Below are 72089 nucleotides of genomic sequence, written 5' to 3'. Positions count from 1 at the left end.
AGGTGTTACTTGAGCTCTGAAACTTGGTTTTTGGCCCCTGAGGTTGCTGGGTTCGAAGTTGATCTTCAAGGGTGAGTATATTCCCCATTTTAGCATTTATTTGTACCTCATTTTGGCCATCCTTGCATATTGCTTTAGGCCTTTCTTTCAACTGAAAAACGTTCTGTATTTGAGTGCTTTTGATGATTGTCTACGGTCTTCTTGGTGTTAAGGGTGCACAACCCTCTTGTTTGCCTTGTTTGGCCTTGTTTTACACCATACTTTAAGGCCTTCGAGGTAGTCTTGGTTTGGCCTTTTAGCCACTGAAATCCAGTGGATTTTCAGTGATAGGCATATGGTTTTGAGGCCTAAAACCAGAGGGGGGGTGACTGTAACAGCGCCCGCGTGGGACCTCGTGCTACAGTTCGGACTCGATTTGTGTCACGGTTCTTAATCTGAACCAAAGAGTCCAAATCTGGCAAATCGTTTGAGAAAACAGATTTTTTGAAAAAGTAGTGCCAAACATGGACTGCTTTGCCAGATACAGAGTCGCCACCTAAATATTTTTAAAATGGGGAAATTTAGGAAACCCTGACTCGGTGCCGAAGGCCACATGTCCGTCATCACCGGAGTTGTCTCGGCTCGGGAGCTTGGGTACGATCGGGGAAGGTCAGCTATGAGCACCCCCTTTCGCCCGGTCCGAAGACCGGCCTCTACTAACCGTGATATCCGTTTTTGAAAACTTTATGTGTTCTTAAACCGGTTATTAGCCTAGAATTACTATGTTGTGCGCGCAGCAAACAAGTATAGACCAAATCACCCAAATTGGAACAAAACATTTTTGAAAATGGTTTGCTACTCGCAAGTAGGCTAAAATGCAGATTTTGCCACCCTCAAGTGGGCTTTTAGAAAAGATGATTTTGCCACTATCTAGTGGGCTTAAAAATCGCAGTTTTAACGCATTATTCCAATTTAGGTGATTCAACCTCCATCCACAGGCATTCAAGCAGTTATATCACATAAGCAGCTAGCCTCATGGTAATCATACTGTCATGGCAACACTCACACGCATGCGATATGCTAAAGCATAAAAGCTTACCTAGTACTCCGAGCCAAAACAGAAACTAGTCAGTAATCATATGCATGATCCTAGTTCATGTTAAAAAATGGCTAATGCATCACATGCAAAAATGCAATCTAGGTAGGCTCGGCTAACCTAAGCATGGCATATGAAATGCGATCAACTATCACATAGTCAATTTTTGAATTGAAGTACGAATGCAGTTAGCGTGATGTACCGAGCCTAATGCATGCAGTACAAATGTATGGATGCACGCATGCATAGCATAAGGTATGCTAAAATAAACGTGCCCTAATCTACCATCATAAGCAGGTAAATAAAAGGGAGAAAGAAGTGGGGGTTGGAAGACATACACACACGCACCCACACTTATTACAGACACGCCCTCACTCGGAGGGACCGAATAAATATTACAAATTAATTAACTACGCAAGCTAATTAATATTACAAATTAACTAATTTAATTAACAAATTAAATAAATTAATTGAAACAGGAAAACGCCTCGGGAAGCGCGCCGCCATGCGCAAGCTGCCTCTGTTTTCCTTCTTTCACTCCTCTGGAGACTGTCAAAACCTCAGGGTTGCATCCCTAGGCACTGGGGAGTACCACCGGCTGAGTGGAATCACCACCGGCACTGGTATATGTCCATCGGCACAAAATTGAATCTGTCGGCAGAGAAAAGGTTGCCGGCCGGCACCTTACACTGCCGGTCGGCAAAGAAAGTCTGCTGGACCTGCAATTCACAGCAACAGAGGGCAAAACGAGGCATGGCAGCACAATTCAAGGCATGTATGCATCGACCATATCCCTTATCATTGTAATGACTCAAAGGGACATGTGCCTCGGTTCCCGGACCACCAATCACGCGTTTCCATGCATGATGGCCCAAAGAACCAAGTATGCAACTTTGATTTCAAATGTATGCAAACCAATCAAACAAAACTCCCAATCCCTATCACCCAAGTCAAGGGACAAGGAATGCATGCAAGATGCAATGCAACCTAGGCATACAAGCTAAGAATGCAACATGGCATGGCAAGGCACTTATGCAAGCATACAAGCATACATATGGCAATGCAAATAGATGGAAAGATGGACTTATACATGAATTAGGCAACTCTAAAATAGGCCTAAAACAGTAGCCAATGGAAGAAAATAAAGTGCCTCGAAATGCGTGCGCACAGGCACGCAAACCGAGGCAATGGCATATGCAATGCAATGGCTAAAATGGCATATAGAATGCAACATGGACTTATACTAACATGAGAGAGCCTCAGCCACACTCACATAAGAGGCCGATGAATGAAAATGGAGTGCCTCGAAATGCGTGCACACGGGCACGCAAACCGAGGCAATGGCATACGCAATGCAATGGCATGGAAATGATATGCAAACATGCCAATGGGATTTCAGCAGCAAAATGAGGGGCAAAACAGCCCCGAAATGAGGCGAAAGTACGCCCGATGCATGGAATTCCTCCCGAAATGCGAAATTAGGCACCCGAAATGGCTTACAGCTATACAAAGCATGCATAATATGGACATGGAGCATGAAGACAGAAGCAAGACAGCTCTGAGACAAGCATTTTTACAGTTTATGACATGGCCAATCAGCAAGCAAAGATGGGGCTAAAATGGCATACAAAAACGGCCCTAAACATGAGGTTATGAAGCAACTCACAGCTGCTATCCCCAAACATGTTAGGGCCCTTCAACAACATTGAAGAGAGGCCCAAAATATGCACATTTACAGTTCATGGAAGCCCCGAAATCAGTATACAAACATGCTAGAAATACAATGCAAAATGAGGCTCAAAAAGTGGCTATAACATGAGGTATACAAAACATTCGCCAAACAAGAAAATGCCCTTAATAAAACATGTTCAGGAGGTCAAAATAAATCCACTTTTAGTTCGGACCAAGGTCCAAAAACAGCAACATCAGGGGCTGCCAAGACATACAAAAATGGGACCAAAAAGAGGATATAAAGGGAAGTACAACATGGAAGTCCCAAACAGGGTTGAGCCCTTCTTCAATATTTAAGAGGGGATCAAAATAAGCCTATTTTCAGTTTACATCAGGCTCTAAAACAGATCACACGCAAGACAAAAATTCTATGCAAGATTATGGCATTCAAGGAGGATATTGAAGCAAGTGCAAGCTACTGTCCTCAAACAGCAAGAGGTCCTCAATCAAACATGAAGAGGACCTCAAAATATGATGATTTGAAGTTTAGGTCGGAGCCCAAAAGTGCAAGCAACTATGGCTTAGATATAGGCCAAAAAAATGCGCAAAAGAGGGAAAATGAGACTCACCCTTGTAGAACCAAACTTTAGCAACCTTTGGACTGAGTTTGGGAGCTTTTAACCTCTGGAGGACAGCCTCAAGCTGCTGGAATGGGCGTTGGATGCCTTGTGCTATGAGTTGATGAAGAAATGGCCCAAGAACAAGGGTGTTTGATCACTATAACACTCCCAAATGTAGAGAGAGAGGGAGATATAGAGAGAGAGGGTGATATATATGTTATATGTATGTATTAGGTCTGGTTTTGCTGAACCAAAACAAAGGAGGAGGATGGCTTCCTTTTATAGAGCAAGGAAAATGACATAAAGCTTCTCAAAGAAGCTATACAAAAGGGTCAAAGGGACCAAACTTCTAAGAGAAGCTAATGCAAAGGTGCAAGCTTCTTGAGGAAGCCAAGACAAGGGGTCAAAGCTTCCTCAAGAAGCTTTGAGCAAAGGGTGCAAAAAAAGGGTCAAAAGGTGTGCAAATGGTGCAAAACAGCCACACACTTGCATGGGGAGCAGGGTCTGTGCATTCCAGCTGCCACAGCTGGCATCCATTCAATCTGTAGAATACTCCGGAAGGTCATCGGCTAGCAAAAAAGGCCGGTCGGCTACTTTAACCTGCCGGTCGGCACAATAAATTGCCGGCCGGCACAAACAGAGTGCCGATGGGTGGCCGGTGAGGTCAAAAAAGTGCCGGTGGATGTCCATATTGAAGCCCCGGAAGTTAGCTTTCCAATGGCGCAAACCTTGCATTAAAATTCCTCCTGTGCAAAAAGTTATGCCCTTTTCCGTGAAGCCGCGCAGATTCGATCCAACCGGGATGATGCCCGACTTCAACTGATCATATCTCCCCCACCCGGACTTGGCTCTAGGAGATTCTTGAGTGCAAAATGAAGCCCCGGAAGTAAGCTTTCCGACGGTGGTGACCTCATAACTGAACTCCAAGTGTACAGATAGATAAGCCCGATTCAGCGAGGGCTGCTCGACTCGCTTCTACCCGGATTCATGCCGAACTTCTCCCAAATTAGTTTTCTCCTCTCCTTTCCTCTCTTCTTCAACTCCAAAACCCTAAACAAAGTGTTTTGAAAGATTTGCCTCTCTTCTAGCCGAAGAAATTGATTCTTTGCCCTGCACATCTCTCAACACCGAGCAAACCATCAGTAGTGCCCAAGTCTTAAGGGCGGTCAAAAATGGGGTGTCTATAGTGACCCCCTCTCTTTTTGTTTTGTTTGCTTGAGTTTTTGGCCTATCAAAAGAGCATGTATCCCTATACTTTTGAGGCTTGGTTCAGGCCCTTTTTTGTGACTTTTAAGACATGCCTTGACTCTGTCCATGGCTGGTTTGGTCATCTTTTGCATGCTTCTTATATGTGTAGTGTAATCCCATTGTGGCTCATCAAAGTAGCATGTCTGCCCAGCTTATGTTGAGTCCATTTCAGCATGTTTTTGGTGATGTTTTTCCATGACATAACTCTGTCTAAAGTTGGTTTGGTCATCTTTTGCATGCTTCATATACTTGTAGAACAAATCTTGCTTACTAGCCTTATGTGCATGTTGATTTGACTCATCATTCCAGCATATTTTGGCTTTGCTCCAGCATGATTTTATTCTTATTTTGGGTTGTTCTATGACTGTTTTATGCTTCTATGGTCATATCACTCATGTTTTGTGTAGCTATAGTGTAAATGTTTTGGCTAGCCTTGGGTTTTGAGGCCTCTACCATGCCATACGTGTGATGTTTACATGCTTTACCATCATTTCGAATGTTATTTCAGTCCATGAAATTTGGTCATACACCTGCATTTGACATGCTTTCAATGCTTTGGAGAGTTTGTGTTTTATGCCTCATGAATGGATCATTGTGCATGCCTCTATGCTTAGGTCTTCGGGATGCCATCTCAGTGGGTTTTTTGGGTTATTATGCCATGATATAACTCTTTTTTTCATTAGTTAAGTCATCTCATGCTTGGTCTTGGTAGGTGTAGTGTAAACCACCTTATTTGCCTTGCATTCACCATGTCTTATGCCCTTCATGCTAGCTTATTTTGGCTTCCTTCCTTACATGTTTTAGACTCATTTTGATATGTTTTAGGACTGTTTTGGGTTGCCTTGATCACATGCTTCATGATTTGCATAGTCATAGTACAAGTGCTATTGCTTGCTTCAAGCTTTGAGCACCATTGTGTGCTTCATTTTTGTTGTGTACATGATTTGACATCATCTAACATGACATTTCAGAGCTTTTAGGGTTGCCATGTTCCCACTTCATTCACTCTTTAAGTGTCTTTAAGTGTTGTGCATTGTTGCCTAATTTATGGCTTAGCTTGTATGCTTGCATGCCTCGTCTTTTGGTGCCTTTATTTTGGTCTTTTGGCCACTGATTTGGGGCAAGACTGAGGTCTACCCCCTTTTTGGTTTAAGTCCATTTGACATGTCCACTTGCATGTTGCTCGTATGCTTATTTCACATTGCATTGAGTATGCCATATAATTGCATGTTTGCATGCTTAAGTCATATTGCATGTTTGCTTGCTTGAGTTGCATTGTGTATGCCATGCTTGTGTTGCATTGTCGTTTGGATTAAAGTGTTAATCCGAGCACGAGGAACGAGGGCCGTTTCATATTTCAAGTGATGAAACATGTCTCAATTCTCGGTCGCCGACGCTCTTGATGATCCATGATAGAGTTCTAGGCACTTATGTGTTTTTCTTGTGCATTCATTTCTCATTGATTTGCACGAGTTGGATCTTTGGCCATTATGCATCGGGATGCGTGATTGATGGTCGTGGATCCAATTATGCCTCTCCCTTGATGTTTCGAGGTGAAATGGGGTGGCATAGTGCGTACATACCCTTGGGAGACCCTCCATTTTCTCTATTTTGTGCTCTGCTGCAGCTTGGTGTCCCAGCACATCAGTGGCCGGTAGTGCTGTAACAACCCTCATACTGTTTACCGACTTATGACTGATTGATTACCGATAACCATCGATTACCGTTAAACTGAATTGATTATGACTGATAATTGAACTGATTAAAGTACTGAACTAATTGACTGAAATTGGAAACCGAATTGATTGAGTATATGTTAGTTAAATTGCATTTTGTCTGTTTGATTGTATGATTATCTGTTCATGCTTATATGTTTAAACTGCTAATTGAAGGCCATATCGGCGGCCGAATTAGAAACCGATTGATGTTCCTTGACCCTCGTAATTAATGTGATTTTATGGTGTATTTACCTGAAAACTGATTAGGTATGATTAAATTAGATTAAAATAAGCTAATTAAAGAGTTTGACGTAATTACACTTTTGCCATCTAGTGGGGCCTTTGTTTACTCATATTTGAAGCCTTGTGTATGCTTTATCAAAACATTTCACCAGCCATTTTTTCTTGTTCTAGCCGAATTTAGAGAGAGAGGAAGTGAGAGTCTTGAGTTCACTTGTAGAATTGTTTGGAAATTGAAGAAATTGTTAAGGAGATTGCATATTTGAGCTCCCTTCTTGAACTACAAGACTAAAGGTAGCTCCATTGTTTTCTTGTTCATGTTTTGAGTTGATTGTTGCATGGTCCATGTTAGATTGTAGAGCTAAGTCATGATTTGGGTCATTAATGGTGAATTGAAGCTCATTTCATGCATGCATGTTTGAATTAATGAGTTTTGAGTTGAATTCATGATATAATGGTGCATGCATGTTCATAATTTTGTGGTACCCCATGAGTTCATCTTGTTTTTGAAGGTTTAAACTCTTTTGAAACAGCATTAAAGCTTTGAAAATGATTTAAGATCATGCATGTCATGTTTGAGGATTGTTCTTGGAAATGGTTTGAAAATGGGTTTGAATATGGTTTTAATTGACTCACCTTTGGGGCTTGAATTCATAAATTGAGCTTTGAAACTTGTTATACATTGAATTTAGTTATGTTTTCCAGAAGTTGGGCCCAAGAGGTCGAGTTTGGAGTGGTAGAATGCTTGGTTTGAGCTTGGGAGGCAAATCTGGAAATTCCAGATTTGGCTTCCTCGCTCGAGCGAAGGATTCCCCGCTCGAGCGAGAACCTTTGTCCAGGGCTCCGCTCGAGCGACCATCGAGCGACCATCGTGCGCAAAATCACAGCATCCAGTATTTTTTTACTGTTTCGACAGACCGCTCGAGCGAAGGATTCCTCGCTCGAGCGAATCCTTTGATTTTGGACTTCCGCTCGAGCTAAGAAAGTCTCGCTCGAGCGAGGCTCCTATTTTCAGCAAAGTTTGCAAAATGTTTTCTAAGTGTATTTTTGCATCCTCATCCCATCCTAGGCATTCTTAGGCCTAGTTTAAGACATCTTGATGAGGATATCGTTGTAGAACACACCAAGGCAAATTAGGGATTAAGTTATGATATTTCCCAACTGTGTAGCTTAGTGTGTTCAACCTGTGAACTGTGTAGGGTTGGCGACTGGGGAGACACGCTCTATCAGACCGTAGCCCAAACTCTGTGAGTAACAATTATGTAAAGATATGTTCAACTGATATCTTTTGAACACTGAACTGAACTGTTTACTGAACTGGTATTACTGAATGAATGTATGTCCTTTATTTCTGAACTGTACTGTGGCATCCTTAGTACCTACTGTTTACTGTTACTGTTACTGTTACAGAGATCTCTGTCGGTTCCCTCGTGGAACCACTACTGTTTACTGACTGATGGCCATCATTACTGTTCGGTCTTTTAAGACCTACTGTTACTGTTATGCTAATGGATGTACCACATATGACTGTTTACTGTACTGAACAACTGAAATACTGATTGAATTGAACTGTTTTCATTACTGTAAGGACATTCATTCTAAACCCCTTTACGCTTTATGTTATTCACTGGGCTTTAGCTCACTGCTCATATATATATGTAGGTGTACAGGCACCAGATCGGAGCTAGGAGCGTCAGGGTAACTCCAGTTTTGTCAAGCCAGCCTTTGTGCCTCACTGCGAGGTTCCGAGTTGCCATGCTATGGCTTGGGGGTGTTTTGCTTGTTTTCCCCCGCCTGTCTTCATACTGTCTAACTGTTCTGTATAGACTGAATGTTTACCGTACTGTTATCAAGGGATTAGGTCCCTGTATTGTGTGACTGTAAATTCTGTATAGACTGTACTGTTTGTGTATGTATGAATGCATGAAAAATCGTTTTGGCATACAGACTGTCACAGCTCATTGGACATTGTTTAATTACTGTATTGGCTTCCGCCAGGCCCTGTACTCTGTTTTACTGTATTACTGTTAAGCAGGCCTTCGGTAATCTCGGATTACTGGCCGGTTACGGTGCTAAACCCATAGGGCCGAGTTTGGGTCGTGACAAGTGCCTTGCAGATGGCTGGCAGTCCTTCATTCTTGGCCAACAATGTCCACTCTTGGTCGGTAGGATGGTCGGCAGTGGCTCCCCATGGCCGGCAGGCCACTGATGTATTCTCCAGATTGGTTTTGGTAAGGTTCAGCAGGAATTCCTTGAGGACACCCTACAAACAGAGCCTCAAAAGAGCATCCAGAGAGCTTTCGGGACAAGAACCGAGCATGCATCCCCTTCTCCCCCAACCAGAGCTGGAACAGCATTATTTACTGTTTTCCTTAATTGTTAGTTAGCATTTGGTTTTGTAATTTAATTAGTTAATTTGTTAATTAATTAAGTTTTGTAATAATTAATTGTAGCTAGTTATTCATTTGGTTATGTAATAATTAATTAGCTTGTCAGTTAGTTAATTAGTTAGCATGTATTATTTGTTCGGACCCTTCGTCGGGAGGGCACAATTGTTGTAATAAATGTGCGTGCGTGTGTGCATGTCTTCCGATCCCACGTCTTTCTCTCCTTTACTTAACTGCTTACAATGGTTAGTTCTAGAGCATATTTTCAATTAGCATCCTTATGCTTTGCATGCGTGCATCCATTCATCTATATTGCATGCATCGGACTCGGCGCATCATACTAACTGCATCATATTTCGATTCCAATTTGAATACATGATTATCAATTGCTGCATCTCACATGTCATTTTAGAATAGCCGAGCCTATTTCTAGTTGTGTTTTGTATGTGTTGCATTAGCCATCTTAACATGAACTAGGATCATGCATTGATTACTAACTAGTTTCTATTTTGGCTCGGAGTACACTGTGAGTGTTTACGCTTTAGCATACTGCATGTGTGTGAGTGTTGCCATGATAGCATGCTTGCCATGAGGCTATTTGCTTAATTGATATAACTGCCTGAATGCCTGCGGGTGAAGGTTAGATTACTTGGATTGGAACAATTCATCAAATCTGCATTTTAGCCTACTTATGAGTAGTAAACTTCAAACCATTTTCCAAGCAAATGGATATGCAATGCTTTGTTCCAAATTAGGCGATCTAGTCTACACTTGTTTTGCTGTGCGCATCACATAATAATTCTAGCTAATTAACCAGAATAAGAACACATGTGTTTTCAAAAACAAGATATCATTTTTAGTACATGCCGATCTTTGATCAGGCGAGCGGGGGGTGCTCATAGATGACCTTCCCCAATCATATCCAAGTTCCCGAGCCGAGGCAACTTTGGTGATGACGGACACGTGGCCTTAGGCACGAGTCAGGGTTTCCTAAATTTTTCAAAAATAAAATATTTAGGTGGCGACTCTGTATCTGGCAAAACAGTCCATGTTTGGCACTTCTTTATAAAAATCAGTTTTCCAAAACGATTTGCCGGATTTAGACTCTTTGGTGATTTATCGGTCTCACATCGCACATTGTGAGATTAGATTCAGAACCGTGATATTGAGTCCAAACTGTAGTAGCTCAGAACAAAACGAGATTCGCGCCTTCGCAAGAAGCGCGGATATCGAAGAGTTCCCGGGAGCGCGTCTACAACCACTTGAGTGGGACTCACCCACTTGCTATCCGAGATGGGGTATATAATACCCGCATCCAACAATTTCAATACCTTATTTTTCACCACCTCTTTCATATTGGGATTAAGTCTCCGTTGTATTTCATGAGAAGATTTGGTGTCCTCCTCTAGGTGTATATAATGCATGCACACGGAGGGATCTATCCATTTCAAATTAGCCACTGACCACCCTATAGCACTCCGATGTGCCACGAGAACACTCATTAATTGACTCTCCTGCTCTGTAGTCAAGTCAGATGCAATGATGACTGGTAAAGTATCCTGGGACCCTAAAAATGCATACTTGAGTGTGGCCGAGAGTGGCTTCAACTCAAGTGTAGGTGGTGTAACCAAAGATGGTATGGCGGGCTCTCTCGATAGAGGAGAAAGTGACTCAAATCGGGCTTTTCACGGAGGAAAATTTGGTGTAGACGAAGCATTAAGCAAGACATTCACCTCCTCAACCGACCCGTCAATATCAAAATTTTCAAACCCAAAATGAGCTAGACAAGCCTCTAGAGGGTCCTCTACAAGAATGGAGGGTAAAGTTTCCTCCACAATCCCATCCACAACATCCACAAATAAGCACTCCTCTCTCTCATAGGGTTGTTGGGATGTTTGGAAAACATTAAGTTTCACTTGCATGTTACCAAATGAAACTTTCATAACCTCGGTACGACAATTAATGCATGCATTGGCCGTAGCCAAAAAAGGTCGACCTAAGATCACCGGGATTTGTTTCCTAGAACTGGCTACCGGTTCCATATCTAACACCAAAAAGTCAACAGGAAAATAAAACCTATCAACCTTTACCAGCACATCCTCAATCATGCCACGCGGCACTTTGAGAGACCAGTCAACCAACTGGAGAGTAACAGTAATGGGCTTCAACTCGCCAAGCCCAAATTCCTCGTACACAGAGTACGGCAACAAATTGACACTAGCCCCTAAATCTAATAAGGCCCTATCAATGAAATGGTCCCCTATAATGCATGCAATGGTTGGGGCACCTGGGTCCTTAAGCTTAGGAGGTGTGTCATTCAACAAGATGGAGCTTACTTGCTCCGTGAGTAGGACCTTTTGCGACACGTGTGTCCTAGATTTACGTTTTTATGTACAAAGGTCCTTCAGAAATTTAGCATAGGAGGGTACTTGCTTAATCACCTCCAACAGGGAGAGGTTGATTTTTACTTGTTTAAAAACTTCCATCATTGCTTCCATGGATGCCGTCTTTTTATTAAAAGGGGACGGTATATCAAGGCATTGGGGAAAGGGTGCCTTAGGCACATATGGTGCCTTGGGCTCATGTGAAGTGCTAGGGATTAAGTCATCTCTCTTAATTGTTTCCCCCTCACCCTTTCTCTCATTAGGTGAACCACCGTGGTCACCATTCTTAGCTCTAGTTGTATCAGACGCATCTAATTGAGGCTCTAACTCCCTCCCACTTCTCAAAGTGATCACTGCTTATACCTGCTCATGATGCTTTCCATTCCCACCCGAACTCTCTACCCCGTATTGTCCCTTAGGGTTGGCCACAGTTTGACTCGGTAATTTTCCCTCCTCTCTTCTGTTCATGTCGTTAGCTATTTGACCCAATTGGTTCTCTAGCTTAGCAATGGAGTGAGTATAGGAGTGAACTACTGGTGCTAACCCCTTAAGTTTTGAGAGAACTTATAATACCTGAGCCTCAAAGGCCGAGTTGCCTTGAGGAACAGGCAGGGGTTGCAGTTGCTTGTACGGTTGCGGGGGTCGATAAGCTTGCGGTGGTCGATAGGATGATTGGTTGGCAAAATTATTAAAATTCTACCTTGGTGGTGGCGGATTGTAAGAAGTGCCTTGTGAAGGAGGTTTCCATGAAAAATTAGGGTGATTTCTCTATCCGGGGTTATAGGTATTGGAATATGGGTCATGACCCGGGTCTGAGAATTCTTGAGCCGCATTCACATGCTCTTGGACTAACTCCGGAAATTGTGATGCCGAAGGGCACTCACTCAAGTCATGAGCAGGGCTCGCACGTATAGCACATGCCTCGTGAAATTGAGGCTGATCTTGCTATGTAGGGGCATGTCCTGCAGCTAATAATTGGTCAACTTTGTGAGACAATGCCTCTACTTGTTGGGCTAACTCTAGGTTTTGCCCAACCTCGTAAATGCCCCCTTTTTTTGGGGCTCCAACTACTAGTTGCTGGACTTGCCGGGCTGCGGAGGCATAGTGAAGGGAATTATCACTTAGGTTCTCAAACAATTGCCATGCCTCGGCATCATTTTTGGACATAAATGTCCCACCATAAGATGAATCCACCATTTGGCAGTGCAGCTCAGTTAAGCCATAATAGAATGTTTGAACAAGTTGTCAATCAGACACTTGGGGGTGGGGACACTGTTGGAGAAGGTCTCGAAGTCTTTCCCACGTCTCATGGAATTGCTCGCCATCCATTTGAGCAAAATTGGTGATAGCTCGCCTAAGTTGGTTGGTTTTACCTATGGGAAAGTACTTCTCCAAGAATCATTACTGTAATTGGTCCCAAGTTGTGATTAAATTAGCAGGTAATGAATTCAGCCAGTGTTTGGCTTTATCCTTTAATGGGAATGAAAACAATCGTAACATTAAGGCCTCATTTGTGAAATTCTGGATCTTCACTGTTGAGCAAATTTTCAAAAATTCATTCAAATGTTTGTAAGGATCATCATGAGCTAGTCCATGGAATGATGGGAGCATTTGTATGGTGCTGAACTTAATCTCATAATGAGCAACAGTGGTGTTGGGTAATTGGATGCATAATGGTGATGTATATGCAATGGGTGTGAAATAACCCTTAAGGGTCCGGTTGGGCACATTTGGGACATTTGGATCTTCCATCTCTAATGGCTCAATGTATGAATATGAATATTCAAGCCTAGGAACATGGGCAGAGGCTCTAAGTCTCCTAAGAGTCCTTTCTAATTCAAGGTCCAAACTCCACAATTCAGGGCGACAAGAACGGCGCCCGTGCATACACTACCCACACACACACACAAAAAGTTCCGACTCTGTGTTACGAAAGCAAAATACCAAAGGGAGAAATACTCACAACGGTTTAATGAAAATGCTTTACTCGTCTTGCGGGTGCTTGACGTGTAGACGTTGTCTCCAACCTCTAATTGAGTAGAGTTTTTCTTTTTAGCACTTTGGTGTTTTGCTTGCGAGTGTTTGCTTCTGTTTAAGCACTTTAGTGCTGCGGTTTTTTTTTTTTTTTAAAGCTCGGTTGCGCTCCACTTGCACTTTGGTGATAGTTCCACTTCCAAACGCTCTGCACACTTAGTAACACGAAAGCATAAAATCCTAAACTAAAAATTAAAATAAGAATATAACTTTAAATTAATTAATTTCACCAGAAGTCCCCGGCAATGGCGCCAAAATTTGATGGGTCGTTGAACACACCAAAATTAAACACAAAACTATACCAAATTCTTTTAGAATAATGGCAAGTCCAGGTATCGATCCACAGGGGCAATTGTGAAATTAAATTAATTTAATTGTTAAATTCCTAAACTAATTTTGATGAAAAGATTGATTTTTCATAACCTAATTTAATAACAAATAAATTAAACTAAGTAAGTAAATTATCGATTATAAATAAAATTGGATTTACTAATTTGGGGAAAAATCTAGGGCAAAGAGTCCACCACTAGTTACGTAAATAGGGTTTCCAATTTAAATCAATTATGTTATGGTTCGAACGGAATAATGCTTCGCAACTACAAGTTCAAAGCATTTAACAAGAAAATCATCACATTCAATGTATGAGCACGAACCATCTCAAATAGTACGAATCGTTCACTCTAAACTAGGGTAGTAACACGACTCGTCCCTCGTAGTATGGTTCGTCTCATACCTTGAATGTGAAAGAATAGAAAACTCTTGTATGGAAAACATTCAACAATCACAGAAAGTTGAATATTTGAAGAAATAATAGAAAGTGTATATATAAAACTTCTAAAACACCATACAATTGTTCAAACCTTTACATAATTAAAAATTAAAAAGAAAAACTAATTACATGGCTAGGGTTTCATCAAAGCCCTAGAAAAGACGACTAGCCACTCATGAAGGAGTGGGAAGAGGAAGAAGATAAGGATGAAAACCCCATGGAAGTGTCCTTCAAGCTTTTTGGAGAGAATTCCCTTTTTGGAACCCTAGCCTCTTTTACTTTTCTAAAAATGATTTCAGAACCCTAATCCAGCCTTTTTCTTGCCTATTTATACTTCTGCTCTCTTCCAAACAGGTTTAAAACATCAGGCACGTTTTCCTAGAAAAGTCAACGTACGTGCAAGAATCCATTTTCACTCCAAATTCTGCCTTTTTGCCCATTTTATGCTCCGACTATGTACAACCTGATTGACATTAAACACACATAAAGTATACAGTTTGACAAGTAAGTAAAGTTAAGAGATCCTAATTAACGGTCTCAATGTTGCACAATTCGACCTTAATTAGTGAGGAAGAGAGAGATGATAAATATAACATGAAAAAAATCAATGATAAATTTATCAGTGTATTAATATCAAAATTTCAGCAGAAGCAGTCCAGAACATATTAAATAAATCAATGATAAATTTATCACTGAATTAAGTGATAAATTCATCAGATTAGTTCAACATGTTTTACAAATGTAGATCTTCACCAACGCACTATAGAAAGAGTCTCAATCTCATCAGCGACCATGTAAAGTACCAGATCGACGTCGAAGATGGTAGATCGGCATTGAAAGAACTAGATTTGAAGCCATTGGTGAAGTTCGACGTTAAAGATGGTGGATTGATGATTGAAAAAGAATGACGATGATGTCTGTCACGACCCAAACCCGCCCCTATAGGTTTAATGTCGTAACCGGCCAGTAATCTGAGATTACCAAAGGCCTTCCTGTACAATAAAAAATAATCAGGGCTAGCGGAAGCAATATTCAAAAACACCAATTGTCCAATGAGTTGTGCATCTATATGAACAAATATTTACATGCAACGACGTTAATTTACCTACATTCAGTACATAACTTATAACTTAACATCTTATACATAACATATGCACATAACAAAAGTGTACATCACGATCAAAAGCCTGACAATGGCCTTCCAGGCCTAGCCCCAACTCAGAGGCACACAAAACAACTTGGTAGGCTTCAAAACTGTGGCTCAACTAAATACCCCTTCTAGGCTTGCCTTCCAGAATGCTCACCTATACATATATATAAAAACAATGAGCTAAAGCCCAATGAATAACATTAACGTAAAGGGGTAAGTAAACGAATTCTAAATACAATATCCGTAAAACAAATCATATCACAATCAATCATAGCAGTCTCATATCAGAACATAACGTAATGGTACGTCTCACAGAACATATCATATATCGTCCTCCGACTAGAATAATCGGTTCCAGATACCGATTAAACACATATCACCACAATGAAGTGGCTAACGAGATCTCATATCACATCTATGTCATGGACCCGTATTTACATGCCATCTCCCATGACTTGGGACTATCTGTGGATGCCATAATAGATTCGCAATTAGGACATTCGTTCACATAATCAAAATAGCATTTCAGAAATTATAACTTATCGCATAATAGTGGAAACATAGTTCATATCAACATATCTTCACAGAAATGTTACTCACAGTGGCCTTCCAATACCCGTTGTTCGGTCTTCGAGTCTTGACCTACAAACACAAATATTCATAGCACAATTTCTCAATATGCATTCAAGTCAATCAGTCGATTCTTAACCTTCTTTGGTTTATCCGTTACTTGTTCATTCGGTTGTTTCTATTCTTTCTTTAATTTCTTTCATGCTTTATAATATGCATATGGATGTGTATGACACCTGAAAATCATGTAAATGAAGGCGCATAAATTAGAAAAAGGAAAAATCTGTCCTATTTGGACCAAAACTCCTTCTTTTGCAAAATCATGCTCTAATTGTCCAAATTTAGATTTAATTTATTTTCTTTATATCAAACCCACAATTTTAAAATATGAATTAGACTTTCCAAACCCTTGAAAATTTCATAATGTATGTAAAAATAGAACCCAAGTCCATTATTAATAACAAAATCAAACTTAACCAATGAATTACAAAATCAATTCCTTAGAAATTCAACTTAACTCAATTTTTAACCAAAAACTTAATTTATAATCATAGATGTTCTAAAATGTGCTTAAATTGAATAAACCTTTTAAATTAAATCACATGCATGGATTAAACAAATTCCTAGTTTTCATAATAAAATCAAAACTTCCTCTAATTCCAAAATCAACTCTCAAATTTCATGAACTCATGATTTTTATAACTTTTTCTTCAAAGTCATTTATATATATTCCATTGCATGGATCCAATCTTCAAATATTTCTTATTGCATGTAATTTATAGAACTCAATTTATGAATGATTCTCAAAATTAAACTCAAACATAACACAAATTTAAAGAACCATAACTCATATTTTCAACCTAACTTGATTAAACATGCAAGACTCAATTTCTATGAATTTATATAATTAATCCTCAACTTTCTATTTTAATTCTCTCAAATCCACCCTCAATTAATTTATAATTTGACTTCTTAATTTATATCACAACTTAATCTCAAGCTCACAAACTTTAAAATATGAATTAAATTCTAAAATCTTGAAAATTCACAATGCATGTAAGGATAAACTAAAAATATGTGAAGATTGAAGAAAATCAAACCCAAATATTAAATCACAACATCAATTTCTTAATTATTAAACTAAACTCAAATCTTTTACATTCTTTTCTTATGTCATGAAATTAAACCCAATTGCCGATCAAAAAAAAAAAAAAAAAAAATGAAATTAAACCCAATTACCCCTTGATTTCAATTGCTAAATGATTAATCTATAAGAATCAAGCTTAAACTTTCTTACCTAGAACTTTAATTTGTTGAGTCTCTTAAGTTCTTCCTTCAATTTCAGCACAAAACTTGAATTCTTTTTCTTCTCTTCTTCGTTCTTCTTACGGTTTTCTCCCTCTCCCTCTCTTGTTTCTCTCTTTATCAGAATGTCAAGGAATTGGATAGGAGTGTCAAATAGTTGAATAGGCTCCAGCAGAGGGATATACGGTGCGCGCGCGCGCGCGCGCGCACACACACACACCACTTTCTCAATTCTTCTCAGTTTGGCCCCATCAAGTTAATTGAGTAGGAATAATTGAGTACATAAATCACTTTCTAATTTAATTAAGCATCATTTAATCTTATTAAATCTTGGTTGGCCCATGATTAAATTAATTATAACCAATCAGAAATCTCACATAATTTAATAAATCTAATTTGACTTCCATTATAGCTTAATTAATTATATTTAAATTTATCATTCTGAATAAGATTTTTTAATCAATTTTTAAAAAGCTCCAAATATCAAATTAAGCTTATTGACATCATCAATTTTTGTTTTTCAAATCATTTAGGCCTTCAATTCCTGATCAAACTCAAAATTTTCGTCAATAAATCACATATTCAAATTGGATATCTCAAAAATAGATTTAATTCGTAATAATCACAATTCTCCATCCTTATAATTTAATTAACTTAATTACCTCCAATTTGGACCTAATTAATCGAATCTTAATTTTACTAAAGTGAATCGAATATTTAATTAAACTCCCAAATGGGTCCATAATTAAAATTAAATTGATTCAACTTCTTAATTTCACTTCCTTAACCCATTTGGACCCTTAATTTCTAATTCCAAAACAAATCTTCAATAGAATCATATACGAATCAGATTCTATAGTTCTCATAATTTCCAATTTAAATCAAGGTAATAACTAATTAAAATCCAAATCTCCGTAATTAATCAAATATAAAATATTATACGAGGTGGGGTCGTCACATGCCAGATGAAGGATGGAGGATGAAGGAAGAGCGATGGTAATAGTAAGGAGGAAGAAAGACAACAATGTTAGGCAAGCGAGTCAAACAGTTGAGAGATGGTGCAATATAGATCAACGACAGTGGAGATGGTTAGTGAACAATAGTGGTGGTAGTGGCCGGCGAAGGTGGTGGTAGTGACCGGTGGAGGTGGCGGTAGTTAGTGACGGACGACAATAGTGGTTGTAGGTAGATGGCTATGGCCATGGCCATGGCCATAGTTACAGTGGTGGTATTTTCTACATACAAAGAGAGAGAGAGAGAGAGATGAAAAAGAAGAGTTTTGAAAAAATGATCCAGAGAGAAGTTAATACAAATTGAAAAAATTAATGAGTAATAAATATTATAAACAATTAAAGTTTTAGAAAGTGTTTGAGATGATTTAAATAGGGATTTTTATCAGCTGGTAGCAGGAGCAAAATGGGGATAAAAAAAATATAATAGGACTTCTTAGTGTATGAGATAGAAACTTAAGACCTAATGAATAATAGACTCAATTATTAGGACCGCCTGATAAAAATCTCATTAAAGATAAATCCCTTAAAATTTTAGTTACAAATTTATAGAGTTTTACACAACATAAAAAAACTATACATTTTATTTTAAAATAAGAAAAGCCTCTAATTGAAGTTTCGTTTTAGGATTCAACAATAATTGAGCCAGACCTACACATTAGTTGTGTATTCGCCCAATAACAAAGGCCTAAATACTTACACAATTTGAAAAACAAAGAGCATCATGATGTACAAATTACAAAACAAAATTAGATGGGCACACGTACGATAATATAATGTTCCAAATTTACGTGATAATATCTTATATAGAGAGAGCCTCGTCCCCCCAAAAAAGAGGTAAGTTCTGGGCTTGAATCCAACCACTCAGGCGGCCTATAATCTATAATAGTCAAGTTGGGTGGGCCATCCAGTAGATGGCATAAAATATACCCGACCCGATCCACATCCTAAGGGGCAAAAAAAAGAGGGGACTATTGTGACCACAACTTGATGATGCAAAACATGGATTGTAAGCAAAAGAATAAAGCCGACATTTACCTAAATAAAAGTAATAAACAATTGGAATTATTCCATAATGCGATGTGTAAGCAATGCAATTGTGCTAGTGAGAATAATGACCTAAAATGTATGGGTTTACGGTCAACAATGTAGATTCTCAGCTGAGGGGCGGTGACAATTTAGTAAGGCTTTAATGTATAAGTCTTAAGATTTTAGATTTTATTTTTTTTTGAGTCAGTCAGCTATTCGGATGGTAACACATATATGGTTGATAGTATGAACGTTCCAGATATAGGCAAACCCCATATCCAGTATCCTCCATAAATTTCTCCTAATTTTATCCCTGAGTATCAGGAGTGTGGGTTCAAATCTTTATCTATATGTGAGTCTACAATTCATTACTACATGATTAAGTAGCCCAGCTATGTGTATACAATTTAAGGGCGATTTTTGAAGGTTCAACTCCTTAACGTCTAGCCCTAAAGACTCCTATGTAGTTATCCTTTGACAATGTAGATTCTCACTTTTAAAAAACACCCTTATCAAATCCAAAAGCCTTTTTTTCAAAAAAAAAAACTGCCTATTGTCTCCATTGCCAGCACTACTCATACTTTTTTTTCATAAAAGATCAAGACCATTGATGTGGTTACTCTTTTCCTTTTTTCGTTTTTCTTTACTTAATTTTTCTATTTTATTGAAAACTATATATCTAAATGTTCATTAGTGTCCTCCATTAACACAGTTAACAAACTAACCCTTTTTTTTTTTTTTTTTTTGTCTTCAATGAGTGTGTTTGGGATTTAGTGATGCTGCTGCGCAATCTGCGCAGCAGCAGCAACTGTTGTGCGACAAAATGGGCTCATTTCAGGTTCATTTTGATAATCCGAACCGTTCACATTTTAGAATATATCAAGTAGAAAATGCCTGCAAAAAATTAATTTAATCGGACATCGTTTACCAATTCATCCACTCACATTTGTATTCATTTTAATACTTTAATTTACAATTATTATTTATTTTTATAGATGCAAATGTGAATAGATGAATGAGTAAACGATATCCGATTAACTTGATTTTTTGCAGACATGTTCTACTTGATGTATTCTAAAATGTGAACTGTTCGGATTATCAAAATAGGTCTCGAAATGGGCCCATTTTGACACACAACAGTTGCTGCTGTGCAATCCGCGCAGCAGCATCACTAAATGCAAGGAAGAAAGGGAGAGAGAGAAAATTGGTGTGATCACACTACTTTGGTGTATGTATATATAGATATTTGTGGAAAAACTATTCATCCACAAAGTTTACCCAGATTCTTACTCAGAAAATTCACTTGTGGTATAGATTTTACTCTCGTGCTGTGGATCCATTTTTTTTTTTTTTTATCAGTAAAAAATTTTTATTGATAAAAATCAGATGTATAGAATACAAAGATGAACATCAATAAAAGAAGACCAGTGCCAAAACATCAAAGTAAACTAGACGATTCCAATTAGGTTGGGACCGGAAAGCAAGTCAATCATCTACTAACATTACACCAAGGTTGAAGAGAAACCAACCGAACAAACAAACAAAGGAAATACAAATCACCTTCAACACTCAAAACACCGATCTTAACAGTCCATCTACACCTCATACTTGAAATGAATCTCAATCACAAGATTATTTTTTAGATATTATTAAGTGCAAACTTTTTTGGTGCGTAATGTTATTGTATTTTTGGGGGAATTCTTTTTCCATATATAATTACTACTTACTTACACTATTGAAGCACACATTCACTATCTAAATTAGCAAGCATCTAACACAAAATTAGGTTCTAATTTTGTTACTATGTGTCTGTTAAACACATTTGATTACACAGTTTTAACTATTGCATTAAAGATGCTGTTAGAAAAGTTTAGGAAACTTGAAAAGGACGAAAAGAAAAAGAAAGCACACACTAATTTCTATCCAAACACATGTTTTCACACTAGTATAAAATAATCTCGCATGGAATTATGTTATGTGTGTGTATGTATGTGTGTGATACACATGTATATAAGATATATCTCAGTTTTTTCAAAACATAAAAATAAAAATAAATGAATCATATTTGCTATAAAAAATAAATAAAAAGATTTATGCATACAAAACCAACTGTGATCAATAATTAATCATAAGAATTTAGGTTAATTACAATTTTCATTCTTGTACTTTGATCTAAATTTTAATTTAGTTCGTATCATTTTAAATTAAATAATTTGATTCTTACACTTTAAGTACACTTTTAGTTTGATCCTTCCGACCAAATTAAAGGTTTAAATTAATATTTTTGAGACACTTTCAATTTTTTAAACTATATATATACAAACAAAATTAAACGACATGACCAAATTAATATAATTATATCATCCATATTGATATATATCTCTATACCATTATTTGAAATCACATTGATGAATTTCAGAACCCTCATTCATAGATAAGAAAATTCCTTTTAGTTAGCCTCTTGATAATCTTGATCATATTAGTGCTTATATAGGATGATGATGGACTTCAGCTCTAGCATATAATAGGATATTTTTTTGTATCATCCACTGTGTCCGATACCTCAATAATAAGAATGATTTTTAGATGTAATATCATACCTAGAAATTCTCTTAGGACACCACATGTGCCTCAAACAAAAAACATTAATAATTATTATTATTAGAAAAACGCTTAAAAAATCACAATTTTTAAAAAAAGAAAAAAATAAAGAGAAGTACACTTCCCTCCCATCCATTAATTGGATTGTAGAGTCCGGACAACGTGGATCCACTCTCAGCCCATTTTCATGATTCAAATCATTTATTTTGTAGGATTTGTTAAAAGATCATTCACTTAAAAATTAAATTTGTCGAATATTAATAGTCACTTGACTAGATGACATTTGTTTTAAAATCAAACGGTCTATTCTTGAATTCATACATGCTTTCTATTTTCTCAAAACAAATATGTTTTAATCATGTGATTATCAATATTCGATTAATTTGATTTTATACATGAATGATTTGCTCCATAAATCATATAAGTTGAACGGTTCAAATTATCAAAATAGACTCAACTGTACCCTTTAGCCACACACACATACACACACAAATCCTAAATACATAATCCTTCAACAAGTAGTCATAGATAAGAAAATTCGTTTTCTCATACTATAGATAATATTGATCGTATCAGTGGATACAAGATGCTGGACTTCAGTTCTAGCATAAACAAAAATTTTATTTATTCATTTATTATTATTTTTGGTGCTATGCACTGTATTTGATACCCAATAATAAGAATGATTTTTTAAATTTAATATAATATAACTAGAAATACTTTTTAAGATACCCCATATGCCTAAAAATATAAACAAATAAACGCTTAAAAAAATCATATGGTTAAAAAAAAATAAAAAAACTAAATGTATATTTCCTTTTGGAAAATTTTATTATGCACATCCCATGAAAGGAGTATATCATATTCACTCTTAATTATGTTATTTTTTAATTATGACTAATTTTTTTTCTTTAATTATGACATTATTTTAGTTACAACTCATAAGATTTTTTATTATACCTCATGTAATATTTAGTTATGATTCTTTTTTTTAATTATCACTCAAAAAGTATAAAATTATTTTATTTTATTTTTTAGTTATAAGATGCATACTTTGAAGAGCATGCCATAGTCTTTTCCTTATCCTTTCATAGCAAGGAGTAGTCACCAAGTTTCCCAAGGTATGCCTCTATAAAAAGACATTCTATATGCAAACTCTCTTCACGTTCAAAACCCTAAACATCTATCTCTATCCCTATCTCTACACTATGGCCAAGGTTCCTGTTAACACCTTTCTCCTTCTCAGGTCAGCCCCCATTTTTTTGTTTTGAGGGTAAAAATCTAGATCACATGCACAGTCACGCACCCATGCTTTTTTTTTTTTGGTTGCTATTATAGTTTTGGGTTGTTTGTTAATGTCAACTCCCTTGACACACTCCCTAAGCTGCCTTCATTTGGTGCACTCTCTAAGCCATCTTCTGGCACGCATGATGTAGCTGTTGCTATTATCGTTTAGTATCACGTCATAAGTTTTGTGTGTGTCATGTTTGTTGATTCAATATCCGTTCCTGCAAAGGTCTGACTTGACTATAAACTGTTTCTCAACATTAACTTTGTTAGCTCCGGCCCTGTTTCTACAACGGTCCAACTCCCAGCATTAGCTCCGACCTCTGATCTATCTCAAACGCTCTTGTGCTCTCATCTGAACTTTGCAATCTATTTGCCTCGGATCTATCCATATTTTATTTTATTTTTAGTTTTATTTCATGTTTTAGTTTCTCTCTCTAAACTCAAGTTGGTATATCTACTTGAGTTTATGTTCTATCTATCATACATACTATATTATATTCATTACCATACTTATTATATTACATTGTTATAACATTTAATATAATATTCTCCTTCTCTCTTCGATATTGTAAAAGTTACTATGGTTTTATATGATTTTGCAGCAGGAGAGCATACACTGTTGCAGCGGAGAGTGTGGTGGGAGTGCAGAGGGCAGTGGTGAGGAAGGCGGCAGTGGAATATTCGAGCAGAGAAGCTCCGGCAGCAAGGGAAAAGGAAGTGTTTTGGATGAGAGATCCGAAGAGCGGTAACTGGATTCCAGAGACTCACTTTGATGAAGTTGATGTTGCCGAGCTCAGAGAGAAGCTCCTCCCCAGAAAGAAATAGAATTTTTTTTTTTTTTTAATGTGTGGTTGTGGTTCTCATGATGATGGTTATTCTGATTCTGATTCGTGTAGATGCAACCATACTCTAATAGAAAATCCATGATGCATTTTAATTAGGGTTATGTTAATGTTAATGGGTTCTGGGATATGACCACTTTTAATGAAGAAAATGAATACTTTGAGCCCCTAGATGCCTTTGTTATCAATATCTCAAGAGCTTATTGTCTTTCTTGTTTACTTTATGTGTTGAAATTATTCTTAAAGTTCTGCCCATCAAAATTTTTAACCATGTTTTCCTTTCTTTAGTTTTTAATCTTTTCTCTTTTCTTATCTTTGTTAGTTTGGTTGAGTAATTGATGTAATAATAGGAAAAGTTATGGTCAAAAGAATTCTTGAATTAATAAGGTTATGACATTAAAAAGGTTACAAGGTTATGACATAGCAATTTATAAAGTTATAAGGTTATGACATGGCTTTAAAATTAAAAATTAATGATCAATAATTATTAGGACAATTACGTCAGATAGTCTTTATATTTTACTCTGTCATTTTCATTTTTATAATTTTAATTTGTTTGATTTTATCTCTTAATTTTGGATTTTGTTTCAATTTTAATTGAACAGAAAACGACAATTTACCCCAAAAAATGCATGTGGATGACACAAGTTATATTTTCGAGAAAAAAAATGGTTTTTTTTGCATTTAACCCATCCAACAACTCACTCAAAACTAATGTATATAGAGAGAGGGGGAGGATGTAACCAAAGGAGGTTGGGGAGGAGAGTAAGAGGCTGGTTCTAAACGAGGTGGAAGAGGGAAGAGAATGATCGACAAAAAGACGATGGTAGAGACAAAAAGTAGCCATGTGTGTAGCATACGCACGATTTTTGTCAAAAAAGTTACTTTTCATTTTTAAACCAAATCAAACCAAGCTTTAAATCCCATCAAATGGGGTCGGCTACATGAATCCTTATTCTTCACGCGGTCCTATTAAAAGTTATTTCGTTAGTCAAATTATGTAGATCCATATATCTATTTACAACGCTAACCAACGTTAATCTAGGCCTACCCCATTCCCTAACACTTCCATCTACCGTTACAGTATCGCGTCTCTTCACTACTGCCTCTGTTGGTTTCCGTTGAATATGACCAAACCATCTCAATCAATTCTCTCTTAACTTATCTTCTATCGATGCTACTCCTACCCATTTCCGAATACACTCATTTCTAATTATGTCTTATCTAGTCTTGCCACTCATTACTTCCCATTTTTAATTGAAATAAATTGAAACAAAATTTTAAATTGAGTAAAATCAAGTAGGTTGAAATTATAGGGGCAAAATAACATAATATGTGAAATATAAGGACTAAAGGCTTAATTTATCCTAGTCATTTTGAATTTTGAATTCTTACATAGTTATTCTTCAATTTGAAATAAATATAAGTTAGGTGGCTCTTCCACAACTATTGATAATACATTTTTTTTTTTATAGGCAGTTAGTTGTTAGATTAGTGTCTCAAGAAAATTAAAACTCACACTCAGGTATATACCTTATAAAAAAATTTACCCTTTCATTCCACTTCTAAGAGTGAAACCCAACAAGACAAGAGCCCATGGTCCACAACCATTGACTATATAATGGGGAGAATCCATAGAATACAATTCTGCCCGCAAGTCTAAACCTGAGTTAAGAGCAATTATTGCATTTTTAGAGAGTGCTAGCTTTTTTGGTTTTTTAGTTTTTTTTTTTTTTTTTGATTATATTATTTTTTATATTTTTTTACATATTTTTTTTATAAAAAAAATAAAAAAAAGTCAAAAAACTAACTTTTTTAACCTAATTTCCAAAATAAGCCAACATAGAAAATAGTCATTTATAATTAATAAATGGAATTGCCACATAATATCCTACCGACACCCTATAATTTTCCCCAACTTAATAAGAAAATTGCCACATAATTCCCATCAACATTAGAAGGAAAAGCGGGAAAATTAACAATAATAAGGTTATGATGATTATCTTTTCATTAAAAATAATGCGGGTTTTCATAAAACTTTCATAAAAAATAAAAAAATAAAAATTAGAAACAGTTTGCCAAATAAATTTTTTGTATATCAGTATCTGTTTTTTCTAATGTCAAGAACAACAAATAGAAAAAGTACCAAGCAATTTTCTAAAAATTACCTGTCTCAACTTATTAATCTTTGCTCTGTCTGAGCATCAGCTTCTGAGAATCTCTAACAATGCATTCTTTGGCTATTTCATGTATTTGCTCCCAATCTTATTCAGTCTGTTCTAGGGGCATCCGCTTCCAAGAATCTTATACTTTGCCTGGCTGTTCTCTGCAGTATTATGTTGAGATGGACACCTATGTTTATCCCGATTTGAAGTTTGCTTTTCCAGGTTGGAAGGAACAGAATTTTGAAATATCTTGAAAAAAGTACAATGTAAATTCTCATGCTGGAGTGTGTGGGGCCAGTTTGGGCTATTTGAAAGAAACAATCTAATGAGGGTTTTTGGCTAAAATAATCATAAAAAAACCAAATAAATTTTTTAACTCAATAAGACAAAATGTCATATTCTAACCACAATTATTTCATTTTTCTCTCACAAAAGTCAAAAAAATCAAAAAATTTATCCAAACGAAACTTTTTAATCTCAAACTAAAATAGCTAAAAAGTCAAAAAAATTAACTCACATCCCAAACCAACCCTTAATCAAAATGCCTTCAATGGGTCGACAATTCATTAACCTAGCACCAACCCCAATGGTTCCAAAACCGGCAGATTAGTTTGAGTATTTTGGCAGTTTCAAATCAGCGGATGGCAAAACATTGTAAAAACACATTCCAAAGTCATGGATCTGATACTGTAATCGTGAAGCTGAAATATCAAAATAAAAGAAATAGTTGATAATATAATTGTGTGTTTAGGTGGTGGCAATGAAGGGGCACGGGCGAGAGAAAGAGAGGTCAAAAAATAGAAACATCTTTTTAGAGCTGAGGTATTGAATTTATTTATAATTACTAGTGGGTTGAGTCAATTATATGGACAAGCTTAAAATTTTAAATCATACACAACTCAACTCGCATAAATTTAGTGTGTAACCATGCCCAACCAGACACGCCAACAGTCAATGTTGGTGGGTTGAGTGAGTAGGCAGGGTTTTTGCACACTCCCTATCCAAGGGCTAGCAGAAATGGCGCTGCATTGCAGGTAAAATACATCAAGAGGCTAACCAATCTCAACCCGCTATAAAATTCTATAGACCACAATAAAGTAGTTGTCATGTACTCGTGCAAATCTCAGGAAAAAACATACACCGTACAATATCTCAAAAATTAGCCCAAGTTGCATTTTAATTATTACACAAAAGGAACAATGTGTCTTCTTTGCAATCAAAAATGAAAACCTAGCCCACTTCAATTATAATTTCAACAACCATGCCTATAAGTACAGTTGAATGAGCTCATCACTGACAACAGATGGTGTAAGAACGCCCAGATCTGTAAAAAGTAGGGTAAGAAATTGAGGAGGTGTATAATCCCGGGCAGATGTTTCAACTTCGACCTTGGATGGTATGGGTACCCCAAAATCAATTGGTCGCAATGCAGGTGCCATGTCTTTTTGGTCCAGTGGATATAAACGAGCAAACTGCAAAGACCCAATATCATTTTATGAACAGTAGTTCAATGAAAATAAACTGAGTTTGATTTTTTCCTATCGTTTTTATTAGTCCAAAAATAAGTTTACATACCTTGTAGCTTTCAGCAGCTACGTAAACCGGTTTGTTCATGCTATGAGCCACCAAAGCGATTTGATAAGTTCCCATCATATTAATTATACCTCCACTTTCAACCACTCCGTCTGCCCCAACAAATACCATGTCAATTTCATCCATACTATACGCCACTGCAGAGTCTATTAAGAGTTTCACAGGAACATCAAGCTTGGCTAGCTCGTTGGCCAGCCTCAAGCCTGTTCTGTCCGGCCTTCCCTCTGCATTTTTTTAGCATATAATCATGGAGGTAAGATTAAGGGAAAAAGAACAAAAAAAGAACAGAGTATATGATAATCAACTTTTCGAATCCGAACTGAATTGTAAGCAAAAGTGTATAGATGTAAGTCTGCATGTGTGGATAGGTGGCTGTGTTAAAAAGTGATTTGACTGTAAAAATAATGAGTTCCCAATACCCTAATTATGGGTATAAAACCTTGCAGTCAATTAAACCTTCCATCAATATGAAAATTCATGGAGGACATAGTGCAAATTTCAGTCTTCAACAAACACTTTTCTCATTCCCTTCAACCTATAAATGATATTGCAAGGGACCATCATACAACAGGACATAAAGTGAAGAGTCTAATAAAGCTTGCTTTCACTTCGAATATTTGTAATTAGAGATATTGCAGACAATTTATGAATGGCTAATGGGAAAATGCAAGCAAAAGTGTGATTCAAAAACAAACCTGTACAGAGAACTCGAAAGAGTTTCCTATTTTCTGCTGCTGCCTTCAGAACTTCCAACACTACTCGGGAGAAACCATGCACCAAAATGGTACATCCATCAAAAATAAAATCTTGGCTAAGCATTGCAATGATTTTCCGTGCCTGCAACATCAGAACTTGATTAACAGTATGCTAAGGAAAAAGTTCGGTCCAACATCTACCTTTAGCTTGCATACCTTATAAGATATCTCCCCAAACTTCTCTGCACGTTCAATGAGGCGAGACTTGGCTGAATTAAAGTCCTCGTATTCCAAAGCTGAAGTTCTTGTTACATAGCGCATGAAAAGATCACAGCCGGCAGTCAAAGAGATGGAGGTTGTGTCCCATGACTGAATAAACACAGGTTTTATAAACATTAGCTTGTATTTCACTTTCAAATTCTTAAACTAAGTGATGAGTTGATGCCAATCACTTTGTCCATTACAAATATCATGTGTCTTGAACCTTGCATCTTTCCTTACCAGTGGCAAGAGGTACCTCCCAAGATAATAACTAGTAGCACTAAAGGCAACACTAGTCAAATAACGTCAAATTGCAGAGAAGAAATACACATTTTTACACTACTCTTTCCAGCTTCAAATCAATTGAAGTTTCAGTATACATCTGGATATAGATTAACTAAATAATTTTAGTTATATACACCAAGCTGAGAGAAATCAATTTTAGGTATTAGAATATCCATGAAACATTTCATGCCACATCCATATTACTAAATGAAATCTGATGCCAACATAAAACAGCACAGCTGGCTTCAGGGCTTAAAATTGCCCAATCAGTCAAGGGAAAAGACATGTATATGTACCCTCTGTCAAGGAACAATCCCATCAGCAGAAGATAGATCACAAAAGCAAGAAAATGCAGGCAAACTTTGAAAGTTCAAGCCAACCAAGGGTAACCAGTGGGCCTGTTGTTGTTTTTTGATCAGCATAACAAGTGGGCCCGCTTGGCCTACCAGCAACCCCCATATGCTTTGGCATCTAAAACTGAGTTGGAAAAATTCATCCTCGAGTGTGGACATCCCTTCATGTGAGGGACTGGATTCTTGACAATCCTTTTCAATGTTTTTTTCTCCGCCATCCCACATAATCAATGCAATACTTTTGAGCATATATTTTGTTTTGGATAAACCTTCAACAACAATCTAAGGCTCAAATTTTTTTTTTTTCTTAATTTGTCTTTATTTTTTATACATTTCTAAACAGTAACATGTTTGGAACCGTCCATCATCAACATTATGTATGGTATGGGTTCTTCATGCTTTTGAAAAGACTAGGAAAAGGAGGAGGTTCGTAGTCATATCCATGTACCTCTATCTTCTGGAATTTATTGACACTACATCATTCTACCAAAATATAATCAAGTTTCCAACACCGGCTCACTGAATTAGTATAAACACTAAATTTCCAGTGCAACTCCAAATAGCATCACTTCATCAAATTAATTATCATGCATGGAAGGAATATTAGTAATAGCATACCCTGTTCACTTCAGCTATTGAACCATGTCTCAATGCCCCGAAATTAAGAAGAATCTAATATCCAGATACATCTCCACCATTAACACATGCCCTAGTGTAGCTCTACTATATCAAGTCATAATTAAGACCCTATAAAGTCAAAGATAATTTAGTAAAAATCCAAACCTACTCTTAACATTGCAGCTATAAGTGCGTAATGGACTCCTACCAAATGAACAATTGAAGAAAGCAGCAAATGTGGTATATAAAGTTTGCAAAACTTCTTTGGTACTCTCAGTAAAACTGATATCTGCTATTACATTTTGAGTCTTTCATGTTCTCAAATGATGAATTTCCATGACTGCCAGTAAATTTGTAACATTTGAGTTTTAACCATGAAGTTCTCACCAAAATAAATAAATGAGAAATATTAGTACGATGTTTCCAAACTAGTCTTGGACTTCATTCCTACTTCCTTAAAAACAAATTTGAGTTCTTTGATATGAGACAAATCTTTTAAGATAAATTACGCCGACCTCCCAGGAGGTTTTGACTATGACATTAATAAACTTGTACTTTTGGAAATTATATCCCCCTTGTGGTTTCCAATTGTATTAAAGTTCCCTCCCTCCTCTGTGAGTCAATTAGGGGTGATCGCAGATCGAGTTGGTTCAGGTGGCATCCTATCCGTCATCCGTCCAAAATTAGGCGGATTGGAAGAAATCAATCCGCATCCGTCCACCGGTTTGGCGAATACAAATTGAGCGGGGCCATGTGGGTTAGTGAATGGATGCAATCGCTTTGACACTTTGGACTTTACAAATTTTGGATATTTTTTGAATTATAATTTATAACTTTTACAATCTTCAATAATTAGTAATCTGAAAAAATATGTATTATTTGTCTATAATAGGCCATGGCACCACACATGCATATTTTTAAGATATTATTTTTCATTTTCACAAAAATATATATTTTATTATTTCTACCCTATATTGTTACTTGTTAGCAGTGTCTTCTTCTTTTTTTTCTTTTTTTTTTTACCTTCATCTACGAGTAGATCAAATTCATGCGGGTGTGGGATGGTTGATCCGCCATCCGAACCGTATCCGCAAATTTTGAAATATTTCATCCATATCCATCTACTGAAAGACACACATCCGCCCAAAATCAATCGGATTTTGTCAGTTCGGTCGGATTGAGCGGGTTGGGTGGGTCCGTGATAACCCCTAGAGTCAATTGTTACGTCAACTAACACAATTTTGTTGATGGTAGCAGTTACCTCTATTACTCCACCATCACTGGTGGTGACCCAAAACTTACCAACCAACTCTCGTTATTTCTCTCTCACACTCACACACACACACAAGCATTGCCACCCACAAACCCACACAATCACTGTCACCCACAAAATCACACAATCATTGTCTTTCTCATCCATTACTGCCCCATCACCAGTGACACCCCAAAACTCACCGCCACCATGCCACCCCACCATGGACTGCATACCCAACACTTCCTTGAAGCTCTTGTTCATAGAGGTGTTACGGCAGCAATGGAGGCTTGTAGTGATGCCATTTCTTCCAATTCAAACTTCATTTGATCAAACATTACACCAAGTATAGACCCTATTTTTTGCTATGAATGTCAGGTCACCAATATAATCTGAAGTGGGGTCAATTTATGGGATGGTGTGATGGTGGTTGAGCTACTTGGGAAGATGGTGAGATGTATGGGCGGAAAATGGGTGGGTTTGGGCCGAGTATATATGAGTTGTGGGTGAGAAGAGCCAGCTCAAAACTGCCCAATTAACTAGTGGGTTAGAAACCTCAGGGTAGAACAGTGTAATTTACCCAATCTTTCACAGTTCAACAACAAAAATCATGAGTCCATAATGAAGAAAAAGCTAATGTAAGCAGTCGATCCCATACACAGGCAATCTCTGCGAACAAATATGTTTTCTAACAAACCCAAATAATGAGTGCAATCACTTGCAAAAAATCATTTTTTTCTATCACCAGTCTATTGGGTCAACTAACTCTCCTTACTACTACGATATGAAGTTAGCAAATTAAAGGCCAACTGTATGATTGAAGGTAAATTTGCACTTCTGTCACAGCCAAATTATCATGCGATAAGTATTTTGAAAGGTTGAATCTTCAGAAAAGGCATCTTCAAAGGCATTTATTTTGACATCCTAAATTATTCGACTACTTATCAAAACAAATCTAATTATAATTGTATTTTAATCTAGTTGTTATCAAAAATTGTATTTTAATCTTGTATATGATACCCAAGCAAGTGAACTTGCTGGATATTTTTGACAGTCACTAAAACACCTAGAAACACCTGTAACTGAACATTAATCAAGTCAATCAAGAAACTTTGAGCAACCTTTGCCTAAATGAAATTCTCAATTCATTCTATAAACTCTTAACATCGAAATATTTAACAATTTGTATTGAATAAGCAGCCACAAAATTCATAAAAAACATTAAAAATGCTTGCTTTTTCATGATACACGAATTAAAAACAAATCAAATCACATACTTTGAGGGAATCAGAGGCCTTCTTGAGTTCAATCTCGAGCTCCATCATAGTAGTAGCCTCACTGGATCGAATCACCGACGCCAAAGCCCTAATGGCCGCCACAGCCTCAGCCAAATCAGGCTGTTTCCTCCAATTATCAAACTCATCAATCACACTAAACGTCTTACCAGAATCACTCGAAGCATTTTCTGTCGGAACCTCGTCGGGGAATCGGCCGACGGCGGCCTGAGCCTGGGTGAGCCAGTCGCTGGTGACGACGCCGTGGTGCGCCGCCCTAGTCTGGTAATAGGCAGAGATGTTGTTAGGGTTAGGGTTAGGGTTTTGGAGGGTTTCGGCCATTGTTGAAGAATCGAGAGGAGGAGAGAGAAGAAGAGTTTCGTGAGGGGTTGGTGGTGGTGGTGGAACGGCGTCGTGTTGGAGTCGTTTGTCGAGAATGAAGGAGGCTGATCTATACCACATTTATTCGAGCGAGGTTTGGTGTGTAATAAAAATTTTATGAAAGGGTCTCGAAAGCGAAATTTCCGGCGATTTCTGACAGATTCCGGTCACTTTTTTCTTTTGTTAAAAAAAAAAAAAAAAAAAATGAATCGGATTTCCGATTTTATAGATATGTTCTTCTGCTGCTATATCTATATCTCTCTTCTGTGCCTATACTTTTTTTGTGTTTGTTTTTTCAAAGTATGTTAATTTGCTACTATATAGTATTTCATGGCAATTTGATATTGTGCAGTTGAATATAATATAAATAATGTGACTTTTTGGTAAGGAAAATGCATGAGACCCCGGTACTGGGGGTCTCTTCCTATTGGCCCAAAAATTGTTTTTTTTTTTTTTTTTTTTTTTTTTTTATTTCAGCCATTACCAGCCCCCACGTGGAGGTGGGGTTGTGGAGGTGGGGGTTGCTGGGGTCTCCAGCAGGGCCCTTTTGGTAATTGGTCTACTATTGTTGTATGGCCTGAAAGAATTAAAAAACTTTAGTAAAAGGAGTATATTATAATTTGTAAAATTGTAGTTTGGTCATCCACGTTTATTAATTTTAAAATTTAATATGTAACTCGTCTAATTTGTTATTAGCCTTCGTCTTGAATGTGAATTGGCTTTGATTTTTTAGTTATTTTAGTTTGAGTTAAAAAATTAGAATAAATTTTTTTATTTTTTTATTTTTATAAAAAAATAAAATAATTATAATTTAAATGTGACATTTTATTTTATTTATTTTTTAATATATTTTATATTTTTATGACTATTTTAGTCTAAAAAATTTAAGTCAAACATAACCTTAATTTGGTGAGTTTGTTGTTAATTTGATGAAGTACAGTGGTGTCTTTAAGTTCAAAAAAATAGAGTAGCAGCTAATATGGTGAGGGAGATGGTTGGCTAGACCAATGGAGTTTTCGGAGATGGGATAGTAATTTGGGTATAGAAAATTATGGAGAGGGAGATGGTTGGCTCGACCAGTAGAGTTTTCGGAGATGGGATAGTAATTTGGGAATAGAAAATTAAGACCATGTTTAATAAAACTCTCAAATCATAATTTCATTTCTCTATTTGCACTCTTTATTTGAATAAAGTTTTAAAAATATAATTTCACCACACGTTTCAAAACATATTTCTCTATTATGTTTGGCATATTTCTCTCTTTTGTCTTCTCCATTCTGAAAAGTAAGGGAATATTTGAATTTTGTGTCTACCCGGTCATCCTTCCGGATATCCGGCCGGTTGATCGGAACAGTGTAATTTTTTTTTTTTTTTTTAGCAATTGCCAATCGCCACCTGTTGTTTGGGGGAAAAAAATTATATTTGTTTTTTATATTTTTTAAATATAGAATTTATTTTTTTACACCAAAATAACAACTTATTTTTTTGAATTGAATGTTAAAAAGCGTTTGGTTATGAGTTTTAAATAGAATTTGCAATAGAGTTTTGAGTTGTGCGTTTGGTTATGAGTTATATCTTTTTGAATCAAATTCTAAAAACTCTTTTCAAAATTTATAACCAAACAAATTTTCTCAATTTATATATCACATCAAAAATTCAAAACTTAATTTAAAAATCTTTTCAAAACTCATAACTAAATAATTTTTTTCTTTTCAAATCATAATTTCAAAACTCACAAATTCAAAATACAACTCTATTCTCAAGTCATAATTCTAAAACTCTACCAAACACAACTTAAATTTTTTTATTTATATTTAATTTAAATATGCTTAAAATGTATAATATATGTGGACAAAAAAATTTAAAAATTTCACCAAATACAAAAAGAATTAATGATTGAGAATCTCACCCTCACCAGACCACTCATGATGTAAACCCCACACATACATGTGCGGACCTCATATATACATGGAGGGTCAGGATCAATTTGGGGGTGTGGGGTCATCTCCAAAGGGGGTTCCAAACATTTCTAATACAAAAAATTAAAATTAAAATTTAATATATTTTTGTATTTTGTTATATTCAATGAATATTTTTAATATTTTTCTTATTTTTTAAATATATTGAGATTAAATAAATTTAAAAATCAGGAAAAATATTAAAATATTAAAAAATATTTAAAATATAAATTTAAAAAAATTAAAAATTATTTTTAAAAACTCAAAACTAAACAGGTGAATAGCACAAAATACAATGGTAGTTAAGGCAGCGATAAAAAAAAAAAAAAATAAAATTGATGGGGTTGGTCACAGGTTAATTGGTGGAGGTACATAGAGAGGCCAAAAATGTTTTGGAACTGTTAAATAAGAGTTTTAAAAGAGTTCTAATTTTTCATTTTTATCCATTACAATTTGTTTTTTTTTTTGGTTTTTTTTTCTTTATTTTTTATTTCAACAATGATTCATCCCACTAAAAATATTACCACTAATAGCACTAATGCATTAAAAAAGTAAAAAAAAAAAAAATACAACTCCAAGACCAAAACATCACATCATTAATGGCAGGACCCACTGCCACCTAATTAGTGGGAGCACTAATTAGTGCTCCCAAGCATTTTTCTTTTTATTTTTACGGCTGCTAAGTATGTAGAGCTCAATTTAGAGCTTCACACCTAGAGCTCTGTATCACAATCGATAGGGGTGGGTGTGGGTCGATTGCGGTCATGGAACCTTCAATCCACCATCAGTCCACTAAATTAGCAGATTGGAGAAAATCAATCCGCATCGGTCCGCCAATTCGACGAATGTGGATTGAACGGATTGGTGGATGGATGCAAATCGGTTTAGCGGTTTAAAATTTTATAAATTTTTAACATAATTCAACTTGTGTATTTCCTCAAAAAAAGTATTACAACCAATGACTTAAACAAGTATTACAATCACTGTATGCCTCATTCAAAGAAAGAAAGTTTGAAACTTTAGAATATTATAATCACTGCATGTCTCATTCACATATTACAATCACAGCATGCCTCATCCACATAAAGTATTATATAAAGTATTACAACATGTGATTCTTAAAATATAAAAAATAATTCAAACCACTAAAATTATGAACATAGTAGTAATAGAAATTGTATGTATATGTATTGTTACATCTATATCTAATTTTAAAAATAAAAACCAACCAGCATATATCATTTTTTTTTATTTATTATTTTTAGAGTTAGATTTAAAAACCCAAAAATATAGATAAATAATACATATATTTTTTTCAATTCAAAAATATATTCAAGTTGAAAACTATTTTTCAACAGAATATATTTAACAAAATATTTAAACTCTTTTGCAATTGAAAACACAAACATGATATCTAAACAAATTGAAAACACAAAGTCTTACAAATTACTAGTGGTGCTTGCAGTTTGGCGAATCGATTGCGGCCAAATAAATCTCAAATCTGTCATATGTCCAAAACTAAGCAGATTGAAAAAAAATAATCTGTAACTGTCTGCTCATCATTATGTATCTGTCCAAAATATGACAGATCGATTTGGTTCGACCAATTTAGACGAATTAGTATGTGCCTTGCTTACCCCTAACAGTCAATAAATAGGCTAAGGAAATAGGAAAGAGGTCCATCATGGTGGAGGGAGGGTTCAAGTAAACGGAGAGGAGAAAAATGTCTTACATTGATGGAGGTAGCAAAGATCAAGGATACGAGGGATGTTATCTTCGAGTTGTTTTTTTTTTTTTTAAATAATAATTTAGAGAATTGATCTATTTTTTTAATTATTTGAAAAATTAACCTATTTTTTGAAATCATATTTTGAATATATAATTTTAAATTGAAATCGAATTTTTAACATACAATTTCAACTTGAAATCACAAATTGAAAATTTAATTTTATAATAATATGGACTTCACTAAGATATATTTTCAACATACAATTTCAAGTTGAAATTGTACGTTGAAAATGTAATTTAAAAAAGCAAGTTAGTGTCTCAAATTGTTTAAAAAGTGGGTCAATTCACTAAATTATTATTTATTTTTTTTAGATATGAAGAAAGAAAAAAAAAACTCTGTTATCGTCATGTTTGTTTGAATTTTTAGAGAGGGCAATTAAATTATAGTGTTATTTCTAGCACTTTATCAAGTATTTTGGATCTCTTATTTATTTATTTTTTTTACGATAATAATAATTTTAAATAAAATTACTAAAAAATATATCAATAATTTTGAGCCACCATATCTCATAATTAAATCACACACCCACTATATCATGAGTTAGGATTTATGAGAGCACCCACCTCCATCACCATCCATCCATCTTTCCCAAATTTCACCTTCAAAACCTACCCACTGTTTGGCGGTAATATTTCAATGGCAATAGTGGCAACCATTTGATTATATACATTTTTCCAACAATGACAATGAGTAAAAGGTTTTCCCAGCAATCACAACTCCACAAGACAAGAGGAGTACACCAATAAAAACTCAAAAGAGATTCATAGTTTTGATGGTATTCTTAGCTCAAAGGAGATTGCTTGAACATTGTTTATTTGTTCGAGAACAGGTAACCAAAAATTTCTTACTTGTTCGGAAACAGATAATCGAAGTAACAGCAGAAGCAAGCAAACAAAGGAGGTTGGGGCACCCTTGGGTGGTCTACTGGCCGGTTAACCGAGGAGTCGATTGGTGGGTGAAAGCTTGCCTAGTTTTGCTCACACAGAGAGCATACAAGTACAGTGAGATCGTAGATGAATGATAGAAAACCAACCATAGAAGCATGGACGTATATGTAAACACCCTATTTTTGACCGACCTTCAGACTTGGGCCCTACCGATGGTTTACTTGATGGTGAAAGATGTGCAAAGCAAAAGTTTGATTTCTTCGGCAAGAGGAGAGTCAAATCCCAACCTCACACCCCATTTTGAACCAAAGTTATTTTGAATGGTTTTTAGACCTTAAAACCCCCTCTTTCAAAATATTTTTAAAATAAAGTTCCTACGATGTTCTGACGCTCGCATTTTGTCAAAATGTTGCGCTTTTCGGTAAACCGAGCGAGGACAAAGTGGAAATGAATGAAAGAGAGATAAAATCTTTGAAAAATCTTTCAAAACACCTTGTTTAGGGGTTTGGAGTTGTAGAAAAAAAGAGAAGAGGGAAGAAACCAAGTTGAGGAAGAAGTTGGGTATGAATCGCTAAAAGAGAGTAGAGCAGCCCTCGCTAGATCAGGCCTATCCTTTTGAATACTTGGATTTCAGTTATGAGGCCACCACCGTTGGAAAGATTACTTATGGGGCTTTATTTTTCACTTAAGAATCTCCTAAAGCCGTGTCCGAATGGAGGAGATATGATTGGTTGAAGTTGGGCATCATTCCGGTTGGACCGAAACTGAGTAACCTTCACTAAAAGAGGAATATCTCTTAACAGACATGGAATTTTGAGGTGAGGCTAAAAAATTTGGAAAGAAGACTTCCGGGGCTACAGTTTAGGCTCAAGAATGACCTGAAAAGGAGTCCAGATGAAGGAATTAGACTTTCTTCAAGTCAGGGACCAGGACTGATTTTTTCCATCGGCCTCTATAGAAGTGCATCGGCCACAATTTGACCTCATCGGCCATAGGTCGGCCAAAAGTGAACCTTATCGGCCAAAACTGATGCCGGGTCGGCACCAAAGATAGCCGGTCGGCCAGAAGTGTCCAGAAAGCCCAGAATTGACAGATATTTCTCCTCCAACTATTTTCCGCTTGTGCCACCTGTCCCAAATCAGATATTTTCGACTAAAAGCTTTGCATTGCTATATATGAAGCCAAATATCTCATATTCAAAGATAGAACTTCCTAAGCAAGTTTGAGAGCTTCTCTCACTAAACTCCCTCTCTCTCTACAGAATTTTCAGAGGAAAATCTCTACCTATCTCTCTAAAGCCTCTCTCTCTTGCCCTTTGGTGCATAAAAGTGCATAGAAGTGGAGAAATACAACTCCTTTGCCTAGGAATCCTTCATCAAAGTTGCATATCCATGGGCTGAGGTCTCTTGGAACTGGTTTTTGGGCTGATAGAAGGTCATTTGAGCCAAGAAAGAGGCCCTTTTGCTGCTGTGCTACAAGGGTAAACACCTCTCATCTTTTGTATTTGTTTTGCACACTTACTTCACCACCTTTGCACACTACTTTGGGGATGTTTTTTGGGGTGGTGTTGAACTACCAAAACCTCTATTTTTCCTCTGGTTTTTCAGTCCTAAAAGTCTTGGTTTGTGCCTTGGTTGGCTAGGGGGTTGTCCCCCCTTTTGCTTTTTGGCTTGTAAGGCCTTGTGAGTTAACTTTCAAACTTTTCAAACAACATTTTTTGGCCTTAAAACCACTGAATTCCAAAGGAATTTCAGTGGTTGAAAACTTGTTTTGAGGCTCAAAATAGAAGGGGGTTGACCCCCCTCCTCTTCTCTTGTTTACTTGTATTGATGGCCCTCCAAAAGAGCATGTGTTTCTACTTCTTTATGGCTTTATTTAGGCTCATTTTTGTGACTTATCAGACCTGCCATAACTCTGTTTTTGGCTGTCTTGGTCATCCCTTGCTTACTCCACGCACTTGTAGTGCAATTCCATAAATTAGCCCAATGTGTATCATGCTTTAACATGTCATTCTAGCATGATTTTGGATTAAGTCTAAGAAGCTTTTGGTCATGTTTTAGCATGCTTAAGCTCTGATTTTTGTTGTTTTGGTCATGCATGTCATGATTTGTATAGCTATGGTTCATCCTAGCTTGTTAGCTTTGTGCATCAAGTTCACTAGCATGCATTGCTTGACCTATTTGAAAGATTTGGCATCATTTGTTATGTAATTTCAAAGCATGTTTCATTTCCATGCCTTCATATTTGTCACTCTTTCAATTCTTTGAAGAGTTGGTGTTTAATGCCTTAAGAATGGGTCATTGTGCATGCCATCATATCTAGGACTTTGGGGCCACCATTTCAGTGTGTATTTGGTCCTATTTTGCCATGATATAGCTCTCTTTTTTTTTGGTTAGAGCATCCCCCATTTGCTTCTTACACTTGTAGTGTAAGTCCTCTTTGATAGCCTTGCATGTCTAATGAGTGAGCTTATTTTTCTAGCATGTTTTGACTTGGTTTTAGCCCATTTTTGGTATTGTTTTGACATGCCATAGCTATGATTTTTATTGGTTAAGTCATGCCATGCTTGGTCCTGGTAGGTGTAGTGTAACCATCTTTATTGGCCTTACATGCATCATGCCTTATGCCTTTCATGTTGACTTGTTTTGACTTTGGTCCATGTATGTTTTAGACTCATTTTGGTATGCTTTAGGACTGTTTTGGTTTGCTTAGGCCATTTGCTTCATGTTTTGCATAGCCTTAGTACAAGTACCTATGCTAGCTCCAAGCTTTGAGTTTCCTTACACGCCATACTTGCATTGTTTGGTTGATTTGGCATCATTCCATGCATGATTTCAGAGCTTATAGTGTTTTTATACTTCCACTTTTGTCACTCTTGGAGCACTCTTGAGAGTTGTGTCCTTGTGCCTAAGTGATAGGCCAATTGGCATGCTTGTTTGTATATGCTTTCATGCTCTATTTCCATAGCATTTTGGCCATTGTTTTGGTATGACTGAGGTTTATCCATTTTCAGTATAAGTCCATAGATCATGCGGTTTGTGTGTTGTTGCATGCTTATTGCATTGCATGTTGTTGCATGCTTGTTGTTGGTATTGTTGTTGCATGCCTATTACATTGCATGTTTGCCTTTTTTTAGGTGGCCTTGCATTTTGCATGCTTGAGTTGCATTGCATTTGCCATACTTATATTGCATTGCATAACATCTCCATGTTGCATGCATTGCATTGTGTTTGGTTTGGGTGTTAAGCCAAACACGAGAGGCGAGGCACATTTCATACTTAAAGTGATGAAATATACCTCAATCCTTGGTCGCCGACACTCTTGATCCATCATGATAGAGTGTGAGGCATTTGTATGTTTTTGTGCATTCATTCCATATTGATTTGTGCAATTCGACCTCTTTGGCCATCATGCATCAAAGTACGTGATTGATGGTCTGGGGGTCAAACACTACACTCCTTTGAGTTCCAAACATGATAAGGGGTGTAGTTGCACAATATTTTCTTGCAAATGTATTGCCATGCCCTTGTTTGTCCTCTGCTGCAGCAAAAGGAGTAATCTGCAAGAAAAGATGGCCGATTAGCTATCTTCAGTGCCGATCGGCTTACAATATTTGGCCGATGTCATAAAATTTGGCCGATGGACATTGTTCTTTAGCCGATGGCCTCATCTTTTGGCCGATGGCCTCTCAGCATGACCATGAGGTGGTTCAGAAGCATCACAGAGTTTTTCACGATTTTCAGAGGTGCAAAACAGTGCAAACAGTGCCAACATGAGGCATGGCAACGGATTTCTGAGCGAAGCCGATCGAGCATGCATCATTCATTATTCCGAGGCGGAGCTGTGACAGCCCCTTTAATTTCATACTTAGTCTATTTTGTAACTTAATTAATTTGCTTAATTAGTTAAGAGTTTTGTAATAATTAATTAGCTAGGGTAGTTGATTAATTAGTTGGCCCTGTATTATTCATTCGGACCCTCCGTCAAGAGGGCGAATTTTGTAATAAGAGTGCGTGAGTGTGTGACTGTCTTCCAACCCCACGTCTTTCTCCCTTTTACTTACCTGCTTTCAATGGTTAGTTCTGGGTCATATTTCAATTAGCATACTTATGATAGCATGTTTGCATACATTCATTCGTATTGCATGCACCGGACTCAGCGCATCATACTAACTGTATCGTATTTCAATTCTTACTTGAATACATGTTATCAAGTGTTGCATTTCATATGCCATTTTAGAATAGCCGAGCCTATTTCTAGTTGCATTTTGCATGTGTTGCATTAGCCATCTTAACATAGCTAGGATCATGCATGATTTCTAACTAGCTATTGTTTTGGCTTGGAGTACTACGTAAGCTTTTATGCTTTAGCATCTTACATGAGTGTGAGTGTTGCCATGACAGCATGCTTGCCATGAGGCTATCTGCTTAAGTGATATAAACTGCCTGAATGCTTGTAGGTGAAGGTTGGATTACTTGAATTGGAACAATTCGTCGAAATGCGAGTTTTAAGCCCACTTGAGAGTGGCAAAATCATGTTTTCTTAAGCCCATTCGAGGGTGGCAAATCCACGTTTTAGCCTACTTGCGAGTAGCACCTCCAAACTATTTTCAAACAAACATGAGATGTTTTGTTCCAACTTAGGCGATCTAGTCTATAATTGTGTGTTGTGCACATCACATAGTAATTCTAGGCTAATAACCGGAATAAGAATGCATGTGTTTTAAAAAACAAGATATCATGTTAGTAAAGGCCGATCTTTGATCGAGCGAGCGGGGGTGCTCATTGCATGACCTTCCCCTCTCGTACCCAAGTTCCCGAGCTGAGGCAACTTTGGTGATGACGGACACGTGGCCTTAGGCAACGAGTCAGGGTTTCCTAAATTTTCCCAAAAATAAAACATTTAGGTGGCGACTCTGTATCTGGCAAAGCAATCCATGTTTGGCACTTCTTTACAAAAATCAGTTTTCCAAAACGATTTGCCGGATTTGGACTCTTTGGTGATTTATCGGTCTTGCATTGCACTTTGCAGGATTAGATTCAAAACCGTGACTTTGAGTTCGAACTGTAGCAGCTAATGAACAAAACGGGATTTTCCCAGGATGTTCGGGCATGTCTACAGTATATTGTGTTGTGTGTACGAAAAAGGATAATTGAAAAAATAAAATAAACATATTAACAAATTTCATAATGAAGCAAAGAAAAAACTTCTTAATCACCACAAATTGTTTCCACTGGTTTTAAGAGGTTCCACCATCATTGGTTTTGTTAGCGTTTTAAGAGAGAGACTTTTTGGGGGTGTGTGCATGTGCATTTGAATGGGTTGAATATTTTGACAAGTATAATTTTGGTATTATTTGGGGGGAGAAAATAAATTTTAAGAGTTTAAAATTTATAAGTGGGGGTTCAAAAAAACTAGAGGGTCTAAAATAATTGATAAGGTGCTAATAGTGACACTCCTAAATTTATTTTCTATAAGATTTATTTAAAGAGTATTTGGTTGAGACAAGAATGAGGGGGTTAACTATTCCCTTAGACTAATTATAGCGATCCCGGTTTTCCCTTTACTGTTTAACAGTATCCCAGACTCAGTTCCGTGGTTGATGGTTGTTGTCTGTGTTGCATTTCCATCCTTTAACTCTTAGTAATTGAGTTTAGAAATGTTTTGGGCATGTTTCGAATAGGTTGGTTGAGTTTTGGTCTTAAGTGTTGTTGCCTAGGTTTTTGGTGATCCGCTCGAGCGGGTCACTGTGCACTCGAGCGGAGTTTGCACACTTCCAGCATTTGTGCCTCTGCAAAAGTACTGCAGGTTTGTTTTTCACGTTCGAGCGAAGTTCTTTACACTCGAGCGGGTCGCGCTCGAGCGAGCCTTTTTGCGCTCGAGCGGGTGTTCAATGTCTGTAAAAATACTGAGAGAAGGTAATCTACGCTCGAGCGGGTGTGTTTTGCAGTTGTGTCTTGGCGCTCGAGTGGGTTCAGTTTTTGTGTTTGACGCTCGAGCGTCCTATTATCCGCTCGAGCGGGTCATACGTATATCAGATCTGGACTGTGATATTTAAATCACTTTTCACACACACACACTCTCTCTCTCTCTATCTCTCTTACTTTCAAAACCCTATTTTGAGAGCCTCTCTCTCTAAAATACAACTTCTCTCTAAGGTTTGATCTAGTTTGAGTGATCTTCTACCTTGGCCCCTTTGTATAAAGTGTAGAGCTTGGCTTGGGATATATTTTCATCCGAAAATCTTGGGTCTTGGAGCACTTTCAAGTTTTCCTCTTCTTCTCTTTGTGTTTCTCCATTTGAGGTAGGGATTCTCCTTGTTCTTTTTCAATACTCCGTCTATAAATAGACATGTGGTAGTTTGGTATTGCATGAAAATCATATCATGCTGAATTCTTTGAAAACCATGTAAGGGAACCTAGGGTTGGTTGTTTAAGAATGATTATTTTTATCATTGATAGTTCTTTGGGCTAATTGGAGTGTAAATTAGCATGTTATTGTGGAAAGAAGAAAAAGTCCTAAATTATGTTTCGATTTGGTAAATTAAAATGGAGGGTAGTTGATCAATGTTTGTAAGTCTCTATTGTTAATATGAGTTGGGTGAAGGTGTTAATGCCTAAGGGATTAACTATGGGTTTGGGGTTGTTTTGAAATGAATGTATTGAATCGAGTCAAGTTATGGCTTTATAATGAATGGAATTGGTTTTGTGAAATGAAAAAGGGGATTTTGGAATTGGAAAATCCTGGAAGTTGATCTTGGAAAGGGGAAATGAAATGTTGACTCTATGTGAGTTTCAGAAAAAAATATGAGAATTGAATTATTGTATCATGGTGTTGAATACACACATTTGGGGGTTTTACCCTTACCTATCGTACTAGTGTCGTTATTGGGTTTAAGATCTCATGAGAGTTGAGTCTTTATAATAGGTGTATTAAAATCATGCATCTAGAGGTTTTGTCCTTGGTCATCGGTGGAGGATGACATGGTTGTGTTGAATTGTCGTGTATGCATTACACCTGTGTTGATTAAACATTGTATGTAATGAAGTGCTATGATACATTATATATGTATAATTGTTAGGGAGGAGATAGGTGATGTACTCCAGTGTGTGGGAGGAGATAGGGGATGTACTCCACACACCTATGTGTTCATATATTTTAACACATTGCTTATGTATCTTGAATAGTTTATGTGTATGTATTACACTTGTTGGTTATGTTCTGTTGTATTGTGATTATTGGTGTTGTACACCGTGCTTATAATCAGAGGTACCGTTGCCTTCCAGCTAGCGCTTGGAGAACTGACTGCGCTGAGAATCTAAGGTACCACACCCTTCCAGCTAGCGCCTAGTAAAATGGCATACCGTTATGAGAGTTGTATCCTTGGCTTACTGTGCATATAGCCGGTAGAGCAGAGTTTTATTGTTTTTGTCTCAATGTATCTGAGTATATCATGGATTGTGATGGTTAAAGCTTTGGAGGGTCGAGTTGCCTCATTTGTGGATTATATACATGTTGATGATTTGTTATCTCCCTTTTATTAAAGACATGCATGTATAGATAGGAATGTATTGGGAACAAACCAAAATGTCATTGTGAGATTTTGGGAAAGTGTGAAGGAAAGTTGGGTATTTGAAAGTATGTTTTGAAAAAGGAAAAATCTGTTGTAAGTATGGAAAATGGGAGAAAGGTAGTGGGCTTACTGAAATTGTTTTCTAAGATGTTGTTGTTATAAAAGTTTGGGAACCACTGATAATGACAAGAAAAGAAAGATGAATCGCTTATAGCGTTGAATGAAATGGCTGTTTTTTAGAAAAGTTCATACTTATGTATATTTTTGTATAAACTGTCACATTAGTATTCTAGTATGAGATTGAGCATTCATGATCATAGCTATCTGTAAGTTGTTATTGTTGAGGATCACGTTGAGATCCCTATTAGACTATATGTTCATCCTACGTTGTTGAATCTTTTTTCAGGTAATAAGCAGGATGTGCTACAAGATTTTGGATCTTTTTATTTGTTGGCCACGGGGCCTCTTTTATGTTGGCAGAATGCCATTATTGTAAAAGGGTTACACCCTTCTTCTTGATTCTTTAATGATGTAAGCCCTCGGGCAGTTTATTGAGTATGCTCATGTTGTAATTAGTTTGCATTCAGATGAGAGAATTACTATTTAATTCTACTAGTCGAATATTTGAGTTTATTTTCGCATGTTGTCTCTGAACTTGAAGTGAATTAATGGATTTGGTAATGATTTCGAGTAATAAAAAGTGGGGCGTGACAACTTGGTATCAGAGTGAGCCGGGTTTGAATACTTTGGGCTCGTGGGAAGTGGTTTCTACCACAGTGGGTTTGCTACGTGTAGTGAGGACGTTGCATATAGTTAACATGAATGTTAGGACTTGTATGTTGCATTTATATGAGCACGGGATTAAGTTTTCTGGATAATACTCGTTGCCGGTGAACTTGCTTTGAGGTCCTCTTGAAAACACGCCTGATCAACATGGTTTCTGATAGGAATTTCTTAAGAGTTCCGAGATGAGTGGCTATCTTTGTGGACTTGATTCGATTATGTGTTTACATGTTTAGATGTTTATATGCAATAGAGATGTATGTTTTGAGACTAAGTGCGTCTTGTGACTTAATAGTAGCTAGTGTGTGCCTCGGAGAAGGCTATTGTGTTGTGCACTAAGCGTGATTTTGTTCTTTGGATTTTATAGGATGTCTACATGAGGGAGTAGAGGTTGGGTGAGTAGTAAGAGTGCCAGGAGAGGCACACCAGTTCCTTTAACAACCGCCGTTACAACATCGGCTGTCGGCGAGGACACTACACGCGAGATTGTGAGAGCAGTGCATGACGCTCTAGCTCGCACTGAGGGTGACAGAGGGCGTACCCTCAAGCTTACTAAAGAGTTTTTTTGCTCCAGTCCACCAGAGTTTGTGGGGGAGGCTAAACTGTTGGAGACAGAGAGTTGGTTAGAGCAGATTACCAAGACTCTTGATATGCTCAGAGTCGAAGATGAGGAGTTGATGGTTTCTTTGGCGACTTTTCAATTGAAGGGAGATGCAAGTTATTGGTGGAAGTATGTTAAGAATACTGTAGATGGCACATGGGTTGCTTTTACTGAGGCCTTTTGGGCCAAGTATTTCCCTCCTTCTGCTCAGGAAAGGTTGAGGGAACAGTTTGTTGAGTTACGTTAGGATGCTACTCCTGTGGCACAGTTTGAGATGCGGTTTACCAGTTTGTCAAGGTTTGCTCCAGAGTTGGTGGCAACAGAGGAGCGTCGTTGTTATGAGTTTGAAAGTCGATTGTGTTTCGATATTCAAGAGAAGGTAACTGGATCCTTTTGGAAGGATTATTATAGTCTAGTCGAGGCAGCGGCCCATGTCGAGGCCATGGTTGTAAGTGCTGATCGGGTTAGGGAGGAGGCCATTTCGGTAACTCCTACGGTTCATAAGCACTCTAGGCTCAGTAAGGGGTGGAGACGAAAACATGCTCCGTCCCAGGCTAAATCCTTTTCTTTGCCAGGGGTTTCGGACTCTTCTGTTGAGAGGTCCAGGGAGGTTCAGATTTCAGACCAGTCTCAGAGTAGGGGGTCTATTGGTTGTTTTGTTTGTGGTCAGCTGGGCCATGTTAGGTGTTTATGCCCTCAGCGGGTGAACTCTTCGAGTGTTTCAAAACCTAGTCAGACTCAGTTGTACCTGTCCAGTCAGGGACGTTATCGGTACCAGAAATGTGCAGGCCAGGCTTCGAGGGCCTCGCGAGGGGTGACTTATTAGCTAACCCTATAGTACTACCCTGGAGGGGGACTTTTGCATTGTTGACCGGTGACGTAATATGTAAATCATTTTGTTGTTGACCGGTGTATTGTTGGATGCTGAGGCATCATATGATTATGTAATGCTTTTGTATACATGTTGTTGTTTGTTTAATCCTCATATATTGGAGGCATGCATGGAATCTCGAGCCCTCTTTTATATATACTGAGAAGTTGTCAATGGGGTCGATGATCCTAATATTGTTGTATGCTTGGTACTGAATTATGAGTTAGTTATGTGACGGCCTGTGAGCCTTATTCACTTTTAAAGTCATTTGTTGAGAACGGGGAACCCCGGGGTGAATGTAATTGATATGATGGTTTCGAGAGTTGCGTGGTATTGGCAAAGTTATGTGAGAATGTTTGAGGGAATGTGAGATTTGTATCTCGGGTTAGCAGGAATGGTACCGGCATATTGTTTAGTGTTTTGGGTGTTACTAGTTAATGAGTTCGTTGTGATCCCATCAGTTATGTATATGGGTAGTGTTCGTATTGTGACTTGTTGTTGGTTTTGGGTATGGTTTGTGAGGAGAAAGAAAATTTCTTGAGTGGAGGCTGGCGGTATTCTTTGAAAAGAAGAATAGATTGTGTTCTCGGGTAACGAGAGTAGTATTGGTCAAATTGTCCTTTGTGTTAGGGACTGTGTGATTGAGGTTGACCATGTCGGTCTTGAGTTGAAGAGATGGGCAGGCTCGCCATGTAGGCGTGGGGGTGATGATTCCCTTAGAAATAGTGACGGTGTGATTCAATCTTGAGAAGTCCGGTGAGATTTCATTTGGGGTTTGCATAGGGAACTCCGTGCTTGGGGTAAATGGTGTTGAATGGCACACCAGTGTGTGGTTTACTGAGTGTGGTAGTTTATTGAGTTGATTAGTCAGCTTGTTAGCATCGGGTTTTAGGTTGGCATTGGTCACCTTGAGGATAGTCTTGATTGTTGTAGACATTGTATGTTGATTAAGGAAAATTGAAACTAATCGAACGTTTTCTGTCATTGAATTTGACAGTTAAAATAATACAGCAAATCTGTGTATTGATCGATCATTATGTATGATAAGCATTTTAATACATAGTATATGTATATTGTTTTGGAGGAGATAGGGGATGGACTCCACTGATACAGCAAATTGGTATATCAATTGAAGTATGGAAGTGTTTTTGATGTAAATTGCAATTTCATGTGAACTGTCGATATTGGAAATGTTTTTATATGAGTCGTAGTCTCATGGAATTTGGTTGGCTAGATAATGCACCATGTTTATGATTTTAAATTGATTGAGTAAAGGAAGGTGGAATGAAATTGCAAAATCATGAATTTCTTATGCCTTATGTGTTGATAGCAAAGTTGTTATTTCTATTAACTATCATTATAGAAATGTTATGTTTTGTGTTGGTTGTGTCATCATCGTGTGAGTGATGGGTATTATTGGAAAAGTGATTGAAAAATAAATTCTTCCTAGTGTTATGACCTTTTAAGGGCATTGTTAAAAGGAAAATGTTGAGGATTTGATTTAATTTGAATGTTATGAGAACTTTCAAACGAGTAGTTTTTGGCAAATAAACTGGGGATATTTATATTTTATGGGTAGCATCGTGTTTGTGACAAATGTTTACAAAACTTTTGAGTTTCACTTAGAAAATGCAAAGTTTATTTCGGAACGTCAACGTTGAAAATTTGACTCTCTTTGAGAAATGTCTCATGAGCATGAAAATGATTTTTCTTATATTTATACAAAAGATTTGCCGTGGTTGCCTTTTTGGGAATTATGTTGATGAGTAGTGAGTTAGCTTGAAGCACTAGTCGGATGTTGGTGATTATTTCGGGATAGGTTTGGTTTTGTTAAAGCTTTTTGTGCCTGAGTGTTGTCTTTTGGAACGTGTTTCCTTGGTAAGCCTTTCTTTTGGTGAGAGCTAACCGAAGGTTTGTTGCGAGAATAGTTTTTTTCCTAGTACTCGGGTGTTGGGTGCGGTGTGATCAGTTGGCCTTGTTCTTTTGGCGTGTTCTTAATTTCGGGGACGAAATTCTTTAAGGGGGGGAGGTTATAGCGATCCCGGTTTTCCCTTTACTATTTAACAGTATCCCGGAGTCAGTTCCGTGGTTGATGGCTGTTGTCTGTGTTGCATTTCCATCCTTTAACTCTTAGTAATTGAGTTTAGAAATGTTTTGGGCGTGTTTTGAACAGGTTGGTTGAGTTTTGGTCTCAAGTGTTATTGCCCAGGTTTTTGGTGATCAGCTCAAGCGGGTCACTGTGCGCTCGAGTGGAGTTTGCACACTTTCAGCGTTTGTGCCTCTGCAAAAGTACTGCAGGTTTGTTTTTCACGCTCGAGCAGAGTTCTTTACGCTCGAGCGGGCCCTTTTGCACTCGAGCGGGTTTCCCTTTGCGCTCGAGCGGGTGTGTTTTGCAGTTGTGTCTTGGCGCTCAAGCGGGTCTTTTTGCGCTTGAGCAAGTTCAGTTTTGTGTTTGACGCTCGAGCGTCTTATTATCCGCTCGAGCGGGTCATACGTATATCAGATCTGGACTGTGATATTTTAAATCACTTTTCACACACTCTCTCTCTCTCTCTCTCTCTCTCTTACTTTTCAAAATCCTATTTTGAGAGCCTCTCTCTAAAACACAACTTCTCTCTAAGGTTTGATCTAGTTTGAGTGATCTTCTACCTTGGCCCCTTTGTATAAAGTGTAAAGCTTGGCTTGGGCTACATTTTCATCCGAAAATCTTGGGTCTTGGAGCACTTTCAAGTTTTCCTCTTCTTCTCTTTGGGTTTCTCCATTTGAGGTAGGGATTCTCCTTGTTCTTTTTCAATACTCCGTCTATAGATAGACATGTGGTAGTTTTGTATTGCATGAAAATCATATCATGTTGAATTTCTTTGAAAACCATGTGAGGGAACCTAGGGTTGGTTATTTGAGAATGATTATTTTTATCATTGGTAGTTCTCTGGGCTAATTGGAGTGTAAATTAGCATGTTATTGTGGAAAGAAGAAAAAACCCTAAATTATGTTTCGATTTGGTAAATTAAAATGGAGGGTAGTTGATCAATGTTTGTAAGTCTCTATTGTTAATATGAGTTGGGTGAAGGTGTTAATGCCTAAGGGATTAACTATGGGTCTGGGGTTGTTTTGAAATGAATGTATTGAATCGAGTCAAGTTATGGCTTTCTAATGAATGGAATTGGTTTTGTGAAATGAAAAAGGGGATTTTGGAATTGGAAAATCCTAGAAGTTGATCTTGGAAAGGGGAAATGAAATGTTGACTCTATGTGAGTTTCAGAAAATAAATATGAGAAATGAATTATTGTATCATGGTGTTGAATACACACATTTGGGGGTTTTACCCTTACCTATCGTACTAGTGTCGTTGTTGGGTTTAAGATCTCATGAGAGTTGAGTCTTTATAATAGGTGTATTAAAATCATGCATCTAGAGGTTTTGTCCTTGGTCATCAGTGGAGGATGACATGGTTGTGTTGAATTGTCGTGTATGCATTACACCTGTGTTGATTAAACATTGTATGTAATGAAGTGCTTTGATACATTATATATGTATAATTGTTAGGGAGGAGATAGGTGATGTACTCCAGTGTGTGGGAGGAGATAGGGAATGTACTCCACACACCTATGTGTTCATATACTTTAACACATTGCTTATGTATCTTGAATAGTTTATGTGTATGTATTACACTTATTGGTTATGTTCTGTTGTATTGTGATTATTGGTGTTGTACATCGCGCTTATAATCAGAGGTACCGTTACCTTCCAGCTAGCGCCTGGAGAACTGATTGGGCTGAGAATCTAAGGTACCACACCCGTCCAGCTAGCGCCTGGTAAAATGACATACCATTGTGAGAGTTGTATCCTTGGCTTACTGTGCATATAGCCGGTAGAGCAGAGTTTTATTGTTTTTATCTCAGTGTATCTGAGTATATCATGGATTGCGATGGTTAAAGCTTTAGAGGGCCGAGTTGCCTCATTTGTTGATTATATACATGTTAATGATTTGTTATCTCCCTTTTATTAAAGGCATGCATGTACAGATAGGAATGTATTAGGAACAAACCAAAATGCCATTGTGAGATTTTGGGAAAGTTTGAAGGAAAGTTGGGTATTTGAAAGTATGTTTTGAAAAAGGGAAAATCTGTTATAAGTATGGAATGTAACGACCCCAAAATCCGTATCAGAAATTACCTTTATGCATTTGTGGATTAATGTTCTTCAATTTGATGATATCTGTTTGAATTGAAAAATGATCTGTTGAGTTATGACTTTACAATTTAAATTACCAACCTTTATGGGTTCAGGAATCAAAATTGAGTACTTGTATATGTTAATGAGAATTTTTAGAACTGTTTGGGAAAATTAATTGGAAATCTAATTTGTCTGATTCGTTAATGTACGTTTGGGTGGTTAACTTGGTAATGCAAATTGAAGGCCTTAGAGGCTTCAGAAACTGAAACAGAGGACGTATTTATGATCAGCATAATTTTTAGAGCCATCTGGAAAGTTTAATTGGAATTTGAATTTGTGCGATTCATAAGGCCGCATTTGGCCTCCTTATTGTGTTAAACATTATGTGGGCATATATTTATATAAGTAGATATGTTTTGGGGGGGGAGGTTGAACTCATCTTTTGAAAAGACAAAAAAAATATATCTAAGGTAGAAAGAGAGAGAGAACCGTGAAAGAGAGAGGCAGAGAAGGAGAGGCAATTCTTCAAGGAAGCTCAACACTCATGGATGGTTGAAGGAAATTAAAGAGAGAAGATCAACCTTAAAGCTTGGAAGATGGAAGAGATCAAAGGAAAAAAGGAAAGGTTGAAGGTTGATCTCAAGCGGAAAAAGGGGTTTTCATTCTGCTTTTGGGCGCTCAAGCGGCCGGGTTCTTCCGCACGAGCGGAATTGGGCCGCACGAGCGGCCAAGGTGGGCGCACGAGTGACCACCCCTGTTTCAGCATTTATTGGGTAACTTTAAACTAGCATATCTTTTGCATTCGGACTCCGTTTTCAGTGATTCTTGAGCCTAAAATCAAGCCCCGGAAGTCTAGTTTCCATTGGTAGTGTTCTCACTCCCAAATTCTAAGTACAGAAATAGTTATGCCCAAATTAGTGAGAGTTGCTCACTTTCTGTCTACCGATTTTGTGCCATTTCTTCATTTAAACTATTTTCCTATCGATTCCTCCTATCTTCTGAGGCATGGATTATAACCTATGGAGGACTAATGAGTTTAGAACCGCCATGGAAATTGATTAAGGAATAAGAAAGAGATTGGTTTTATCCTTATAATCTGCTATGTGCATTGTGTTTGTAGGTCAAGACGAGGACATCGTTCCACCGCTATCAGAGACCTACCACTGTGAGTATTAGTATAGTAAATGTACATTTACTTATCGTTAATGACTATGGATACCAATGCTCTATTCCTTGTAAGTGACTACACTAGCATTATGTCGATTGGGAAAGAGGGTGAACTTATGTAAATGTGGAAAGATTTACATGCATGGGTATGACTTTGGAACCATTTTATTCTGTCAATAGTGAATATTAACTTTCTGTTATCTATAAGCAAATTACATCGTTTCTTAATAAATAAATGGAACTTATGTTCATCCGAAAATGATGGTATCTGTGCGAATCTAAGATTATTCGGTTGTGTTATACATGAACTTGAGATCGTTCAGAATCTATGATATGAACATAAAATTCTACCATCGTTATATGACCCAAGTTATGATATGAACTATTCTGACTCTATTGATCCTATTGTCATGATACATGCGTCTCCCGTTAATAATTATTATTGATACTCTGCATCGGCAGATTCATAACGAATAATGGAATGTGTGTATATTATGAAACTACGGTATCTATTTGTTAATAGTCATCATTAACACTCTGTTTAATGCAAACTAGCTATGTTAACTCAACTCATATGAATGATTAAAGGAATCTGTATGCCCCCGTATCACTCGGAGGCTAATGATATATGTATTTTCCGTCAGTAAGTATTGTTAATGTTCTGATATACGTAAACTAGTTAGATTAACCTGCAATAACCCATGGAGTTATTCTGTTCTGTTTAATCGTTCCATTTCTGTTATGACATGATATGCATTGTTCGGTCTTTAAGACCTATTGATTCCTGGTATGGAACAAAGTGCTGTGCGGAACGAAGTGCTGCACTGCGAGCCACCTCTAGAATCCGTACGAGCCACCTCTTGAGTCCATACATATGTGAAAATTATGAGGCCTATGGCCGTTCTGTGAAAATTGTGAGGCTTATAGCCGTTCTGTAATATCTGTGAGGCTTATAGCCGTTCTGTAATATCTGTGAGGCCTATGGCCAATCTGTGACATCTGGGCCTATGGCCATTCTGTATGATCTGTTAGTACGAAACAACGTGCTGTACAGAACTAATTGCTGCAGTGCGAGTCACCTCTAGAATCCGTACGAGACACCTCTTGAATTTATACATTCTGATAAGGGCTGCATGCCATTCTGATAAGGGCAGTATGTCGTTCTGATAAGGGCTTAATGCCATTCTGATAAGGGTTGAATGCCACTCTATCCAAGGGCTGGAAGCCATTCTATTTAAAGTTTAGGCCTAAGACCATTCTAGAAATAATTACAAGATAAAGTTAACTATATGTTCTCTGCACTTATATATGTACATTGTAATTCAAGTTAATCATTAAATTGTTTACGTACTACTATTCAATGAGCTTTGCTCATTCTGTTTTATGTATATTTCTGTAGGTGAGTCATCGAGGATTGACACTAGAGTTGTACCAAGGTTCGTGTAACAACCCTCATACTGTTTACCGATTAATGACTGATTAACTGCTAATTACTGTTAATCGAGACTGATTATGACTGATGATTGAACTGAATAAACTACGGAACTGGCTGACTGAAATTGGAAACCGAATTGATTGAGTATATGTTAGTTAAATTGCATTCTATCTGTTTGACTGTATGATTATCTGTTCATGCTTATATATTTAGACTGTAAGTTGAAGGCCTTATCGGCGGCCGAATCCAAAATTGATTGGTGTTTTATGATCAACATAATTTATGTAATTTTATGGTATATTCATTGAAAAAGTGATTTGGTATGATTAAATTAGATTAAAATAAGCTAATTGGCCAAGTTGGACTTATTTACCAAACTAGCCTTGTAGTGGCCCACTACCTCAAACCTTTTGAGCCTTATTACACTTAATGCATTTGATTAAAACAACATTTCACCAGCCTTTGTGTTGCCTCAATCGACCAAAGAAGAGAGTTAGAGAGAGAGAGAATTGTTCTTGTTGATTTAGCTTGAGATCTTGAAAAATTGAAGGAGTTTTGTACAATTGAGCTTCCCTATCCTAAATACAAGACTTAGGTAAGAGAATTCAACCCTTATTGATGTGTTTGAGCTTGTTCTTGCATGATTCATGTCAAAATTGAGAATTGAGCCATGATTTAGTGCTAGCATGTTGTAATAGAGCATAATTCATGCATGCATGTTAGTATTGTGGGATTTTGAGTTGAGTTCATGGCAAATTGTCACATGCATGTCCATAATTTTGTAATGGTCCATGTTTTCACCTTGTTTTTGGATCAATTGGCTCCTTAGAGCATCAAATTGAAGCTTTGAATTGATTTGAATTCATGCATGTTTGCATGTTTTCCATGTTCATGAAAATGGTTTGAAATTGGGTTTGAATTAAGCACCCTTGGGCTTTGATTTCTCAAAATTGAGCTTTGAACCATGTTATTCTATGTGTTTACAAATGTTTTCTGGAAATTCAGCCCAAGAGGTCGAGTTTTGAATTGTGAAAGCTTGGTTTGAGCTTGGAGGTGCAATCTGGGTTTTCCAGATTTTTGCACTTCCGCTCTAGCGGGGAATTCGGCGCTCGAGCGGAGAATTTGAGCATCCAGTATTTCTCTGCACTGTTTTACAGTCCGCTTGAGCGGAGGATTGGGGGCTCGAGCGGAGTCTTGTGTCTCAAGCTCGAGCGGGCGTCGAGCGGAGATTTCACCCATCCAGTACTTTTACAGTACGCTCGAGCGGGAAAGTTGACGCTCGAGCGTGTACCTTTGTTGCATATCCGCTCGAGCGGGGGAAACCTGCGCTCGAGCGGGACTCTATTTTCTGAAAATTCTGAAACTGTTTTCTGATCACATCTTTGCATCCTCATTCCATTCTAGGCATTCCTAGGCCTAGTTTAAGACATCTTGTTGAGGATATAGATGTAGAACACACCGAGGCAAATTAGGGATTAAGTTATGATATTTCCCAACTGTGTAGCTTAGTGTGTGTTCAACCTGTGAACTGTGTAGGGTTGGCGACTGGGGAGACGTGCTCTAGCATACTGTAGCCCAAACTCTGTGAGTAACAATTGTGTAAAGATATGTTCAACTGAGAATGTTTTCTGACTGTTTAACGAAACTGTTTTCTGAAGTAATTATTGTTAATTGTTTGAATGTATGTCCTATATTCTGAAATGTATTGTGGCATCCTTAGCAACTGTTGTATACTGTTACTGCTACTGTTCTCTGTCGGTTCCCTCGTGGAACCACTACTGTTTACTGATTGATGGCCATCATTACTGTTCGGTCTTTAAGACCTACTGTTTACTGCTATGCTAATGGATGTACCGCCTATGACTGAATAACTGTTCTGATTGAAGGACTGAAGTATTGTTTAATGAACTGCTTTCATTACTGTAAGGACATTTCATTCTTAACCTCTTTACACATTATGTTATTCACTGGGCTTTAGCTCACTGTTTGTATATATATATATATATATATGTAGGTGCTCAGCCACCAGATCGGAGCTAGGAGCGTGGGTTAGGCTCCAGTTTTGTCAAGCCAGCCTTTGTGCCTCACTGCGAGGTTCCGAGTTGCCATGCTATGGCTTTGGGGTGTTTTGTTTTTCCCCCGTCTGTCTCCGTACGGTTTGGATTACTGTATAGGCTGTCAGCTACTAACTGTACTGTTATCAAGGGATTAGGTCCCTGTATTGTGTGACTGTAAATGTTGTATAGACTGTACTGTTTGTATGCATGAATACATGAAAAATCTTTTTGGCATACAGACTGTCGCAGCTCAATGGACATTATTTATTTACTGTATTGGCTTCCGCCGGGCCCTGAACTCTGTTTTATTGTACTACTGTTAAGCAAGCCTTCGGTAATCTCGGATTACTGGCCGGTTACGGTGCTAAACCCGTAGGGCCGGGTTTGGGTCGTGACAGTTCGCCTGTCTGCCAAGTCACTTGGGGTATGTCTCCACGTGGAGGCCTTAATTTGTTGTTGGGAGTCTTATGAGTTAGTAAGTCTTATGTAAGTGTGTGTGAGATCTATATAAATTCAGTGATTGTACATGTATATTTGGAATGTATTTAAATGCTTAAATTCAATTAAACCATCATGTATGCACAATCTCAATGGATGTTGTCTTTTATTGATAATGCTTCCGCTTAAGGCCCCGTATGTGATTAAATATGATTCTTAAATTCTGTTTTGAGGCCTATGTACAAGCCGGTCATGGACCAAACTTTTAGGGGCAGGTTTGGGTCGTGACATGGAAAATGGGAGAAAGGTAGTGGGCTTACTGAAATTGTTTTCTAAGATGTTGTTGTTGTTATAAAAGTTTGGGAACTAGGGATAATGACAAGAAAAGAAAGATGAATCGCTTATAGCGTTGAATGAAATGGTTGTTTTTTAGAAAAGTTCATACTTATGTATATTTTTGTATAAACTGCCACGTTAGTATTCTAGTATGAGATTAAGCATTCATGATCATAGCTATCTGTAAGTTGTTATTGTTAAGGATCATGTTGAGATCCCTACTGGACTATATGTTCATCCCACGTTGTTGAATCTTTTTTCAAGTAATAAGCAGGATGTGCTACAAGATTTTGGATCTTCTTATTTGTTGGCCACGGGGCCTCTTTTATGTTGGCGGAATGCCATTGTTGTAAAAGGGTTACACCCTTCTTCTTGATTCTTTAATGATGTAAGCCCTCGGGCAGTTTATTGAGTATGCTCATGTTGTAATTAATTTGCATTCAAATGAGAGAATTACTATTTAATTCTACTAGTCGAATATTTGAGTTTACTTCCACATGTTGTCTCTGAACTTGAAGTGAATTAATGGATTTGGTAATGATTTCGAGTAATAAAAAGTGGGGCGTGACACTAATAATCCTTCCATGGGTAGGACTACCAATCTCATGGAGGGATTGAGATTAGAAATTGAATGAGGGGTTTAGTGAATTTTTAAATGATTTTTAAGCAAAATTTATATATTTTTTTAGAACAAAAAAAGAAGGTATAATATTTATATATTAATACTATCTATATTATTACTAATCCGATTGTATACAAATAAACACTCCTTCTCTTACATCTCCAACTTAATATTACCACATTAATAATCTCCTCACTCAATTTTATCGTATTTTTAATCTCTTTCATCTTATTAAACTAAACAAACGTGGGCAATATGTGTTGTTGATCTTGGATCTACGACTAGGGATGAGTTTGAGTTTGGGCTGGAGATTTATTTTGGATTTTATCTTAGTGGTTTAGCAATGTGTTTTATGTCTAGATGACCACATGTGGGGTTATGTGTTTTTTTTTAAAAGGGGGTTATGTGTTAATTTTAGTTAAATAAGTCAGTTAAGAATTAGATTGAATTGAGGACAATTAGATAGTGTAGGAATGAAAATAAATTGAAATGCAAAAATAAATAAATAAATAAAATAATTGGTTTAGCATGTTTTCATTTATTTATTTATTAATCCATGAAATGATAAATTAAAATCATAATCAATACCAAAAATAAGAAATTAAATTAAATAACAAAGAAATTTCAAACAAATATGCAAGAAATAAAAACCATACATGCATAAAAATTCAAACTATTGACTTATTAATAAGGTACAAGAATTTTAATAAAACTTTGATTTTTATTCAGGTTCATTGGTTAATATTGCTTAAAACAATTGTTTGAATAATTATGTACTTTTATACTTGCAAAATGCAAATTAAAAGGTTCATTTAAATATATATGAATTTGATATGCATGATTGTGGGGATATATTTTCTGAATACCAATACGCGGCTAAGGTGACGCCGACGTGTCAATAGAGGTGCCACGTGTCCTGGTCACGACAGCAAGGTGATCTCGGCTAGGCCCAAGTTATCTCTGAAGATATTAGAATCCGGGATAAGCGGATAAGGGACAAGAGTCCTAGAATAAGGAAGGACTTTAGCCTGGATAAGGATAAAACTCTTAGGGAGTTTATCTTTATCTATTGAAGAGTCCATGATAAACACTGAGCTAAAAGTCCATTAAAGCAAGGCTTCTATTGGGACTAGGATTGAGTTAACTATAAAAGAGGGGCACCCCCATGGGTCTAAGGTACGCAATTTATATTCTAAACAGTGAGTTAAGCACTATTGATTATCTTTGAGAGATACTTTACTGACTTGATCGTCGGCGTGTGCCCGGGTGGACGAACCACTGCCGGAATCTTCTCTTTCTGTTGCAGGTCATTCGGGCACCATCTATTCTGCCAGTGCTCTCCAGCTGAATACTGAGTTGGCAGTGTGGTCGAAAATTAATACACACAATTTGGCACCGTCTGTGAGAAAGAAAAGAGAATAAATGGCCAGCGACGGACAGAAGGATAAGGTTGGGGACGAAACCCCTACTGGGAACGGTAAGCACATTGATCCTAATATGGAGGAAGATGGTCGCAACGAGAAGACTTAGAACCAGAATCACGACAAGAAAGACGTCATCCAGGACAGCGACGCACCTAAGAAACCAGATCGAAGCGGGTACTACAACGAGGATGACCTCCAGGTATAGAAGGATAGATATCTGCGTAGGGACGAAGAGGTGAAAGAGATGGCGAATAAATTGGCAGACCTGCAATCGGTCATCAATTTTATGATGCAAAACAACGTCATGTAGCCACTATTCCCGCTGCACGACACGTCAATTCCAGCGACCAATGCCCAGAAGGGAAGGCAAAAAACACTCCCCATAGCCCCCCAGCACACCAGGTGTGAAAGACACTCTCACCAGCCTTCAAGGGAGGTCGGGCGAGGGGAGTCGAGGAGGGAAGAATCTCGAAGGACACATCACACCAAGGAGGTAGACCTTAAAGAACATCGGCATGTTCAAAGGCAGGTGTTGTGCTTCGACACGACTAATGGAGAAAGGTCGAAAAGGGCTCACAACGAAGCTGAAAGTAGTGCACCAAAAAGATTGAAATCAGGAGATAACCGAGCTCCTGGGCGGACCAAAGAAGACTTGAGAGATTACCCCAAGAGGAAACAACAAAATGCCGATGCCAGGGTAACCTCCCCTTATAAGCCGAGAACACCATTCTCAGTGGAGTTAGACAAATTTGAGGTTCCAAAGAGATTCAGTATGCCAAGGTTCCAAATATACGATGGTAAGTCAGACCCCAACTTTCACGTTGGATTATACCTGAACTCAATGGCATTGTATAGTGGGAACGAGCCGCTGCTCTACAAGGTATTCTCCTCATCTTTCGGAGAGATTGCATCAGATTAGTTTCACAAATTGCCAAAGGGAAGTGTGAAGACCTGGGAATGCCTGGCCGAGACGTTTGTGGCCAGGTTCATGACAAACAAGCTACAACCATTAAGGGTGGACGCATTGATGGCTCTGAGAATCAGTAAGGATGAAGGCCTTAGGGCCTATACAAAAAGGTACTATGAGGTGTTCAACCAAATACCCGAGTGCAACCAAGAAGTGGCGGTCGTGTCTTTCAAGAATGGCCTAAAAGACGACTATCCACTACGAAAGTCTTTGGCAAAGACATTGCCAAAAAGTATGGAAGAGCTCATGACCAGAATTGAGAAGTATGCCAGAGCCGAGAAAGACACGTCAGAAGCTAAGGAGACAAAACAAGAGAAAGGTAACGGCTCGCCGAAGTGAGGCCGAGGTAACAACGGGTCCAACAAGCAAGAGGTAGGACTAAGGGCCGCATAGGCAGTCACAACTGTGTTCCAGATCCCAATCCACAAAGTCTTGGACAAAATCTGATCCCAGCCCTATTTCAGAGCACCAGCTAGGGTGCCAGGAGAATTTATGAGAAGAAGCCTTGGTAAGCATTGTGCTTACCATAACAAAGATGGGCATATGACTCAGGGTTGCAGAGCCCTGAAAGCACACCTGGAAGACCTGGTAAGGCAAGGCCATTTGAGGGACCTTGTAGATGAGGCCAGGACAAAGGAAGAACAAGCAAGACTGCCTCAGACACCAGCAGCTCCGTCTCCCCTAGCACAGCAACCATAGGCAGGAGGACCTCGGGTAATTAATGTAATTCACTCGAAGGTCAACGAAAACGAAATAAGGGGGGAAACTCATATGGTAAAGCACTTGTAGCATGTATACCAGGTCAGGGAGAAGAGACATCGGACAGAGGAGTGCCAAGGACCAGTAGTGTCCTTTACTGAAGCCAACCTTGAGATGGTGCAGCACCCGCACAACGACGCCTTGGTAGTATCCCTCCAGGTTGGGGAGTGCCAAGTGAAGGGCATCTTAATTAACCAAGGCAGCTCTTGTGACATCATGTACGTCAAGTTTTACAAGGAGCTTGGCCTTCAATCAGACGATATGGAGCAATCTAATGGCCTAATGGTCGGGTTCAATGGAACGCCGACGTGGCCACTGGGAACAACGAGCTTGGAGGTGCAGGCAGGTACCAGGAAGATAAAGACAGAGTTCACCATAATCAACACACCCTCCCCATATAATGCAATCTTGAGAAGACCATGGCTGCACGCAATGAGGGTTGTTCCCTCAACATTGCATCAACTACTGTGGTTCCCAACAGAGCATGGGATAGAAGAAGTCAGAGGAGATCAACTGCAGGCAAAGAATTGCTCTATGGCAACAATGAAATCTACTTGCAGCATACGAGAACCAGAGAGAACAGAGATCGAAGACGAAGACGTGGAAGTCCTAGAGGACGTCAACAAGGAGCCAGCCGAGAAAAGTAAAGAGGCACTGAAGGAAAATCCTCATCCAGGAGGGGGATGAAGAATGCTTCTTCCTTCTCAGCTCGGGCTTAGCCGAAGAAGAGGAAAAAGAGTTAGAGGCTTTCCTGAGAGCAAACATTGAAATGTTTACCTGGACGCCTTACGAAATGCCTGGCATTGACCCCGAGGTCACTTGCCATAAACTGAACGTTGATAGGTCGGCCAAACCTGTAATCCAATGAGCAAGAAGACCGACATTGATGCACGTCGAAGCAGTGGAGGAAGAAGTAGACAGAATTTTGGAGGCCAGGGCCATTCAAGAGATAAACTACCAGACATGGCTATTGAACATAGTAGTGGTGAAGAAAAAGAATGGCAAATTGAGGGTCTGCGTGGACTTTACTAGCCTAAACAAGGCCTGTCCCAAAGACAGTTTTCCTCTACCCAAGATTGACCAGCTGGTGGATGCCACTTCAGGACATGGACGGATGAGCTTCTTGGATGCCTACAGGGGGTACCACCAAATAGCCATGTACCCTCCAGATAAAGAGAAGACTGCGTTTATCACCCCAAAAGGGTTGTATTACTACAAAATGATGCCTTTTGGATTGAAAAACGCAGGAGCAACTTACCAAAGATTGGTAACCAAGATGTTCAGACACCTGATTGGCCGAACGGGGGAAGTTCACATCGACGACATGGTCGTGAAGACCAAGGAACCTGAAGGTCATCTGGCCGACCTAAAAGAAATATTTGAAATCCTTAAAACATATCGGCTCTGACTCAATGTATCGAAGTGTGCATTTGGAGTTGGATCTGGAAAGTTCTTGGGATACCTAGTGACCAGAAGGGGCATTGAGGCCAGCCCAGATCAGATCAAGGCCATCCTGGAGTTGAAGAGCCTGACATCGGCAAAACAGGTACAAATGCTGACTGGAAGGGCTGCAGCCCTGAATAGGTTCATAAGCAGAAGCTCAGACAAGTGTAAACCTTTCTTCAACTTAGTGAAGAAAGCCACAGACTTCTTATGGACCGAGGAGTGCGAAACTGCCCTGGTTGACTTGAAGAAGTATCTGACCACAGCTCCAATTCTTTCAAATCCAGAACCTGGAGAGGAGCTGTTCCTGTACTTGGCAGTTTCAGAACATGCGGTAAGTGCAGTGCTAATCCGAGAAGAAAAAGGGGAACAAAGGGTTGTTTATTATGTAAGCAAAACCCTGGCTGATGTAGAGACTAGGTATTTACCCCTAGAGAAGTTGACGCTGGCCTTAGTAATGGCTTCAAAGAAGCTGAACCATTACTTTCAAGACCATAAAATTGTGGTGCTCACTAAACATCCATTGAAGTACCTGTTGCAGCAAGGAGACTTGATAGGGAGAATAGCCAGATGGGCAGTGGCCTTGGGCCAGTATGACCTGGAGTTCAGACCTAGAACAGCAATCAAAGGCCAAGTTTTGGCCGACTTCGTGGTTGAGTTCACACTAAAATCCATCATACACTGGGCTCCGCTGAGCCGAGGTGAACGATGTCATAGCAAGCAAAGAGGAGCCAAACCGAAGGCAACGGAACAAAGGAAAGAAGAAAAACTCAGACCTTGCAGCATCTACATCGGCGAATCCTTCCGACTGTTTGTCGATGAGAGTTCAAACCGACAAGGAGCGGGAGCAGGGGTAGTACTGGTATCTCCAGATGGACAGATATTGGAATAGTCCATTCATTTGGGGTTCAAGGCCTCAAACAATGAAATAGAGTATGAAGCATTGATCGCAGGATTGAAGCTGGCAATAGCATACGAAGCAAATGAGGTAATAGTCTTATGCGACTCCCAACTCATAGTCAACTAGACGACAAGCGAGTTTGCGGCCAAAGACGAGAGGATGTCAGCCTACGCAAAAGAGGTCAACAGGTTGGTGGTCTTGTTTCAGAATTGCCGACTACATCAAGTTAGCCGAGATGATAACAGTCACGCCGATACACTGGCCAACCTGGCTAGTGCAATACAACCTGGAAAAGCAAGGACGATAATGGTCGACTACTTGTTGGGCTCGGCATCGAACCATTGACCACAGAGCGTGAAACAATGTGTGCGGATATGGGACCAAGTTGGATGGATGCAATAGTAGCATTCCTGAAAGAAGGAAAACTGTCAGATGATCACAAAGAGGCACACAGGATCAGATTGAAGTCGGCAAGATTCAGTCTAACAGCAGAAGGATATCTCTACAGAAGATCCTTCACCGGACCCCTTTTGAGGTATGTACATCCTTCACAAGTTGAAGATTTTTTGTATGAAATACATGAAGGAATTTTTGGAAGCCACGCTGGGGGCAGATCACTAGCTCATAGGGCCATCACCCAGGGGTATTGGTGGCCCTACATGCAAAAGGATGCAGAGGCCTATGTCAAGAAGTGTGAAAAGTGTCAAAGGTTTGCACCTCTGATACACCAACCAGCAGCAGACCTAAACCCAGTATCTAGTCCTTGGCCGTTTGCCCAATGGGGCATGGATCTCATTGGGTAACTGCCCCAAGCAATTGGACAAAGGAAGTACCTGCTGGTAGCAACAGATTACTTCACCAAGTGGATAGAAGCTAAGCCCCTAGCCAAGATCCGAGGCGCGAATGTAAAGAGCTTCATATGGAAGAACATAATCACAAGATTTGGGATCCCAAGAGCAATAATTGTAGACAATGGAACACAATTTGACAATAAGCTAATCAAGAGCTTCTATGCAAAGTTCAAAATCAAGAATTACTTTTCAACCCCAAGCTTTTCTCAAAGCAATGGACAAGCAGAAGCAACCAACAAAGTTATCCTGGATGTGATAAAGAAGAGGCTGCAGGCAGCAAAATGAAAGTGGGTGGATGAACTGCCAAGTGTACTCTGGGAATATTGGACTACGCCGAGAAGATCAACTGGAGAATCCCCATTTGCCATGGCTTATGGCACAGAAGCAGTCATTCCTCTAGAAGTCAGCATCCCAGGGATCAGAACCCAGGGAGTAGAGAATCGGACCAATGATGTATTATTAGCTCGAAATCTGGACCTACTAGAAGAAAGAAGGGAGAGAGCTGCAATTCAACTGGCGACATACCAGCAGCAGCTTGCCAGGGCTTATAATAATAAGGTTAACCCAAGGGAGTTCCAAGTCGGCGACTTGGTCTTGAGAAAAGTCGTCGGCAACAAGAAGGATCCCAGGGAGGGCAAGCTTGGCCCAAATTGGGAGGGACCCTATAGAATCATCTCTGTATTGGGCAATGGGGCATATCAGCTCGAATATAATGAAGGCAAAGAGTTGCCAAGACCCTGGAATACTTGCAATTTGAAATTTTTCTATCATTAGACTTTCCTGTTGTTTGTTATTTGCCGAAATAAATAAATAAAGTTTTAGCTTGACTTCCTACACTTATGACTAATATGATACTTGCCAATGTTTCTAGAATACATGCATAATGAGAATCCAAGTGAGACTTAAATTCACATTAGGGGGCAAAGAGTTGGAAAATGGTTCCTGGAAAGATAGAATATACAAGCTAAAATTAGTTTAACACTTGTTGAAATTTGTAAAAAATTTACAAGTTGAAGTTAAACTGATGTTATGTCTAACACTTGTTGAAATTTGTGAAAAATTTACAAGTTGAAGTTAAACTGAGGTTATGTCTAACACTTGTTAAAATTTGTGAAAAATTTACAAGTTGGAGTTAGGCCGAAATCATGTTTAACACTTGTTGAAATTTGTGAAAAATTTACAAGTTAAAGTTAAACTGAGGTTATGTTTAACACTTGTTGAAATTTGTGAAGAATTTACAAGTTGAAGTTAGGCTGAGATCATGTTTAACACTTGTTGAAATTTGTAAAAAATTTACAAGTTGAAGTTAAACTGAGGTTATGTCTAACATTTGTTGAAATCTGTGAAAAATTTACAAATTATGGCCAAGGTTGTATTAAACTGAGTACTTATGTAATTGCCGATGTAAAACCGTTGGTGGGTATAGCCGAGGTATCTTACCCCGAGAAAAATTACACAGCTTAGGTGTACATTGAAGATATGCAAAATATTCTAAGTATGGAATCATACAAGAGCAGTAAAGGGAAGACAAATATGCAAGCAAAACAAAGAAGTTGTATTTATAAAAAGCACATTGGCCATATGAAGAGCTTACATTATTTCTAAGGAAAACCAAAGTGTTAAGTACAGAAGCAAAAGAAAAACATCTAAACTAAGACTCTTCTGCGTCTTGAGGAGGTTAGGTCTGGAATTCAGAAGACTGCTAAGAAGACATCTCGGTGGCCTTCTCAGCCGCGAGCTCGGCATCTATCTCTTGAAGGGTTTGATCGAGGCTCTTGTCGACAAGAGGGACGTCCGATGATGCCTTCTCAGGAGTAGCATCCTTGGGAACCTCCTCACCCTCCTCATCTTCAGTCAAGTCCAGGACTTGCTCAATCGGAGTAGGGGACTTGGCTCCAGCAGCTTCCTTTGACTTCCTCACCAAAGCCTCCTTCTCAGACTCAGAATCGTCTTCAGATTGGCTTGGAGTTGGGGGGAATGGCAGAGGAAGGACGTCGGTGTTCCTGAAAGGGGAGTCATCAGGGATTTCAAGCTTTTTTAGCAAGGTCATCGAACCAAGGGTGAAACCCTTGTTGCATGCCTACTTTACCTGTTTCTCGTAATCCGTCGTGACATCGGCCACCCCCTCATTGTATCCCTTTTGATCGGCGGCCTTGAGCTCAGCGTCCTTCGTGGACAAGGTATATTGCAGCTCTTTCTGGGCCTCGGCCATCTTTTCCTCGGCCTCTTTTCTCTAGGCCTCAAGAACCTTCTTTATGGCATCAGCAGCCTCTGTCTTGTCCTCAGCTACGTCTTTGGCTTTGACAGCAGCTTCGGCCTGATATGCCAGAGTCTTAATTTTTTATTGCAAGCTTTTGTTGGTCTTTTGCAGACTAGTGGCCTCCCTAGTCTTGTCGGCAAGGGCCTTCATTGTCTCAAAAGATTGCATTGAGAAGGAGTGGGCGTGCTGGATTGCCTGAAGAAAATAGACAAAACAAAAGTTGTTAGAAAAATTTTCTAAGTATAAAGGAAAAAAGAACGACACCAAGTGTGAAGACTTACTTGAACAAAGCGTTGGAGCATCAGAGCAAAGTTTTCATACTCGCTCATCTCGGCGTTTCAGTCGAGATCTCCAGGGAGGCACAAAGCGGTACTAAGGGCAACGCCGACATTAACATCATCGGCACTATCGCCAGTTCTGACTGGCCTGTCCTCCAGCGTAATTTTGGGGGCCCAAGGGGAACCAGACTTCATGAAGCCTGAAGCTGTTGCAGATTCAGACCTCGGCCTCTTTGATCGAGTGGATTCGGACGGTTGGGCCTCGGCTGGCCTCTTTTCGGCAGCAGATGAGGTCTTCTCACTCTTAGTCTCAGCCAATTTCGAAATTAGCAAAGTGTTTTCAGTATCAACCTGAGTCACTGTTGCCTTTGGCTGAGCCTTTTTTATTCTTTTTGGCTTTGACTTTTGTGGAGGCTGGGACTGCGCTAGTTGGGCATCTACGGTAGAGGGAATGTTGGCTAAAAGATCTTTAGCAACTGCTTTCTGGCCGCCCATCTCGGCAGCAAAAGCAGTTCGTCGCCGACGTTGGCGCTGGGATATTGGGATCAGATATGGAGCCGAAGTTGACGGCTGCTCTGCTGGATCAGAAGTCGATCCTTGATCTAGCCGAGATATGGAGGCAACTTGAGGAGTTGTGGCGGAAGGAGGAGACAGACTCTTCTTCTTCTTCCTCTTTGGGACGTCGGGAAGAGCCGATTTATAGGTAGGAATAAAATTGAGTAGCAAAGGGGCCTTCCGTTTATGGACAAGCAAGTCAAGTAGCCTCTTCAAATCCTTACTGGGGAAGAAAGACTTGCGGAAACCCTTTGGTGGCTGTAGAAGAACTGCAAAAAGAAGAGCACAGACATTAGAACAAAGTATTGAGAACTTTAGACAAAAAGAGTAAAAAATGACACTTGGCCCTTACCATCTCCTTCCCCAAAAACTGTTTGGCTTAGGGGATAAAAGTGGAGGTCATCGTTGGGCTGAAACTCCTAGTTGCCCGAGACGATGAAGTAATCGTCTCCAGCACCCTTGTTTGAGTCTGGGAGGTCGGCAATGAGCTTGTACTCGGTGGACCTCGACTTGAGGTAGTAGATATGGCCTTTTTCTGATTTCAGGCGACACATGGTATAACAATACTGAATATCGGCAAAGGTGACCCTAGCGTTTTCGTTTTTGGCTAAGATAATTATGCCATTAATAACTCTGTAAGAGTTAATGGCAAGTTGCATTGGGTTCAATTTGAAATAGTGAAGGACTTCTCGGAAAAAGGGATCAAGTGGAAACCTAAGCCCACATTCGACAAAAGCCACTACTGGGAAAGGCATAAGGTTTACGTCGGGCATAATAGAGTCTTTCACCCCAGCCAACCTAAGGTGGACGTCGGCAGGAATAGAAAACTCTTGCCTAAAGTACTCTAGTTTGGTCGGGGTATCTACTCTATGCTTCCACATACCCATGATGTCGGCTTAACTAGAGGAGTTAGGTTTCAGAAGGGGGTGTTTTTTAGGGTATTAGGGACCTCGGCTAAAGCTCAAAAATACACAGAATCTGTGGAATCATTTCAGTTTTTCTTAAGAATTTGTGGGTTCTACAAATAAATTTCAAACCTAGATCTATGGAACGAAGATTGAAGGCACGAATCTGGAGAAAATGCAAAAAACACAAACAAAAGCGATGATTCAGAGTCAAGAACAGTGATGGATCATCAAGAGACACAAGACAAAGGTTCGCGCAAGTATTTAAGGCCAAGAACAGTGGCAGAATGAACAAAGTATGAGGATATTTTGTGTGTTAAAGAACAGTTTGGGTAAAAAGTAAAATCATGAGAAAAATATGCTCAGAATACATGGTTGGACTCAATAAGACAAATGAGAACAACAAGGCGATTACAATATACAGATAAAGTAGTTTAAAAAGGAGTAAAAAGTCGAAACAAGGGAAACAGTGACTTACAATGGAAAAATTAGAGTCGCCGAGATCAAACGGAGGCAGCAACCAGAGAGTCGCAGCAAAAACCCTCGCCGGAAATGAGTGAACGGAAATGCTTGCAGAAAGCTTCGCGGGAGCAATAATGGCGTATTTTGAAGAAAGAAGCTAGAGAGAGAGAGAGTTGAGAGCTTGAGAATGAAAATACAAAAGAGGAGATACGAAGAGAGAGAAATTGTTTTTGATCAGAACGCAAAAACAGCGGCAAAGAGGCCATTAATGTGCCTAAAAGAACGTATACGTCAGACAGCGCACGTGAGAAAAATTTGACTTATAGGCGCGTAACAGGTACGATCTAGTAAAGGGTAGACGCGTGTCCTAAACGGTTGAGTTACTGTGCATAACAGCTCATACGCAAGAAAGAGCTCTTGGAATTCATGTTCCATGGAAGACATGTCGGCCTGAAGAATGATCTCGGCTAGGAAATTTGAACAACCCTGGTTAATGATTCTAAAACATAGATAAAAAGCAGACTATAGGTCTTTGACAAACTGAGTCAACAAGTTCTTACTTCAGTGATGAATGTTAGAGCAAGATAGCCGACATGCTATCCGGTATGACGATATAGGTTCCATCACCTCAGGATGTCGAGGTAATAGAACCTAGGGGGCAATTGTGGGGATATATTTTCTGAATACCAGCACGCGGCCAAGGTGACGCCGACGTGTCAACCGAGGTGCCACGTGTCCTGGTCACGACGCCGAGGTGATCTCGGCTAAGCCGAGATTATCTCTGAAGATATCGGAATCCGGGATAAGCGGATAAGGGACAAGAGTCCTAGAATAAGGAAGGACTTCAGCCTGGATAAGGATAAAATTCCTAGGGAGTTTATCTTTATCTATTGGAGAGTCCATGATAAACACTGAGCTAAAAGTCCATTGAAGCAAGGCTTCTATTGGGACTAGGATTGAGTTAACTATAAAAGAGAGGCACCCACATGGGTCTAAGGTACGCAATTTTATATTCTAAACAGTGAGTTAAGCACTATTGATTATCTTTGAGAGATACTTTACTGGCTTGATTGTCAAAGTGCCCCCGGGTGGACAAACCACCGCCGGAATCTTCTCTTTCTGTTGCAGGTCATTTGGGCGCCATCTATTCTACCAGTGCTTTGCAGCTGAATACTGAGTTGGCAGTGTGGTCGAAAATTAACACACACAATTTAGCATTAATCATTCAACAAAAATAATTCAAATTTAAATTTGATAGTACACCTATGGGATTAAGTATTAAATTAAATTGATTTATCATGATGAATTAAAAATAACAATATAAAAGTAATTAATTGAAATAATGTTACGAATTCACTTTTAATTACTAAGGTCTTACTAGGACAGCAAATGAACTGAACTGTTCATAAACAGGTTCGGCTCGGTTCATTAAGGGCTCTACTCATTTAATAAATGAGCCGAACTCGAGTTCGAACTCGAATATTAGGCTCGTTTCGTAAACGAGTTGAGCTTGAACTCGAATATTAGGCTTGTTTCCCGCCGACACTAGATCTACCATGTCCCTCTTCCTCTGCCTCTCGTCTAAGCCGTCACTACCGTACCGCTACTAGATCTATCACTGATCTGGCTTGCCTCCACGGATTTGGTTGTCTTGGGGTTGAGGTCGATTTTTTTTCTCCTATTTTTTCTTGTATATTTTGGTTTTTTGGTTGTATTTCTTGGAATCCATCGATGTTGTAATGTAGCCTATGATTTATCTCATGCTCTATTGTTGAACTCTTATGTGTCTGGATTTTTTCATATCTTTCACCTTTGTGCTTCTTGTATTGATTTTATTTTGTTTGGTGTAAATTTTATTTGTTGGATGAACTCCTCTCTATGTGCCATTTGGATTACCTCAATGCAAATTTCTTTTAATCAAAAAAAAAAAAAAAAAAGTGTAGAAGTGAACTGCGTCCCACGGACAGCCCAAGTATTCGTCAATCTACTGGGCCAGGCGCAGATCCAACCCGTACGCCCAAGCCACGGAATGAAATCTCACAATGGAGCCCATGTTAGAAGTCAGGCCCATTTTAGTTTCAAAAACCCTAGATGCCAAAAAAACATACATATAAAACTCTAGATTCAGAGATCCCAAAAGAGACAACCCTAGGAAAGAAAAAAGGTTTGAGAAGACGAGCAATGTCCATCGATTTTCTACTTGTGCAACTTCATCCACTCCCAGCCGTAGGATCAATTGATAATCTCTGTTTTCTCGGTCGACTTCTTTGTTTTGTTTTCAAAATTTTTGCTTTCTGGAAACAAAAACAAGATATAGATATAGTATGTAATTATATGTATGTATGTATGTATATTGCAGCTGGCCGAGCTGGTTGGCTGAAGTATAGTCAAGCAGTAAAGTAAAAACAGTTGCAGAAATCAAATTTTAGGGGGAAACAAAGCCAGCTCTTGACTGCTTTAGTTTCAGCAGAGCAGGATTGATAGTCCTCTACATTGATCATCTCTAGTTAAATTATAAATCTTTTCAGTTTTTATTCTCAATATATACTATATAATATTTATATATAATTGATTTTCTCTTATCTTGATTGATGTATATAACTACATAGGGAAGGGAGGGTGTTAAGATACCTGCTCTGCTGGGAGGGTGGTAGGCCATTGTCTATTGGATGAGATCTTAATTTCAATTTTTTTAAATTTATTTAGGCTTTATTTATTTATTTATTTATTTTTATTATAATTTGGGTAGAAATTTGAAAAAAAAAATAAAAATGTGTGTAAAATGTATCTAAATTTTACTTATATTTTTCATTTCTCTTTTCAAATTCTTATTCAAATTTTTTTTTTCTTTTTCAAATCCATAAACCAATCACAACGTTAATTTATTTCGATCATGGAGGGAATGGGAGAAGACTAAGAAAACAAAATATATAAAAAAATAATTTATAAATAATTTAAGGTTATGTTTGATTCATAAATTTAGAAAAAAATTAAGAAATGCAAAAAAGAAAAGGCAGATGAAACTAAGGTTATTTGGTTTGAACAAAAGATAAGTAAAAAAAATTTATAGACAATATTTTTTCATCATTTTTCTAAAAATAATTTGGTTGTAAAAATTTCATAAGTTAATTTTATAAAGTTGACTCTCACTCATTATCTTTAAACACATTTAATCTTTTCAAATAATAATTCCGTAAAATATTTATTTTACTTGCTTTTTGTTCAATCAAATAATAATAAATAAATAAAATATTTTAAACAAAAATATTTTACGTAAAAATAAACGAAACTTAAATCAAAATTTATCTTTTAAATATAAATATATAGATTAAAGTGATAGATATGTGTTGTGTATGTTAGTTTGGATAAGTAGGAGACATTCATGTTTTTTATATTTGGATAAGAGAGGTAGAAATTGACAACGAATTTTTCTCTTAAGCGGAGCTGGATGGATCGAGGTTGGTGATGATTCATTTGTTTATCTAACGATGCAAATTTGGCCGTCCCAGCTGTTGCCTTCGAGTATGCAGTTCATCTTTATAGGATGGTCGCTGTCCAAAAAGATCATATAACTATTATTACTGGACCGCATGACAATATAGCTTTTAGAAAAATAAACTTTTGATAATTTAGAAAAATAAATTTTTGATAAATTACATTCATCTTCCCTATTTAAAAAATAAAAAAATATAGTAAGTTTCACAAATTTAATATAATTAGGTTAAACTCCCTTAAAGTTATTTTCAGTCCTTTTAACCTAATTACTAAAAG

At 38.1% G+C, this 72089-nt stretch overlaps 2 protein-coding genes and 1 long non-coding RNA gene across 6 annotated transcripts; 1 reads left to right on the top strand and 2 right to left on the bottom strand.

Moving 5' to 3' along the window:
* Nucleotides 1-14175: 14175 nt before the first annotated feature.
* Nucleotides 14176-17443, bottom strand: LOC114267427 (uncharacterized). 4 transcript variants are annotated; one of them, XR_014356387.1, is made up of 5 exons: nucleotides 17164-17426; nucleotides 15897-15938; nucleotides 15252-15450; nucleotides 14950-15138; nucleotides 14176-14609 (listed from the first exon to the last, which is right to left on the bottom strand). It is a non-coding gene; the product is annotated as an uncharacterized LOC114267427 (long non-coding RNA). The 4 variants fall into 4 exon arrangements; XR_014356386.1 differs by lacking the exon at nucleotides 14176-14609 and having other exon boundaries at nucleotides 14751-15138; nucleotides 15252-15761; XR_003630939.2 differs by lacking the exon at nucleotides 14176-14609 and having other exon boundaries at nucleotides 14751-15138.
* A 5438-nt stretch (nucleotides 17444-22881) lies between these two features.
* LOC114267426 (late embryogenis abundant protein 2-like) lies at nucleotides 22882-24114 on the top strand. The gene is made up of 2 exons (XM_082908689.1): nucleotides 22882-23057; nucleotides 23704-24114. The coding sequence occupies exons 1-2, from the start codon at nucleotides 22960-22962 to the stop codon at nucleotides 23924-23926; spliced, it is 321 nt and encodes a 106-aa protein (XP_082764815.1). The 5' UTR covers nucleotides 22882-22959; the 3' UTR covers nucleotides 23927-24114.
* A 3047-nt stretch (nucleotides 24115-27161) lies between these two features.
* On the bottom strand, nucleotides 27162-33390 carry LOC114320702 (uncharacterized). Its single transcript, XM_028267761.2, has 5 exons — nucleotides 32443-33390; nucleotides 28613-28765; nucleotides 28397-28538; nucleotides 27684-27925; nucleotides 27162-27580 (listed from the first exon to the last, which is right to left on the bottom strand). Exons 1-5 carry the CDS (start codon nucleotides 32899-32901, stop codon nucleotides 27374-27376), a joined length of 1203 nt encoding a protein of 400 aa, XP_028123562.2. The 5' UTR covers nucleotides 32902-33390; the 3' UTR covers nucleotides 27162-27373.
* Between the last annotated feature and the right edge of the window lie 38699 nt (nucleotides 33391-72089).

Source organism: Camellia sinensis, chromosome 15 (assembly GCF_055761805.1).
Source record: "Camellia sinensis isolate YWXY chromosome 15, ASM5576180v1, whole genome shotgun sequence".
Classification (NCBI taxonomy): Eukaryota; Viridiplantae; Streptophyta; class Magnoliopsida; order Ericales; family Theaceae; genus Camellia; species Camellia sinensis.
Note: the sequence above shows the minus strand (reverse complement) of the source record. Positions and strands in the feature narration are given on the sequence as shown.

Bases quoted from the DNA above. Each gene is read 5' to 3' on its own strand.
- LOC114320702 (XM_028267761.2), bottom strand. From the start codon at position 32,901: ATGTGGTATAGATCAGCCTCCTTCATTCTCGACAAACGACTCCAACAC. The intron at 28,539-28,612 runs GTATGCAAGCTA...CTGATGTTGCAG, and splicing joins TTGGGGAGATATCTTATAAG to GCACGGAAAATCATTGCAAT. The intron at 27,581-27,683 runs GTATGTAAACTT...GGGTCTTTGCAG, and splicing joins TAGCTGCTGAAAGCTACAAG to TTTGCTCGTTTATATCCACT.
- LOC114267426 (XM_082908689.1), top strand. From the start codon at position 22,960: ATGCAAACTCTCTTCACGTTCAAAACCCTAAACATCTATCTCTATCCC. The intron at 23,058-23,703 runs GTCAGCCCCCAT...ATGATTTTGCAG, and splicing joins AACACCTTTCTCCTTCTCAG to CAGGAGAGCATACACTGTTG.